This window comes from Cynocephalus volans, chromosome 1 (genome assembly GCF_027409185.1).
Source record: "Cynocephalus volans isolate mCynVol1 chromosome 1, mCynVol1.pri, whole genome shotgun sequence".
NCBI classification, from domain to species: domain Eukaryota; kingdom Metazoa; phylum Chordata; class Mammalia; order Dermoptera; family Cynocephalidae; genus Cynocephalus; species Cynocephalus volans.
This window is the reverse complement of record NC_084460.1, coordinates 108,927,560-108,999,648: the sequence shown is the minus strand read 5'-3', so window position 1 is coordinate 108,999,648 and position 72,089 is coordinate 108,927,560. Positions and strand designations below refer to the sequence as shown.

Sequence of the window (72,089 nt, the reverse complement as noted above, 5' to 3'; positions counted from 1 at the left end):
TACCCTTCTATTTGGTAGTTCATTAATCTCTTCAGGAATCTATATCTGCAGGGCCGGCCCATGGCTCACTCGGGAGAGTGTGGTGCTGAGAACACCAAGGCCCCGGGTTCGGATCCCATATACGGATGGCCGGTTCGCTCACTGGCTGAGCGTGGTGCTCACAACACCAAGTCAAGGGTTAAGATCCCCTTACCGGTCATCTTTTAAAAAAAAAAAAAAAAAAAAAAAAAAAAAGGAGAGTGTGGTGCTGAGGAATCTATATCTGCACATAAACGAAAAATTCCTTTTTGATTTTACCCTACCCCCCACACTCACTATTCCCCTCCCAGCTTTAGCTTTCTCCTTAACATTTATCACTGTCTAAACATAATTTACTTATTTACTGTTCACCTCCCTCCATTAGAATAAAATGAGTCCCAAGAGGGCAAGAATTTGTGTCTGTTTTATTCAGTGCTGCATATCCAGTACCTAGAATGCATAGTAAATATTCCATAAATATTTTTCAATTAAATTAATAAAAAAATGAATAACAACACCTCTACCCTTCCAATTCTACTTGGTTTATCCTCTTTTCCATCATGACTTCCACACCATTCCCTTCAATCATTCTCTCATGTCCCATATGTTGGCCCTCCATCCTCTTACAGCTTTTTCTGCTGGCTACTTCTAGGCAGAGTATGGACAGCCTGGACTCCATGAGTATCTATTACATGATAATCTTCATTTATCACTATCCTCTTATCTTCCACTGCACCTGTACTTCCACCATCCAACTTATCTTACTCTTTGTCCAATCCAGAGCAGTGCTAGAGAAGATCTTAGATTCACGCTGGACTGGACCAATAACAATTCATGGTACTATAGTACTCAATGCTCAAAATCCATGGCATATAGAATCAAGAGAAGGAGGTTAAGAATTAGAGCTAGGTTTGTAAACCGGTTGTGATATGTACTATCTGGCTTCTTTGAGTCAATGACCTTCTGAGCCTTTTTTCTCATCTGTAAAATGGGGATAATACTACCTACTTCACATCATGACGATGATATTTTCAGCACCGCACTCTACCAAGTGAGCCACGGGCCGGCCTTGTGACGATGATGTTTTAAATGAAATAATATATATAAAAGTTCCCCATAATTTATAGGCATGTAGAAAGTGCTCAATAAATGTAAGCTCCTCCTCTTCCTTTAACATATTTGACCTCCAACAATACCCTCACTCTTTGAGTAATTAACAAGAAAAGCCTTTCTTTTTGGTATGAATCATCTAAATTTTCCTCTGTTACCTCTTTTCCATAGCAGAATTCTGTAATTTCACTCATCCTCTCTCCTGATTCAGAAAGTGTCTCTCTTCTCTTCTAAGATTAACCCTCCATCCCGGCCAATAGTTTTCAACCCTGGCTGCACATTAGAATCATCTGGGGGAGCTTATAAAAAATGCAGATGACTGGGCCCCACCATAGATCAATTAAATATTCATCTCTGGAGGTGGGAACATGTCATCAGTATTTTTTTAAAAGTTCCCTGGTAGGGTACCAGGATAATTCAACAGGGGAAAGAATAGTCTTTTAAACAAATATTGCTGGGACAACTGAGTAACTACATTTAAAAGAATGAAGTTGAACCCCTTCCTTATACCATACTCAAAAATTAACTCAAAATGGATCACAGACCTAAATGTAGAGCTAAAAGTATAAGACTCTTAGAAGAAAACATAGAAGTAAATCTTCACAACTTTGAGTTAGGCAATGCTGCCTTAGATATGACACCAAAAGCACAAGCAACAAAAGAAAACATGGACAAATTGAACTTCATCAAAATTAAAAATTTTGTAGCAAAAAATATTATGAAGAAGGCAAAGACAACCCATGGAATGAGAGAAAATATTTGCAAATTATATATCTGATAAAGAGCTTGTATCCAGAATACACAAAGGACTCTTACAACTCAATAGTAAAAGATAAATAATCTAATTTTTAATATGGGCAAATGTTCTGAATAGACATTTCTCCAGAGAAGATATACAGATGGCCAATAAGCACATGAAAAGGTTCAACACCATTAGCTATTGGGGAAATGTAAACCCAAACCACAATGAGACACCAGTTCAAACTCATGAAGATTGTTCTAAACAAAAAGATAGATAATAACTGGTGTTGATGAGGATGTGGAGAAATTGCAACCCTCAAACATTGCTAATGGGAGTGTAAAATGGTGTAGCCACCTTAAAAAACAGTTGGGCATCTCTTGAAAATGTTAAACATACAGTTATCGTATGACCCACTATTCCACTCCTAGGTATATACCCAAGAGAAATGAAAGCATGTTCACACAAAAATTTGTATACAAATGTATGCAGCAGCATTATTCTCATTAGCCAAAATGTGGAAACAACCCAAATGTCCATCAACTGATGAATGAATAAGTAAAATGTGGTATATCTGTACACTGAAATATTATTCAGCAATAAAAAGACATGAAGTACTGATACACGCTACAACATGGATGAACTTTGAAAACATTATGTTAAGTGAAAGAAGCTAGTAACAAAAGGCCATATATTGCACAGTTTTACTTATCTGAAATGTCCAGACCAGGCAAATCTATATAGAGAGAAAGTAGATTAGTGGTAGATTAGTGGTTGCCTAGGGCTAGGGACTGAGGAGAAGTGAGGAGTGACTGCTAATGGGGATGTGGTTGCTTTTTGTGCGGATGAACATGTTCTAAAATTGATTGTGGTGATGGTTGCACAACTCTGTGAATATACTAAAAACCATTAAATAGTAAAACAGAAAAGAGGAAGGGAGGGAGGGAGGGAGGAAGGAAAGGAGGGAGGGAGGAAGGAAAGGAGGGAGGGACAAAAGTTCCGCAGGTAATTCTCAGTTAAAGTCTATATCTGTAACTCACCTTCTAGATTCCTTGGGGGTAAAGATTCCATCTTCTAAATCTTTGACTCCCCCATATTCTTACAGAATAATAACTGACATAGAGCAGGAGTGTGATATCTTTTGAATGATTTCTTTTCCCCCTAAAGCAGCAGAGTGTTCTTTATTTTAATCAAAATTGTGAGAGTCAGGCTGCCACCTGGCAGAATTGGCCATCTTGGCTATACTGATTCATTTGAGCTCCCCAAGCAATTAATTTAGCTGTAACACACAGAGAGTAGATAGATAGTGCAAACCAAACTGACCAGTTCTGCCATCCAAGCTATGGTTGTTCTGTCATACACCAGTGGATGTGGCCTCTGGCCCTTAGGAACCATTCTTTTGACAGTTCCCTAGGACACGCCTCTGACTTTGTTTATTAAATAAATTAATTCCTACTTCTGGAATAGCTTCAATTTTTAAACACAAAGCCATCTATTGCCAGTCACTGATACACAGGATTTTATTGTTTGATATTAAACAATTAAGAGTTATTGTTTTTTTTCCCCTACAAGTACACTATACATGAAAATAAATATAATCTAAAACACAGTCATGGGGAGGGGGAGGGATTCTATATGCACTCTGCCTTAAAGGGACAGTTTTACTTTAATAAATCCCAAGTGCAGACTGTATTTCTTTCATGGAAATAAAGCTCTCTTTTGGCAAAATGTGCATAAAAGACAGAGTCTAGTTAACATTTCTTAAGATGAGTTTCATTACATAAACACAACTTTTTAAAAATACCCTAAGATTTCAGTCTTTTGATCTGATAAAAATCAACAACTTAAAGTAATTTTGAAATTGCTACTTTCAACAAAACATCTGAAGGTACACACAAAAAGGAAATGCTGAAAGAAGTCAAGATGTTTACAAATATAGGGAATTGTGGCTAAAAGTTACCACATTTGTCCAATCCAGCAAATAAAAAAATAGCAAAATATGAAGCCACAATTGTTTGAGTATAGGACAAAGATTTGATTTAGAATTAGGCAGGGGTTTTCTCTTCTATAACTCCTGTGAGTTCAAATGCACTCAGAAAAACAAAATGAGTGAAGGCAATGCCAAGATGAGAAAGAAAAGAAAATGTTACATTCTCAGGTGTAATAATTTTGAAATTAAATGAGTTTATAGTTAGAAGATTCATTAAGAATAATAATTCGAAAGACCATTAGAGCCATAATTTAGAAGCCTTGCTTCACAAGAAAAGATTGTAGTATGAAAATCTCAAAACTAAGTATTGATTACACAAGGTAAACATGACAAGGCTGGACAAGAAATATCAGGCATTTTGCTTTCTCTCTCACCAGAAAGAACAACCAGGTACATGCTGCAGACTAGTATATAAATTGCTTAAAGTGAGGCAGTTGGAAAATACTATTAGATTATTTGGGTTGAGGAGCTGCCCCAGGGGCAGAACGTGTCACAATGTCATAACCCCTCTTCTTTACTATCACAACTTGCATCAGGATGAACCAGAGCCTTGGAGAAGAAATTCAACCACAAACACTAGCTTTTGGTTAAAATTACAAGCAAACTATTAAACCAACTTCATACATGGAAAATATCTGAACTTTTCTGTGTTTTCCAAACGCAGTGGAATAAACTATTTTCAGCCGGAAGTTTATCTTAGAAAAATACTCATGTGCATTTCTTCGCAATATAATTTTGGAACATAGTAAGAAACCACTTCTTAGTTTTCATTAGGAGATTTTTAAAATATTAAAATTTAAGGATAATTCCCATTTTGCCTCTGGTGCAGATTTTTAGGATTTTTGACAATATAAATAAAGTGTATAGAAAGATATAAAAAGAGCTACAAATATGTATACATACACCACTATAGCTCCCGTCATAACAGCTTTTGAGAAATGATTGAACAAGTATTCATCTTCCCCAAATTGCAAGCACAAGATACTGAGTATTACACAATTGTGAAACAAAGGCAAGGTGAAGGGTGAGAAACGCCAGAAAGGACAGCAGCAAGGAAGACAAGTGCTTGGCAGGATAGAACCTGCTCTGTCTTGCTGGCCCCACTTTCCCTAGCACCTTTCTGGTGTTCTGAGCTTTTCCTCTAATACCATCTACACTATCTCTCCGAGAAATGAATCTCTCTTTAAAGAAAGCCAAGCCAGCATCCAGAGGTAACGTGCAGAACCGTAAACGAAAAATGTCCACGTCTAGCAGGCAGACAAGCAAAGGAAAACCAGCTGTCAGTTTCAAAGGTTTCTAGCTGTAACGGGGTTTCAGGTTTCTCTCCGCCTCTGTCTCTCTCTCTGTCTCTCTCTCTCTCACCATGTCTCCTTCAATAATACAGTTTTCTAATCACCTCTAATCACAAATACATTCTCCGTCTGTCCTTGTGAAATAAATGCTGATGAAACAGAAAAACAGAATGCAATACTCACAACAACGAATTCCTACACATGCTGTTCCATTTTCTTGCTTTGAAAAGATGGAAGGCTAATTTAAAAAGGCTTGCAGAATTAGAAAAATAAGGGGGAGGGGGATTACACCCACACAGTCCTCCAGCCCACCTCAAAGGAGCCCAAAGGCTTGCTGACGTCACAGATTCATGAATGGATGTAAATTGGGCTGGTTTAGGATTCCACACAGACTTCGCTGTGGTGCCTGCCATGGAAAAAAAAAAAAAAAAAAAAAAAGGAGGGTCCAGAGTATGCCCAGCCAATAGGCTTCAGGCAGTCATGGCCTGCCTTCTTTTATAAGGAATCTGGTCACGGAATAAACAGAACCCGCCAATCAGGCGTCTGCCACTGCCTTAAGACAGACTGACAGCTTCAGTGTGTGTTTCAAGCTGTGATAGTCATGAAAACATTATTATTGCTATTGAATAAGGGAATCAAAATAGAATTTTGGTGCAATCGATGCTACCGAAAATTCATATAGAAGAAATCACATCTTTTATTCATTAGAGCTATTTTCTTTAACCCTTTTCTTGCTATTCAGCAATGTGCCTGATGTGAAAAGAACAAATCAAAATCAGGGAAATAGTTTCCAAAACTGGTGACCAGTGGTCATGCATGCCCTGCACACCACGACTTGTAAAAGCCAAATAGTAGAGAAAAGGTATGTGGGAATAATAATGTAGTGACTAAGGAAACATAAATATCTAAGATAATATTACATAAATATAATTGTTTTGTATAACGATAACATCTTTCTGACCTTTGTGATGTATCAAAAGTGGGTGTGGAGAGTAATTTACTGCTACACTTAAATAAGATACAGCATTTCCTTATTGGTTTATTCAACTTCTGACATTCAGTTAACACACAGCTTCAAAAGGGCTCTTAAATCTTTGAGCAAATTGGGTTTCAGTAATATGTCTTATTATTAACAGCAAAAATAGCTGTGTTAAATTCACCCAAAGAGCTCATGGCATTTCTTTACTCTTTATTTTAAAATTTTCAAAGCTACACAAAAGTGAAGATCAATATAATTTACTGCTCCTATACCCCATCTCTGTGCTTCACAATTATCAATATTACAAATACCAATCATGACTTTTTTAAACTTGGGAAATAGCCTCAAATCTTTGAAATTGGAACAGTAGTGGTTAATATAAGGCCTTGGTTGTAAGGCGTCCAGTGACCCATAAACATTCTGAACAGAAATCTGCTCTATCTCTCAATCAGATTATTTGTTCAGCTGAGAGAGAAAAAAAGTGGTTTCTTGTTTCTGTGTGGTTCTGGAGGGTTCAAACCTGACCACTAGTAAGTATTGCACACTGCTTAGCTCATTTGGAAAAGAAATCTTTCCAGGATTATTTTACACAGAACAAAGATGTTTAGTGTACTGTTCTACTATAAACTCAAGCAATAGAATATTATTGGCAAACAACATAGTCAACAACTTTCTTTAAAGGAGCTTATCATGAATATCACTATGGAAAAGACAAACTAAAGAAGTTTACCCACGTAAGACAGGAGTGCTCAAGGCTAATACAGTACTGGTACATTCCCAGTTGGCCTGAGTATACCACAGGGACCAATATCCATATGTCTACTTATCAAGATTATTTTAGAACTGACAAATGGAAAGAAGATGAAGAATATACATCTGTTTCTTTTTAACAGTAATCAAAGCCAATCAGGATACACTGAAAAAATCAGATTCATAAAAAGCATTTTTTCTTCCAAAATAGTATAGAGTAATAGAAGGAGGCAGCTTCTTTGTGGAATATGTCAATAAGACATATCAACTTGTATACATTAAATATCTACAGCTTTTTGTGTATCAGTCATACCTCAATAAAGCTGTTAAAAAAATAAAGATGGCCAAATCTGTTATAGAAGCTAACACATTTGCTGTATGGTTTGACAGCAACATCATTATTAACAATAAGTCCACAAGGGATGGGGGTGGTTTCTGAAGCAATTCAACAAAGCAGGATCTATAAAGACTTCCAGTAACAGCCACCTGAGATTGTTGGCTCAATATATAAACCAGCAAGTGAAAACCAGCTGGCTCTATGGACTTGCCACTTTAGTAAGATGAACTTGGTTTGGGTTAGCATGCTTCACTATACCACACAAATATCAACAGGGCCAACAAAGAGTCCTCCATGTCAAATGCCATGGGAAATCATTGGGAAATAAGCTATGTCCACAAACTGTAGAAGGTATAGAAGTCATTCTTGGAGGAAACCATTGTTTTGGAGGCAGAAGGAAGGTAGAGAGAGGGAGGCATGAAAAATGTACACTCTAGAGCAGCATTGCTCGAGAGAACTTCCTGTGCTGATGGAAATGTTCTATAATTTGTACTAATACAGTAGCTACGTGTGGCTACTGAGCATTTGAAATATGGCTAGTGTGCATGGGAATCTGAATTTTAATATAACCTTAATTAACTTAAGTTTAAAAATAAATAAGTAGTCACATGTGGCTCATGGCTACTTGGTATCTTGATAGAGATATCAAGCCAAGCCCCATCATCATAAGCAATTTTTTAGTTTAAGCATGTGGGCATGCTAAGTGTGAACTACAAAGCCATTAGCAACGTGAGTAAGCGCTTGAACCAAATGAAGCTCTTCAAATTTCAGTGACTGGAAGATGATTCTGGTCTCATTATCCAAGTAGATATTCAAAACTCATTATTTAGATAAAAATCTAAATATAGAAATGAAGATAGAAGGTACAACTTATTCTGCTATAAAAATATGAGCTATACTAGTTTTGGGGGTTTTTTTGTTTGTTTGTTTTTTTCTGAGGAAAATGGTGGGGTTTTTTGTTTTGTTTTGTTTTGTTCTTTTTAAAAAGGAAAGTGACTCATTTAAGCCAGAATCTAAAAGAAGTCCAAAGTATCATGACCCAGTGGCAATTTTTGTCAGAAATACCAGGAAGAAGAAAGTATAGTGAGCGCAAAAGCCAATGCATGGAGACTCAGATTTCCTTCACAGGCAATAGAGAGCAGTAGTCAAAAGTTGTTAAAGAGATCTTGGTTCAAATCCTGGCCCTGCCACTCATTGGTTATGTAAGTCAGGTAAATCTGAATGTGATATTGTTTTATTATATATATATGCTTTTGTCCATAGTTCCTGGCTCCCCAAGACAGGACTCATATCTTCCCCTGACTTTCTGTGTTGGAGCTAGCCATAAAGAAATTCCCTGACTTACCTTATATGATTGTAGGTCCTAAGACCCCCATTTCAGGAAGGGTTCTGCCCCATTCCTGGGAGGAAGAAATGTTGCACAGAGAGGCCAAAAGAATCTGAACAGACAGGCCTTGCTGAGTTTCTCCACTCAGTCCATTATATTAGATCTTAGCCTTTTTGCCCAATCACATTTCTACATAGTTGTCCATGCTTCAGTCATGCCTACATAATAAAGCTTCCATAAAAACCCAAGGTCCCTGATTTGAGGATAACATATTGTACGTAGGTATTGATATTCAATGTTGTACCCCACAGATAAGTACAATCAATTATGTTTCAGTTAAAAAAGAAAAAAAGAACACAGGGTTTGGAGAGCTTCTGGATAGTTAAACACCTGGAGATTGTTGGAGGGTGATGCACCCAGGGAGGGAATGGAAGCTCTGCACTCCATCCCCCACACCTCACCATATGCATCCCTTCATCTGTATCCTTTGTAATGTGCTTTATAATAAACTGGTAGGTATGAGTTTCTCCCTTAGTTCTGTGAGCCACTCTGGCAAATTAATTGAACCCAAGGAGGGAGTCATGGGAACCCCAATTCATAGCCAGTCAGTCAGAAGTACAGGTAAAACAACCACGGGCTTGCAATTGGCATTAGAAGTGGGGCAATCTTGGGGACTGAGCCCTCAACCTGTGGAATCTGCAGTCAAATGCTCTGCCACTGAGTCAACCTGTGGAATCTGATGCTATCTGCAGGTAGATAGTGTGGGAGTTGAATTGAAGGACACACAGCTGGTGTCTGCTGGAGAACTGATGGCTTGCTTGCTGGTGGGGAGGAATCTCTACGTATCTGGTGCCAGAAGTATGTTGTGAGAGTACAGAGGGAAAAATTGAACTGTTTGTGTTTTTCCTTATTCTCTGAGTGTCCATTTTCTTATGATTAAAATGGGGATAATTATAGTCTATGCTATCATGTGAAGGTTAAGCAAAGTAATACAGGTAAAGAGCTTAGCACAGTACCACTTACAAATAGACGATACTCAGTAAATGATACCGGTAGCTGTTTTGTTTTGTTGTTATTATTATTCAAATACCATGGACCCTTCTCCTCTCTCAGCGAGGAAAATTTCAACAACTGCGCAAATCCAGGAATCAAAAACACAGGAAGGAATGTAATATTTTTATTTTGCTTATAGTAAAACTTTAATGGATCTTTCCGGGAAATTAAAAAAAATCTATCAGTGACACATCTTCTAAAGAAAAGTTCTTACAGTGAGAGCAGTCCTCTCCACCAAGAAGCAGGCAAGGAGCACACCTGGGGTCCTAGGCAGGAGCTGAGGGCAGCATCGTCTGCCTGGAAGCAGGCAAGGAGCACACCTAGGGTCCTAGGTAGGAGTCAAGGGTAGGCAATGAGCATGCTGAAAACAGTCTGTCTGCTCAAGTGGCCCACCACAGCCACCACCACAGCCATGGCTGCTGCAAAAGCAGCTCGATGCCACAGCAGTAGCCACAGCCACCATCACAGTCACAGCTGCTGCAAAAGCAGCTTGCCATCACAGTAGTAGCCACAGCTGCCATGCAGGCAGCCTGCCAGATACTCAACTGCACTAGCAAAAGGAGAGTCACCAGCAGAGAATGGAAAAAGAAGAGGACATCACTCTCCTCAAAGCCCAATCCAGATGGCTAATGGAAGAAGCAACTGCTCCACCAGATGAACAGACACCAATGTAGAGATACTAGAAATACAAAAGTCCAAGAAAATATGACACTACCAAAAGAATACAGTAATTCTCAAATACCAGACCCTATAGAGCAGGAAACCCTTGAAATGACTGAAAAGGAATTCTGAGCCACAATCTTATGGAAACTCATTGAGATATGAGAAGACTCAGACAACACAATGAAATGTGAAAAAAAATCCAAGATGTGAAGGAGGTATTTGACAAAGAGATTAATACCTTAAAAAAGAATGTAGCAGAACTCATGGAACTGAAAGATTCACTCAATGAAATAAATGGCTTAAGAAGCAGGCTAGAACAAATAGAAGAAAGAATTTCTGATCTTGAAGATAGTCTTTTTGAAATAACCCAGATGTACCAAAAAAAAAGGAAAAAATAATTTTAAAAAATAAAGAAAATCTAAGAGAGCTACCAGACAATCTTAAGCACACAAACATTTGAATCATGTGTGTTCCAAAAGGGGAGGAAAAGGGAAAAGGCATGGAAAACCTATTCAATGAAATAATAATGGAAAACTGGCCAGACATAGGAGACACAGACCTTCAGATCCAGGAGGCTCAAAGATCCCAAAACAGATTCAACCCAGAAAGATCTTCTCTAAGACACATTATAGTCAAACTGGCAAAACACAAAGACAAAGAGAGAATCTTAAAGGAAGCAAGAGAAAAACATCAAGTCACCTATAGGAGAGCCCCTATCAGACTAACAGCCGACTCCTCAACAGAAATTCTATAGACCAGAAGAAAATGAGATGAGATATTCAAAACACTAAAAGGAAAAAACTGCCAGCCAAGAACACTATACCCAGCAAGGCTATCCTTCAAAAATAAGGGAGAAATAGTCTATTTTCCAGACAAACAAAAACTGCAGGAGTTCACCACCACACAACCAGCCCTGCAAGAAATCCTCAAGGGAGTCCTGCATCTGGAATCCAAAAACCAATAATCACTACCACGAATACACACAAAAAAGAACAAAACCTACTGGTAGAACAGAAATGCAAACAAGAAAGAAAAGAAAAAGAAACTAAGTCTTACCACCACAAAAAAAACCCATAATGACAATGAAACAAAAGCAAACAAACTCTCAGTCTCTTTGGAAGATGATAGGGAAACAATTCATTTTTCTAAAACTAGTAAGTAAAACAGAAGAGTCAAGTATTTATCCTGTCTTTTCTATATTACTTGTTCCTCAGGGTAACCATAAGTAGCTGAGGAGGGAACATTTCTTTCTAGTGTTTCTTTCTTTGAAGTATCCCAGCTGGTAAATAGAGGGAATAAAATAATCAGAATATAGTATTTTGCAAACCCCTATTGAAATAATGGATCTAGCAAATAATCATCAATGACTGCTAACATCACAGAGAGACGATCAGGATAATGGGCCTCCTGCAATAAGAACATATACCTCTGAAGCCAAATCTAACCTGAGTGAGACCAAGCCTCAGGGTGCAGTAACCAATCATCAGGAAATGCAGGGAACAAGGGAACACATTAAATGACACTACTGGGGTGGAGCCAGTAAATCCAGATCTTGGGAAACTTTATAGGGTAAAGGAGAAAAAATTAGATGAAGGGGGAACCTATAGATTAAAAGAAACTTAAGGGACAGCTGACATAGCAACCAATGCAACAAGCAGAACTTGTTTAGATCCTGATGTAAACAAATCAACTGTAAGAAAGAAAGAGGGAGAGGGAGAGAATTGGAGAAATGTAAACATATTTAATGTTTGATTATATTAAGGAATTTATTATTGATTTTTAAAATGCGATTATATACTGCAGTTATGTCTTTTATAAAAGAGTTTTTATCTTTTAGAGACACATACTGAAATATATACAGATAAATGCTATGACACTGGGATATACTCAAAATAATCCAGGGGGAAGGCAGAAACTGGGTGAGGGGTACAAATAAGATAAGATTAGCCATGAGTTATTTATTGCTGTAGCTGGATTTATTGTACGGGTATTAAATTTTTCATAATAAAAAGTTAAAAAACAATAAATTAAATTAATTTTTTAATTCAAAAAAAAACAAAGAAAGAAAAGTCCATCCAAATAATTTTCCTTTGGGAGGTTGGGGAATATTCTCTGAAGTTCTTAGTCAGAGGGGGGAAATCCCTCAGGCAGTTAAGCTAGCTGATGAAGAACTCTGTTCATTAAAAAAAAAAAAAAGCAGCTAAATTTTTCCAAATAAATATATAATTTTTATAAAATGATATGAACTAGTATGAAAAACAATCCATCTCCTAGGTGGGAATACTGATCTGAATTCTCCACTTCCATATCAGAATGTTGACCCTAACCGGCCCTGACTCCTTTCCAAAGCATATGTATCCTCAGTCAACAACTGAATTTCAATATTTCAAGAACACAGTGGCTATTTGATTTTTTTTCTTTTTCTTTTCCCTCTTTTTTTTTGCTGCCCAGCTCCCACCAAATGCCCATCTTAGAAAGTGATTTTTAACAAACATCTAAGGAGAAACATTCTTATAAGTATTAAAATCTATCCACATATCAAGGGAGATCATCAGGAAGCTACATGCTATCTAAATATCATTAGCTTAGTAATCATTAGCAGGATCACTGTCACTGAATGCTATGGACTTATTTTCATCCACAGTTATTATAAGGATGTGTTTTCCATTATCTTGCATAACATCTCCCATGTAAGGAATTCACATGAGGAATGTGTTTTATAATTTAGTATCACAGAAAAGTTTTCTGTTCTTGAAGAATTTAGATGTCTACCTTTTAGATGACAACAATGTAATCTACTGAATTTCCGTTTTATTACTCCTGCTACTGGGAAGCTCAGAGCCAACTTTATGTTCAATTATATATATATATATAAACTATATATACACACATATATGATATATGTAAATATATTATATTACATATAAAATATGTGAGCCACAAAAGCTTATATATATATTTACATATATTTATATATATTATATATATAAGCTTTCGTGATTAGCATATTTGCTTTCTCTTCTTTGTTTTGGGTTTGATTTCCCTTTTGTTAAGCTTATTATGCATACGCTTCCTTCATGATAAGCACTTCAAATCCTTTTTGAAAAGGCAAACTATAGATAAAAATTTATATTAAATATATATCTATAAACATGTAAAAGATAAAAGCCTTATGTTGGTAAATTCTATAATCATCTTTATGATAAAAGAAAACCCTGAAGGTACATACACTTAAGGCAAACTTTGAAGAATATCATGAGTTAACTGGATTTGATCTCTTCAATATTTTTTATCAAAGGATAATAAAACATCTAGTCAGCTGGCGAAAAGCAATTGCTTGAGATTTTATATGCTATTTAGAATAAGTCTTAATAGCTTAATGACATTTTAATGTATTACCTATGTCAAAAGGATGACTACATATGAGGGATATAAAAATTCTTCTGATTGATAATGCAAATGTGCTGAAGCAAATCAAAAGCAAATGGATTTCTCGATTAATAAAATATTTAACATCCCTGAAATACACCATTCCATAATATACAAATTCTGGCAAGTTGCCATAAACCAAAATATGGTTGGACTAAAAATAATATCTTGAGTTTATAAAGGCAATTCACACATTGAAAATGCAAAAGGAAACTTTATACATTACTTTACTCATCCACATAGAATTCATACTACTTCCTAAGAGCTCACATTAAAAACTCCTTACCATCTGACTTCTATTCTTCTGATTCTGTTTTAATTTCTCCCCTTCTTTAGCTAGATACAAGTTGGCATTTCCACTTTTAGCCTCCACAGTGCAGGCAACATAATTGAAGATCAAAACATGAGAGTATTGGACATCTGCCTTTTTAAAAAAAATATCTGTCCCTATATCTTCTCCCCTTGAGGGAATTGTCTCTCCCCCACCTTCAGTCCATGTGGTTCAGAGGGAGCTGACCCATCTGAAGCCAGGGCTACAAGAGTGAGTATGTGGCACAAGGCTGGTCAACTCAGCTCCTTGGTCAAAATGATTAGTGAAAGGACAGACACATGACCCAAGCCAAAGAGTTAACCCAGTCATCCTCAGGATGTTTGCTACAACTACTGGGGGGAGGGGCACATTTGTTTCTTCAGGATTCTGGCTATAAGGACAATGTAAGCAGAAAGCTGTCATCTTTGTCCGTGTATAGGGCAATGGAAAACATACCAGGGACAAAGAAAAGAAGATAGATTACTGACAACAGTGGCTGAGCATCTAACTTCAGTCATGTCTGAAGCTAGTCACTCTGCTGTATCTCCCAATTTATAAACCAATCAATCTCTTCCTCCCCCCCCTTTTTTATTTTTTGACTTAAACCAGTTTGATACAGGTCTCTGTCATTTGCAGCCAACAGGGTCCTTATTAATACAATGTCCCTAATTGATTCTCTTCCGTTATACTCAAGCAAGTCAAATTAAAATCAGATTCCCTGTACTATGAGAGTTCCTTTCCTGACACTAAAAGTTTCTTCAATACTTTGGTAGATTAACTTTCAGATTCTGTCTTCTACCTCTCACACAGTGTTTGCACTTTATATTGCCTTTGTCATCCTCAAATGTTCAACATTCTTAAGACCCAACATTTCTTCTCAATAGCAAGCTCTATCTTTGATATTTTGATATCAAAGATATTTATTTTCATATAAATCTTTTTACTGTTCATCGCAATTAATCCAGGCTTTAAAATATATTACCTCTGAAACCCTGGGCAAGGTTTCTTAACTGTTCTGTGCCTCAGTGCAAAATGAAAGTAATTATAGGTGTAGCATAGCACCTCCACATGCCATAACTAAGCTTACCTTTTGTATCTCTAAATTGCATGCATTTTCTCATTGATTATTCTTATTCTGAGGTTGACAGATTATGACTTTGAATCTCTCTTAAATTGTTTACTATTTCTCTTTATTCAAAGGTTATAAAAACCTACTTTTCCTATGATCCATCCTTTTCCTAATTTTCAATTCTCAATTCTCTTTATCTGAAAATCCACTTTATGGACTTCCTCCTTCTATGATTAGTTTGTGTAGGCTGAAGGAATTTAAGCCAAAGCAAAATTCTTTTGGCAAAGAATCTGCTAAAGAACTTTGTGTCCCAAGTGAAAAATTATTTTATCATTTACTAATTTGAATTATCTGTGCCATTACTTTCTTCCATTAATGAAGACAAACATTATTGTTGAGTACAATAATAATATAGCTATAAATGATCAATTTTTACTATTTCAAGCATTGTGCTAAGAGCTCCACATCAATTTCTCATTTAATTTGTACAATGATTTGAGGTAGGATTTTAATCACCATTTTAGGAATGTGAGGCATAGAAAGGCTATATAACAAAGACAGTTAAAAAAAAAAAAAAAAGCAGCAGACTCCAGAACCTGTTCTCTTATTGTGCTAGTCTGTTTGTATGACAAAAAGATAATGTAAATGACAGCCTCACACTAGAAGCATCCAAACAATTGGATATGACAAAACATGTATAATCATCCCTTTAAAAAGTTACGCTACAGTAATTCTTAAAGAAGCCCATTTTAAGAATATGATCCACAAGCCTGTGAATAAGCAATAGAGGGTGCTTGCAGCCCAATCTGTGATAATGTTAAGGACAGTAATAGGCAAATGAAAAACCAGTCTGTTAGAACCTATTTCATGAAGTGAACTGTTCAGGACTACCCAGGTAGACTACACGTGTGCTTAGAACTCCAGCAAAAAAGAGCCACTGAAAATATTTATTTTTGGCACAATCAGATATTTTGTATATTTGTTTTAAAGAATCAAAGTTGTTATTGTGGGGAAAATAAGAATTTTTACTGGATTTCATTATATTATTATAGTTAGCATTGTTCAATGATTTTGACTTAGTATTTAGGCAAGAGGTCATTTTTTTCAGTGTTTGGGGCCACAAAGGTCTTAATCTAGCCTTGGGTTTTAAAACATAACAATCTCATAAATGTGTAGAACAAAGGTCATTGTCTCCTAAGCACAAAGGTACTCAAGATGCACAATGTGAAAGAGCAAGCTGAAAACTAAAGGCATGGCACCAGGAAGATGGCTACCTTGGTGGGTCTTTCCAAAAGAACTGTGTCCTATCTTCTCCTTCAACAGAAGCTGTTAAAACAGCCAGCGTCTCTTAAAATGTTGAACATACACCTACCATATAATACAGCTATTCCACTCCTAGGTTCTTACCCAAAGGAAATGAAGCCTAAGTCCTTATGAAGACTTATACACAAATGTTCATAGCAGCTTATTTCTAATAGTCTCCAACTGAAAACAACCCAAATGTCCAGTAACAAGTGGATGAACAAGCTGTGGTAAATCCACACAATGGAAATGCTATTCAGTAATAAAAAGGAATATATTACTGACACATGCTAAAACAGAGACTAATCTCAAAGTAATTATGCTAAGAGAAAAAAGCCAGATAAAAGAGTATATATACTCTATGATTCCATTTATATAAAATTCTAGGAAATGCAAACTAATGTATTATGACAGAAAACATACAATGGTTGCCAGGTACAGGGAAGGGTAGCAGAGAGGACTACAAAGGGGCCTGAGGAAGCTTTCGGGGGAGCTGCTTATGCTCATTTTCTTGATTGTGGTGATGGATTCAGGGGTGTACAGTTATGTCAAAACATATCACATTGTACATTTTAAATTGTTTATTGTATGTCAATTTTACCTCAATAAAGCCACTAAGGAAATAGTTTAAAACACACACAGCCAAAAACAATTTTATGTATTTCAAAATTATTGCACAATGCTTTTTGCTATTTTTAAGGTAAAGAGTAAGCACTACAAATAATAATGCTCAATGTGAGAACTAACAGGTAAAACAAATGCGTTGTGTTTGTATCCTTAAATATTTAAAGTTTGTGTAATATGCCTTTTTTCCTTTTAAAGTGAACAAATACTTGATAGATTCACAAGGATAACAGAACATACATTCCCCAATTGACTCACATGATATATAAAGTCGGTTTTAAGAAAATGTTTTTCTTTTTTTTTTTTTTTTTTTTTTGTCTTTTTGTGACTGGCCGCACTGCGCTCAGCCAGTGAGCAGCGCACCGGCCATCCTTATATAGGATCCGAACCCGCAGGCGGGAGCACTGCTACGCTCCCAGCGCCGCACTCTCCCAAGTGCGCCACGGGGTCGGCCCAAGAAAATGTTTTTCAAACTGCAGTTGCAACCCATTAGTGGACCATGAAATTAATTTAGTGGGTCATGACTAGCATTTTTAAAATGAGACAAAATAAAACAAAGTAGAAAATAGTATATCCCATATGGTGAGGTCAAATATATTGTTTCAGCCTGGCAAGTTAAAACGGTTAGAGCACAGCCTTGTAACATCAAGGTCAAGGGTTTGGTTCCCCATACTGGCCAACCACCAAAAAAAAGAAGTATATTGTTTCAGGAAACTTGTTTGTCATATGTGTGTGTGTACTGGGACACTGTGAAAGTCATATTTCTTACTGTGGGTCATGATACAAAAAGTTAAAAAGTCACTATTCTAAGAAATGTACATTTAACACACATTTATTTCTCGTTATTCTTTATGTTACTAATTATATACCATGCCTTTTGTGCTAAAGTATCTTCTTTATATCTTTATATTGTAAAATATTATAAAGAGTCTTCTTTATATTGTGCTCTTTTGGAGTTTCAGATATCTAAATTCCAGAAATAATAATTGAAAACAAATCTAGTTCTACACATTCTTTGTAAACAATCTTTACTGCACTTTACAGTTTACAAAGTACTTTAAATTAGGATAGTTGTTAGTCCATTTTTATATAGGACTGAGAAAACTTAGGCTTCAGGGAGATTGGGTCATCAATTCTAGCTTTCTCTAAATTCTGTAATCTACTGAAAACTGACTACTATTTAATTCTATTACCCCTTGCTTTTTCCCCCCTTAAAGACTATCTTTGATCATCCAATGAATAAAAATTAAAGATGAATTTTTAAAAAGTGGCAAGGCGAAGATGAAAAAGCCAGTTTCTGGCACTAAAGAACTTTTGTGAGATGAGTAACTACACAAAATGGTGTAAATGCTAAATTAGTGGGGTAGACAGAAATATTTTACGTGAGGATGGAAAACGATACTAGAAGGAAGTTAACTGAAATTTGGGGGCAAGACGTTTAGCATCCCCACCCCTCACACCTTTAACAGCCCCAGAGTTGTTCATAGCTAAAATAGTCCCCCAAGCATTTGTCTCCCAAGGCAGCAGGGAATTGATGTCCCAGTTTGAGACTTTCGGGTTAGGCTACACAGTGGTGCTCTCTGCTGCCCTCTGTTGACACAGAGAGGTAAGAGCAGGCCCTTAGCAGACAAATGTGTCGTGTCCCTTAGGGAAAAAATATACCAAGGACAAATATGCCATACGTTGAGGCTCAGCAAGAACTCTGGGAATGTGGAGTGAGGCTGAATAAGGCCAAGAGCTGCTCTTTCTAGTCCAGATTATAGCATGTACTTGTGATTCGCTTATCTTTGGCAAGTTGGCATGTTTCTAAAGGGAATAAAGACTTGTCCTTACACGAACACACCCTGTCCTTATGCTGCAGTTTGCTCTACCATTCCCATTTGCACTGCCACCCTCTTACCCAGGGCTTGAATTAAGTCTTTCTTCTCCTCTTTCTGATGGAATGATCATTTTGGGCAGGGGTGCTTATGGTCAGTTACAATAAGGAGGTAGACTGGAAGTGGACCTTGAAGGGGAACGACTTGTGGAAACGAGATATGAGAGAGCAGGGAAAATTCTTCCAAGGTAGTCTACATCAAATATAAAACTGGTAAGGCACATGCTAGTACTTGTCATTCCAATATAAGATTATAGTGTACACGTATAGCAAATAAAGAACTGGAAGTCAGAGAGGATAAGATGTTAACACTGAATCAGTAAACTGTTGTGGCCTTAGTTCTTTAAATGAGCTTTATGACTATTCATCAACAGGCCCAAACTATGTAGATTCATACTCCACAGTATAGTCATCTCTTTATTATTAACTGTAATGAAGGGAATATAGAAGAAAGAGCTCAAAAATCTTTCAGAGGAAAATCTGTTTTAAAGATTACTCATTAATGTAATTATATGTTATATCCAAGGGATACACTTAAAACCAAATAATGAAGCCACACTGGAAAGCTCTTGGTTTTCCATTACATATTGCTATGGTTTGAATGTCCCTTTCAAAACTCATGCTGAAATTTAAATGCTATTAATTAGTGGTGAGAGGTGAGACCCTTAAGAGATGATTATTAGGTCTTGAGGGCTCTGCCCTCATGAATGGATTAATGTGGTTATTGCGGGAGTGGTTTAGTTATCTCGGGAGTGGGCTCCTGATAAAAAGCATGAGTTCAGCCCCCTTTCTTTTTCTGCCTGCACACTCACTTGCCCTTCTGCCTTCCACCATGGGCTGGAGCAGCAGGAAGACCCTTCCAGATGCCAGTGCCATGCTCTTGGGCTTCTAGACTTCAGAACTGTGATAAATACATTTCTTGTCTTTATAAATTACTCAGTCTCTGGTATTCTATAATCACAACACAAACTAGACTAAGATACATTTAATCATAACACCCCAAAATAGAGTAGCACTATTTTTACTACTAGTAGTGAGAGACAGTAGTTTCTACTAGTGTCAACTTGCCCCAAATCTATTGATAGATTTATCAATATGATATTTTAAAAATTTTACTACTTTATATAAAGGTTCCAATCTAGTCTCCTCAATTAGGTTGAGAATTAAAGCTTTATATGTAACATTCACTAAACAAATAATAAGTGGATAGAGCAGAGTATAGGGGTGGGGAATGGGACTGGGAATAGTGCTATACTCTGAAAAATCTATACATAAATAAAAACACATTTTTCTTGTACGTCATCTATGTTCAAGATATCTTGACATGTGCTATTGGGTATACACATAGGGATAAATCACAGATCCTGATCTCAGCCTACTTCACTAAATAAGAAACACAATAAATAGTAAAATAAAAATTGTTTTACCAGGTTAAAATCATAACAGAAGGCATAGTGGTGGAGACTATCCCCCATATCCAGTCTTCTTTCTTTTTAGTTAGAGAATCCTTGATTCCCCCCACCCCACTCTTAAACTGTTTGGTGGGTACTGGGCCACTCTGCTAAAGACTTCTCTACTCTCCTGGCTGTAGGTATGACCACATGACTGAATTTCAGCCAATGGGATGTGAGTGAGAGTAATACTTGCAACTCTTTAGAGATGAAGCTCCTTGTCCTGAACCCTTTTCCCCCATTCCCATGCTGAGACAGCTTCTACCATGCAGATGAAGACAATACCCCATGCAATGGCAGAGAAACAAAACAAGTAACTTTAGGCTTTGAACATTCTAGTGAATCAAAGGTAGACAGCTTTGATTTGTCCTGGAACAGTGCTCACTTTAGGATTGTTATTGAAGAGTGAAATAACATTCTTCCTTTTTTGAGCCGCCAAACTTTTTGAGAGTGTTATTGCTGCTTAGTCTATATCCCAACTAACATATCCTGTTTCTATGGTTATTTCCTAAATGAGGTAAATAAGCAATGATTGTTCTAGACATTCTGAGAAGAGTTAATGACTCAGAGAATCACAGGAGAAACCTTAAAACTCAATCTACTTTGTCCTCTTCTTTTTTTACACATGAATAAACTGAGGCTCAGATTCATCTTTCATCCATAGTCTTAGAATTTGTGGCAGAGCCAGGAATTGATTCCAGGTCTCCTGAGTGTTGTTACATCATCCTGTCTGTGGGATAACTGGTGACCACTAATGCTGCATCTTTCTTTTTTTGGCAAGTCAGTTAAGATTTACTCAGTACTCCTGGGACATAGAATACTGTCCTTAATTCTAAGGGAATGGCAACAATTTTAAAAATCACATGTTTTGTCTCAAAGGTAGCTGTAATCTAACATGAGAGAAAATACTAGCATAACTACAAGGTACTACCAAAACAAGGACGAACAAACAAGAAACATAGGCCCAAGCAATTATAGACAGAGATCCAATAAGGTATAACTGGAAATGGTCAGAAAGCAGTTCATCTCCTGTTAACGGAAGTAATTTGGAAATACAGAAAATATGATTCAAGAATACTTGAGTCAAATCATAAGTGCTCTGCTGAAATCTAATTAAACATGCTAGGACCTAGGAATATATTTTTCAATTCTCATAAAAATTCTCTCTTTTTCCTTAGCCTGAAAAACTTTAATGCTTTAATCTTTTAAAAAAACCACCCCAAAAGCTTTTGCCTAGGGATCTCTCCTATTGTTGGCTAACCAACAATAGCCATTCTTGATCAGAAAGTTTCTAAGCTAAGGAGGAGGAGTTAATGCGTACTTCATTGTATGCACATAGCCTGCTACAGAGCACATGAAGAAAGGCGTTTTAGGGAAACATGAAAGGAAAGAATGAGAGGAGAGGGTCGCTGTAAAGTAATTCACTGCATTTATTCATTCAGTAAAAACTTGCTGAGCGCCCAGTATGTGCTGACATTGAGCTGAGATCTGGTGATAAATACATAGTCCTGCCCTGAAGAAGCTTACAGTCCAGAACTGGAAACTTACCTTTCTTTGTACATCTTCACATATAAAATTTGGGCTGGGATGGAATTAAGGGTGAAAGAATGCTTTACTCCAATACACTTAATCTTTGGAGTAGGAAAAAACCACTCCAGACCATCTTCACTTTGTTGAATCCCAACCTGTCCTTTCTCATTCTGAGACAGTCTTAAGAAAGGGTAGACAAAGAAGCCATTGCTTACAGTACATATTTTTCTTACAGCCTGTGTTGTTCCTGGTTCAGAATAATTTGGTCTTTCTGCCATGAAAAACATCATTAGCAAGTGTTCCTCTCTTTCCCCTGAAAATGCATAACCACTAGGCCTATCTTATAGCCACCCCTCCTGGCCTATGAAACATAATATCCACCTGCCAGTATAGTTTGGAAACAAGAGCAGAACAAAAGCAGGTCCTCTGTGGTGGTGTTGCTTGCTCCTGTTGTGTGTGAATGGACTACAGACATTGCTTACCTAACTTCAGGGGGAATTTTATGACTTAGAGACAACAATTACAAATATTCTTAAGAGATGTATTGGGCCTGAATTTTTAAATTAGCAAAATGAAGTCCCACTGAAGATTTCCATAATGGAAGCAGTAGCCTAAAAAGACCACATTTTCTTGACATGTATTTTTAGTCTATTAAATTACTCAGTGTTCTGTATTTCACGGCCATCTTCAAAAGGCCACTCCTCTAGAAAAGAGGCTGGTGTCTTGAAGTCATTTTCACTATAAATATATACAAAAAGACGTAGGGGGAGAAAGTAAGACTTCAGAAAAACAGTAAAACATACTATAATTAGTGAACATAAAACATTTGAAAAATAAAATACATTTTCCCCAGGACAGTATCTGTTGGCACCTACTGCTTAATTGGGCTATAGAATAATGACAAATTTCATGCTGAATTTACGTTTCTGGACTAGCTTCCATCACACGTTCTTCACATTTAGGACAAGTTCCTTTATATTGTCCCCCATCAATGCCTGATTGCATTCTAAATCAAACGAAACTTTCTGCTGCTGCCATCTACTGCAAACTTGAAAAATAACGTTGGAAAAACTTGGAAGAGAAGATTCAATACACTAACATTACTGAAGAATACGTTCTCAGATAAGTAGACTGAGATAAATGTCATGCTTTACTTTTAATTAAGCTGTTAATTATTCCAGAGCCCTGAATGATGATCAATAAGGCAATGTTGTATAAAGAAATAGAGTAAATAAACTCTATTTACTCTTTAAAAAATTACAGAATGGTATTAAATGGCTTTGTCAAGCTACACACACACACACACACACACACACACACACACATACAATTTCTAGTCTATCTTATATGCAAAAACAAGTCTATTTTCCTTTGTGTTGAGAAAAACCCAATTCAAAGCTATCAGAAAACTGAAGTGTAAAATACACTTTTACCAATTTGAACAACTGTGAGTTCAAAAATTATCAACGTAGGTAAACATACTAATAAGGCGGGGGGTGTAGAAGGAAAAGGTCCATGGACAGATGAACAGGCAAGTCACACAAAAAAAGGCGCAACGGCTAATAAGAAAAATAGTCAACTTCAGTATGAAAGAAATGAAAATTAAAACAAAATGAGATGCCAGTTTTCTCCTTGCAAAGTGTTAAGGTTTTTTTTTTTTTTTTTTACATGGTAATATACTGCTTTGGGAAGGGTATAGCAAAATAGGAACTCTTATACGCTGCTGACAGTTAAATGTTTGTTACAATTTTTTTTGAAGTACAATTTGGCAATAGGTTTCAGTAGGCTTAAAATGTAAATATCTTTTGACCCCAATTTCAACTTCAAGGAATTTATTCTAAATAAATAATCAGGAATTTGCAAAAAGAACCTAGCTATAAAGATTTAATCACATAATTGTTTAAAACAAAAATAATTGGGAACAATATAATATTCCTGCAATGAAAGATTTGTTAAATAAATTATGGTAAAATTACACAATAGAATATTTAAAACTGTTACAAATTATATATTACAATATATGAGAACAGGTCAAAGTATTCAAGAAAAAGTATGAAAAAGACCAGTAACACAATAATAGGTACCATGTGATCTAACACATATACATGACTAGAAGAATATATGTAAAATTAACTAACCTCTGGATTAGGAACATTGGGGATTTTATTTACTTCTCTTTTAATCTAAATCTCTAAATTATGTATGAAGTATAAGTGTATTACTATTGAAGAAAATTTCAAAAGTTGCTAAGGTAATAAATGGTCACCGCTATTTTAACTAAATAACTTTAACTTTAAAAAACTTGTTGTGGGGGGAATTAAAGAAGATGTTGGTGAATGGATACAGAGTTTCAGTTAGGAGGAATAAGTTCAGGAGATCTATTATACAACATGGTGACGACAGTCAATGACCATGTTTTGTATACTTAAAAATTGCTGAGACAGATTTTAAGTGTTCTCACCACAAATAAATATGTGAGATAAAACAAAAACAACACTTGCTACAGTTTCCCCCCTTTAATTTTAAGGAAGATAGCCTGGAAGCAATTCTGTAATATACTATGCTATAGTAGATAATGTGTCTTTTCATTAGAGGGAGGAGTGGTCATGGCTAGAATAAGCTTTGAGGAGGTAAGAGGGTTTGGCACAAAAAGCCTTGATCAGAAGAAGGTGTATGTATGTGTGTACATGTGAGTGTGTATACATATATATATTTTTTTTTTGCAAGAAAAAATGTCTGAATGGAAATAAAAGATTATGAGATGAATAGAAAGAAAGTTAGGAAATCCCATTTCCAATAACATTATAAGAGGCACTGTCACCAGGTGAAAGGGAAAGATGATAGAATTGGTATCATAGGGAGCAGAAGAGGTTTGGATAGCCACTGTGGGAAATGCAATAGATATGAATGAAAGCCCATCAGTCAACAGTGAGGACCTAATTGAGGATGCAACGCAATCAACGTGGTTGCAGAAAACGTGATTAGGAAGGTACTCAATGTTGGGCACAGTCAAAGGAGGAAGGGCCAAAGGTTGAGGAGGGGTGGTGGAAGAGATAACTGAATAGCCAATGATGTGTCTAAGTTGGATGGGACATAAAGGGAAAAGGGTCAGGGATGTTCAGTTTGGTTACTATGGTATCCATTGCAATGTATGGCACATAGTAGAGCACTGTAATATATGTTTAAGGGGAAAAAAAGTGAGGAAAGACTATGTAAGGAGAGGCATAAGACAAATGATATAACTGAGAACCTACTATGTAACAGATTCTTTTGGCACAGAAAAATATATAACATCTTCAATCTCTTCTTATTGGCTGGGTTTCTCTCTCGACTGTAAGCATTTCTGTGTCTCTCCTTTTCAAAATTTCCCTCTGACTTACCTACTCACTTTCCTGTCCTTTACCACCAAACTTCTTTGAAAAATACTATACCCCGAGGCTGGCAGATACTAGGCACATGTGCCTCTACTTCCCTATCCACTCCTATAGCAGGTAGAGCGAGTAGATGGTGGCACTCTTGCCCATGGACATACACCATAAACATATGTCAAACTGAGTAGCATCTAGCAAAGCACCTTGTATATGGAAAGCATTCAATAGTGATTACTAAATGAATGAATAAACGCATGTCACACATCAAAGTAGATTTGGAATCTATCACATCTACTGGAAAAAATAATAAACTTTTTACACTGTATTTTTTACCACAAATGGCTCCCTTTATGCTGCTGGCAACAGCACCTTTGGCTGCTCATATGCAGGAAGCCTGTGCTTAGGACAATGTAGCTAGCTGCATGCCAAGCCGTTTCTAGCTACAATACACTCCAGGATGAAGGTATGTTTTCGGATTAGGCATATCTTTTATCCTCCTGCTTTTTATTATCCCATTTCTATTCATTAAAAAACACCCAGCTGGGAGTCACCCATTTGTAGCACAGAGGAGGGAAAAAAATAAAAACAATGTACTACACTGCCTTTTTAGGCACAGAAATCATCTTTGGTAAGGCATTAATTCCACCCTGCAAGTAGGCTTTGCATGATGTCCAAGTCCATTGTGGCAGAAATATTGTTTAGGTGGCCTCCATGATCCTTCTTTCATAGTGTTCATACCCTTGTGTGATCCCCTCATTGAGTGTGAGCAGGACTTGCTTCTAATCAATAGAATACAGTAACGGAGCTGGGATGTACAGGATTACATGTACATAATTATGTGATTATGCTATATAAAACTGTAGTGACTGTCTGGAGTCTCTCCCTTGCTAGCTGTGGGGAAGCAAGTGGCCACGTGGGAAACCTCACATGGCAAGGAAGAGTGGGTGACCTCTATGAGTTGAGGGCAGAGACTCCAACCAACAAGCAGAAGAAAATAAAAACAAAAACAAAACCCTGGAGCTCTCAGTCCTACAACCACAAGGAACTTAATGCTATTAATAACCATATGAGTTCCTCCCCTTGAGCCTCCAGACTAGAACCCAGCCCTAACCAACACCTTGATTGAAGCTATGTGAGACCGAAGCAGAGAACACAGCTAGGCCATGCCCAGTAACTGAGGTAATAAATGTGTGTTTTTTTAAGCCACTAGGTTTGTGATAATATTGTTATGCAGCAATAGAAACTAATGTACCCACAGAAATTGTCACCATCCCAAATAGTGATAATTTGGTTTACATTTATAGAAAGCATCTAAAACTCTTGAGGCACACCTACTAAAGACTATAATGGCATACTACTTTTTATATAAATTGTAATAACATAACCGCAAACATCCTGCCTGACAACTCAAATAAGCATGATTTGTAAACCTAAAATCAGTAGTAATCATCACATGTAGTGTTGTATTGTATAGTATGGAGAATTATGAAAAAATATAGAAGATATAGCCTCTGCCTTCCAATATCCTTTGTTTCCTAAAAGTCTTATCTATATCATCTTGGAGTTTCTTTACATAAAGATCTCATTTCCCAGAATGTTTTTAAAATAGCAAAAGCCTGTGGCATAGAAAATACACACAGAGAAACTTGCAGGCTGCATTGAAAATTGCAGAAGGGAAGAATGAGTGTATTAGTTGTATATCACTGCATAACAAATTGCCCCAAAATTTAACAGCTTAAAACAACAAAAATTCATTCTCTCACACAGTGCTATGGTTTGAATATGATTTGTCTCCACCAAAACTCATGTTGAAGCTTGGTCCCCAATGTAATGGTGTTGAGAGGTGATGGGACCTTTAAGAGGCATTTGGGTCAGGAGGAAATCTGCCCTGATGAAGGGTCTAATGCAGTCTCACAGAAGTGAGTGAATTCTCGTTCTCGTGATACTGGATTAACTATTGCTAGAGCAGGCTGTTATAAAAGCGAGTTCAGCTTCCTCAGCTTTCTATTGCTCTTGCCCCCTTGCCATGTGATGTCCTCTATCATGTTATGACGTAGCATGAAGGCCCGGACAAGAAGCTGAGCAGATGCTGGTGTCATACTCTTGGACTTTCTAGCCTCCAGAACTATAAGAAATAACTTCCTTTTCTTATAAATTACTGTCTCGGGTATTCTGTTATTCTGTAAAACAAAACAGACTAAGACACAGTTTCTGAGGGTCTGGAATCTGAGAGCTGCTTTGGTGGGTGGTTCTGTCTCAGGGTCTCTCATGAAGTTGCAGTCAAGCTATTGACCAGGGATGAAGTCATCTGAAGGCTTGACTGGGGCTTAAGAAACTACTTCCAAGATTGTTCACTCACATGGCTGCTTGCAGCAGGCCACAATTCCTCTCTGGCTGTTTGCAGGAGGCGTTGACTCCTCGTCATGTGGGCCTTTCCATAGGGCCCTCTGAGTGTTCTTAAGACAAAGAAGCTGGCTTCACCTAGAGCAAGTGATCAATGGCAGGCAAACAGCAGCAGTGCTTTTTATGACCTAGTTCAGGGATTGGCAAACTTTTTCCTAAAGCACTAGACAGTAAATATTGTAGGCATGCATGCCATATAGTCTCCATTGCAACTACTTAGTTCAGTCGTAGTGCAGAAACAGCCACAATATAGAAACAAATGGGCATGGTATATTCCAATACAACTTTATTTATAAAACAGACAGCCAGCTCAAGGACCGTAGTTTGCCAACGGCTGAATTGGTCTCCAAAGCTGCACACCCTCACCTCCTCTATTCTATTCATCATAAGCAAATCATTAGGTACAACCCACACTCAAAGGGAGAGGAATTAGGCTCAATCTCTTCAAGGCAGGAATAAAAGAATTTGTAGACATATCTTAAAACTGTAACTATGGGCTTAAAATAGCAAGCAAAATGTAGGTTAACCATTACATTAGGTTCTGAGTAGATATGAATTTTGAGGGACACTATTCAACCTACCATACCACCCAGTAGTGTCCCCCCTCCAATTCATGTCCACCATAACCTCAGAATGTGACCTTACTTGGAAATAGGGTCTTTGTAGATGTAATTAGTTAATATGAGGTCGTACTGAATAGGTAGGTCCAAAATCTCATGACTGGTGTCCTTATAAGAGGAGAAGCTACACATACTGAAATATGCAAGAGAACTTTCTCACACCAACTTCTCTGTCCTCATTTCCTGCCACTCCCCTAATATTTACTCTAGGCTCTAGTCAAACCAAACTGCTCCTTCTCCCAACCTACTAGGCTCCATGATCTTGCTGTTGCTTCTCCTTAGACTGCCTTGTCACCCTCTTCCTTGAATTTTGGGGGGCACCCCCTAATTTACACCAGGTTTTATCTACAATGAGGATGTCATCTAAAGTGAACTGCAAATTTTAATCCAGACCTTTATTTTATACTTCATAAAAAACCTTTGATTGACATATAATTCACATAACATGAAATGCATGATCTCAAGTGTTTAGCACAGTGAATGTTGACAATTCTATATGTTCACGCAACTACCATCCCAAACAAGATTTAGAAATTTATATCACCTCTACAAAGTTCCCTGGTGTACCTTTCCCGTCAATAAAACACCTTCCCCCCACCCCTCACCAAAAATGTTTTGACCAAAAAAAGAAATTAAAGGTCACAATCATAATTTTTCCCATTATTATTACAAGTGTTTTGCATGATTTCAGTTTCCATGATTACTTTTAATAGGCCCACACTACTGTGCAAAGCATGGACTGTCTGTATCTTTTCATATTTCATTTTATTTTTGGCTTTCTGGCATTTTAGCTCTATGTGTGTGTGTGAGAAAGAGAGAGAGAGAGAATGGTTGTTCTAAGGCAGAGGTAGGCAAACTATAGCCTAAGGGCCAAATCCAGCTAACTACTTCTTTTTACAGATAACGCTTTATTGCAGCATAGCCCTTCTACATTGTCCATGGCTGCTTTTGTGCTACAACGCAGAGGTTAGTTGCTACAGAGACCACATGGTCCACAAATCCTAACATATTTATTATCTGGCCCTTTATAGAAAAAGTTTCCTAATCCCCATCCTACAGCAGTGGTTCTTAAATTTTAGTATGCATCAGAATCACAGAAAGACAGATTCTTGTGCCATACCCCCAGAGTTTCTGATGCAGTTAGGTCTCGGGTGGAGCCCAAGAATTTCATCCGTAACAAGATCCCAAGTAATGCTGATGCTGCTGGTCTGCAGAACACACTTTGAGAACCTCTGTTTTAGACATAACATTATATACCTTTAACTTATTACAGTCTACCTCATATATAAGGGTACTTCAAAAAGGTCATGGTAAGGGCCGAGCCTGTGGCGCACTCGGGAGAGTGTGGCGCTGGGAGCGCGGCGACGCTCCCACCGCGGGTTCGGATCCTATATAGGACTGGCCGGTGCACTCACTGGCTGAGTGCCGGTCACGAAAAAGACAAACACACACACACACACACACACACACACAAAGGTCATGGAAATATTTGTATTATTTTTCAATTCATTTTTCCACAAACTTTTTGAAGTACCCTTGCATTACTTCATTTCTACCATTTGTGCTCTTTTGTTATATATTTTATTTCTTTTTATGCTCTTAACCCTATTGTACATTGTTAGTATTTTTGCTTTAAAAAGGCCAGAATCTTTTTTTTGTAAATTAACACAGAGTAAAACTGACTTTTTATGGTGTACGGTTCTAAGAGTTTTAGCATATATATGGATTCTTGTAATTGCTACCACAATAACTCCCTCTGTTAAAGGATCTAGGAGGAAAGAGGAGCAGGAACAAATGGGAAATTTGACCACAGAGATGGAATGTATAAAAAGGAACCAAGAAGAAATGCTAGAAACCAAAAACAAATATCAAAACTGAAGAATTCATTTCATATGCATAAGGGTAAAGCTATAAAATGAAGGTAATTTTTGTACTGAGTTGTGAGGTTTTCATAATGTTTTCTGTTCTTTTTCTTTATTTAGGAAACCAGCACTATTCACATCCACCTATATGTTGGTGATTTCCAGCTTGCTGCTTATTGCTTCTTGTATGATTTCTTAAGTACATTATTTGAACACTTGATTCTTGAACCTTTTAATTGGAAAAAGTTCTGGCAAAGTTAATTTCTTTTTTATAGTTTCTCAAGCAGGCATTAAGCCACATGTTTTTCAAGTCTGTTCCTTTATTAGCTAATCATTTTCCAGATAGTAAACTATACAAGGCAGCCTTTTTCAGTTTTTCAAATCCTGATTTTTTTATGGTCTATCTTTGATGAGTTTGTTCCCTTGTTTGTGATGCCCTAGTTATTTTAGGGAACTTCAGTGAGGAAAGCTTGTAGTTTCCTAGACGCTTGGTAGTTATTGTGCCCCCTACCCTCACCATATTATTAAATTCTAAAATCTAGAAGGACAATGGGAAAACAGCCTAGAGATGGGCCCTAGTAGTTCTTAAACCTTTAATTCTGATTGCAATAAAGATCAGGTTGCTAGAAAAGAGATCAAGTTTCTCTCAGCTCTCAGGTCCATGTAATAGGTATTAGAGTTACATAAGCATCTTCCCATTTGACCTCCACACCCCCACACCCCCCATACAGCCTTCTGTGGTACTCCTCATCCTTCTAACTGTTCTCCTTATCTTAATACAGGCCGAACACTGGTTTTCAAGTTCTAAAGTAAGATTCTTTTCTTTACCATCTGTGCTGTCATCGTGCCTCTATTTATTTGCCTAAGAATTTCTCTTGCCCGTTTTTCTTTGAGGAGGTGTGTCATAAAGTACTGTGAAGGGTGTGTTTACTTTGCGTTGCATTTATTGTTCTATACTTCTCAGGTGTTCCATAATTATCTTGGATGTTTGTGAAACATCCTGTGTAGATTGCTTCTGCTCAGTTTGTATTGCACATGCATTTTGAAATGAGTTTCGCCAGGATACATCACATCATTTTGCTATGGAAACCACTGGTATACATCTCACAACATGGCCTTCAAGATTTATTCTTTAAATTATAGAGTAATGCTCAAAGTAGTATATTTTATTACCTGGTTATAATCACTTTTGTTGTTCTGTGAGGAAGGTGAATGAAATACAAGGGTACTTCAAAGGTTCATAGAAAAAATACAATTAAAAGATAATGCAAATCTTTCCACAAACTTTTTGAAGCCCTCTCATATATCATCCCACTTTCCAGATTGAGGAAGTTGAGACATAGACAGATGATTAAATGAGACAGCAATTAAGAAAGTGTCTAAGACAGAGCCTGGTGTGTGTACATGTACACATATATAAACACATATATACATATATATATTTTTTTTTTTCTTTTTTACAGTAAGGGGGAGGGCGATAGTTTTTTTCTTTAAAAGAATCTATTTTACTATCAAAAATCAAATTAATGGCAGATCTACAATTAAAGCCTTTTCTAGTCATGTACAGTCTCTTTAGTAAGCCCTATTCAGATGTCATATTTGACATTTCCATATCTGGTTATTAGATTTCCACATTCAGGAGAAACTAGTATCTATTATAGTAGTTTTAAAAGCACAACCAGAGATATTATACGAGCACTTCCTTAAACTTTCTTTTCTTTTTATATTCCTTCTGGCATTACATACCATTTTGACTTGCTTCTAAGATTTCTTTCCCTGAACATGATATGCCTTGGGCAAATTCTGGTTAAGGTGAAGTTTGGCTTTGGTTTCCTTCTACTTTCTCTTATGGTTCTTCTCCTACTTCTCATGTGATAACTCATATTCCATAAAAGTTCAGTTCATAGGCAGCAAGGGCAAGTAGAGGAATCTGATTTAATCAATCAACTATGAATCAGAGATCAGCCATGCCACAGAAATCAAGAAAGCATGAAGACTGTCAGTCTAAAGGCCTTCAAGCAGTTAGAAACCTGGAGAACTACAAGATTTGAACAGTCAGAGAGAAGCACAGGATTAACAACCTGGAGTTTGATAGGCAGTGAGTGAGCAGGGCAAACAAGTACACATATGGAATCAGCTGCAGAGAAAATGAAAAATGCTTGGCACCTTCAGTGACTCTTTGCTCTTCTTACTATGGTGATTTCTAACCCAATGTGACAATGGCCTAGAATCCCACCAGTGGTAATAATTGCAACAATTGGCGGGGTGACCAGTGAATATGAGATGAGGAGTAATCACAGTTCTTTGGGCAGAAGGGTTTTCTTTACTCTAGTTGTTGAAAGAAAATGGATCCAAGAACATGGATCTTGATGCTTCTATGAACACGGGTATATAGATATCTCCATCTTGAAATCACCTATTATAAATCATCTACCTTGTTGTTCCTTTTTGAGATTGTTTTAGCTATTCTATAATCTTTGTATTTCCATATAAATTTTAGAGTCAGTTTGTCAATTTCTTCAAAAATGTCTGCTTCAAGTTTGATAGACATTGCATTGGATCTATAGATTGATCTATGGAGAACTGGCATCTTAACAATTTTGAGTTTTATAATCCATGATCATAGTATATATATTACACTTTTTATTTCATGCTTCTTAAATTTTTCTCCACAATGTTTTGTAGTCTTCAGTATAGTGGTTTGTGCTCTTTTGTACAGTGAAAACTGCAAACCATTACTGAAAGAAATTAAAGAAGACACAAAAAGATAGAAAGTCATTCCATGCTCTTGGATTGGAAGAATTAACATTGTGAAAATGTCCATACTACCCAAAGCAATCTACAGATTCAATGTAATCCCCATCAAAATACCAATGACATTCTTCACAGAAATAGAAAAAACAATTCTAACATTCAAATGAAAGAACAAAAGACCCTGAACAGCCAAAGCAATCCTAAGCAAAAAAAAAAAAAAAAAAAAGCTGGAGGCATAAAGCTGAAGCCATCATTACCTGACTTCAAATTATATTACAAAGCTATGATAACCAAAACAGCTTGGTACTAGCATAAAAATAGACACTTGGAACAGTGGAACAGAATAGAGAACCCAGAAATCAACCCTCAGACTTGACAAAGGAAACAAAAACATACATTGGGTAAAAGACTGCATCTTCAATAAGTGGTGCTGGGAAAACTGGATATCCATATCCATAAGAATGAAACTAGACCTGCACCTCTTACTGTGTACCAAAATCAATCCAAAAAGAGCTTTTGTGCTCTTTTGAAAGATTTATTCCTATGTATTTGATATTTTTAATGGTGACATTTTCCCTTATTTTCTAATTGTTTTAGGTGTTCTAATTTTTTGTGTGTGTGTGTGTGTGACCAGTAAGGGGATCGTAACCCTTGGCTTGGTGTCGCCTGCACCACGCTCAGCCAGTGAGCGCACCGGCCATCCCTATATAGGATCCGAACCCACAGCAGGACCACTGCTGCGCTCCCAGCGCCGCACTCTCCTGAGTAAGCCATGGGGCCGGCCCCTGTTCTAATTATTTCTTTTTTTTTTTTTTTTTTTTTTTTTATTTTGTCGATATACATTGTGGCTGATTATTGCTCCCCATCACCAAAAGCTCCCTCCCTTCTCCCTCCCCCCTCCCCCCCCAACAATGTCCTTTCTGTTTGCTTGTCGTATCAACTTCAAATAATTGTGGTTGTTATATCTTCTCCCCCCCCCCCGGTTTTGTGTGTGTGTGTGTGTGTGTGTGTGTGTGTGTGTGTGTGTGTGTGAATTTATATATTAATTTTTAGCTCCCACCAATAAGTGAGAACATGTGGTATTTCTCTTTCTGTGCCTGAGTTGTTTCACTTAATATAATTCTCTCAAGGTCCATCCACGTTGTTGCAAATAGCAGTATTTCATTCGTTTTTATAGCTGAGTAGTATTCCATTGTGTAGATGTACCACATTTTCCGTATCCACTCATGTTCTAATTATTTCTAATATGATTTTTTATAATGACTATAACTTGTACCTTGCTAAACTCATTAATTAGTTCAAGTAGTTTTTAAATAGATTCTACAAAGTTTTTTATGTTTACAATCATCTCCTGTGTGAAAAATGGTAGTTTTACTTCTTTTCTGAACTTTGGGCCACTTATTTATTTATTTATTCATTTATTCATTTATTTACTTATGCCTTATCACACTGACCCTGTACTAAGCATTTAATACACATCATCTCATTTAATCTTTTTAACATCCCAATGTTATTCCTATTTAACAGATTAAAAAAAAAGGCTCAGAAAGGTTAAGTAACTTTTCCAATCAAAATTTCACAGCTATTAACAGATCTAGAATTCAAACCCAGGCAATCTTACTCCAGACCTGTACCTCTGACTACTAGCTTATAAATTTGGAAAACTCAAAGGCACAAAAACAAAAAATGTTATCAAATTCATTATATAAAAAAATTCCATTAAGGACAAAGGATATAAATAGTTCACAGAAAAAAGGGCAAGTTTCTCTTAAATATGGAAAGATGCTCAATCCCCCTCATAATGAAGGAAATACAAATTAAAACTATGCTAAAATGATGTAACAGCTAGGGAAAACTGTAGTGGCTATGGTGGTTTTTCAAAAAATTAAAAATAGAATTACCATATAACCCAGCAATCCTACATCTGAGTGTATATCCAAAAAAACTAAAAGCATAATTTCAAAGAGATATCTGCACACCCATGTTTACAGAAGTATTACTCACAGTAGCCAAGATGTGGAAGCAACCCAAATATCCATTAATAAATGAATGAATAAAGAAAATGTGGTATATTCATACAGTGAAATATTATTCACCTTAAGAAGGAAGGAAATCCTGTCATATGCTACAACATGGTTGAGTCTTGAGGACATTATGCTACATGAAATAAGTGAATCACAAAAAGACAAATACTACATGATTCCACTTATATGAGACAGAAACTAAAGTACTCAAATTCATAGAAACAGAAAGTAGAATGATAGTTGCCAAGGGCTGTGGGGAGAAGGAAAGGAGGAGTTATTGTTTAATGGGTATAGAGTTTCAGTTTTGCAAGATGGAAAAGTTCTAGAGATCTGTTGCACAACAATGTAAATATACTTAACACTACTGAACTGTACATTTAAAAATGGTTAAGATGGTAAATTTTGTTATGTGTTTTTTAACCACAATTAAAAATAAATGTTTTAAAGTATTAACACAAATTTTATTATAAATTCTAAAAACCAAACTATGCTGAAACCATTTTGTAACTTATCACATTGGCAAAAATCTAAAAGCCTCATAACACTCTCAGTTGGCAGAGATATGGAAAACACTACTCTTATGCATTGCTGGGGGAATGCAAATTGGTACAATCCCTCTGGAAGTCAATATCTATGATACCTTTTGACCCAGAAATTTTAGTTTGGAGAATTTAATCATAAAGATATACTGTATGCATGTGTGAAATACGTACAAGGTTATGAACTTCAGCACTGTTTATAATAGGAAGACACTGGAAACAACCAAAATGCCCATTGCTAGTTGACTGGTTATTTAAATTATAATACATCCATGCAGTGGAATAATATGCAGCTATTTTACAATGAGGAAGCTCTCTATGTACTGATTTGGAAAGAGTTTCTACATATATTACAACTGAAAAAAATTCCGAACAGTATATACAATATTATGTGTAGAAGGGAGGAAAATAAAATATATTTATACTTTTACATTTCCTTACATATACATCAAGAAACTCTGGAAGGATACATGGAAAAATAACAGTGGCTTGCGGACGCTGAATGGGAACTAAATGGATGGAGGACTCCCTGGGGTGGGAAGACTTTTTAGAGTATACCTTAATGTGTTTTGGTCTTGGAACTATGTGAATATATTATCTATTCAAAAAATTCTTATGCTTAGAAATAAATTTTAATGTCACCAATTGACATTTATTTATTCACACAACAACCATTTACCACGTGTCTACTATTTATCAAGTAGGCACTATTCTGGGCACTGGCAATGTAGCACCGAACAACACAAAGCTCTTGCCCTCATGGAACTTACATTCAAGGGGGGAAGACCAAATATATACACACACACATACACACACATAGAGATAAATATAGTATATTTTTTAATTTATAAAATAAATTAAATAATGCCAGGTAGCTATTTTTTAAAAAGTTAATCAAGGTAAAGGAAACAGGAACATTGTTGTGGAAGTAGAGTGGTTAGTGCTACTTTAGTCAGGGTAGCCTGGGAAGGCTTCTCTGAGAGGAGGCATTTGAGTAGAGACCTGGATGAAGAGAGAGAAGAAACCATGTGGGGGAAGAGCTTTCCAGGCAGCAAAGGCCGTACGGCAGGAACAAGCTTGATGTGTTCAAGAACAGCAAAAACAGCTGTGTAGCTGGAGCAACTTCAGTGAGGAGAGCAATGATATGCAGTCATGTAAAACATGCGCAGAAGCCAGATTGTATGGGCTTTGTAGAGCATGGGCAGTAATTTGGATGTTATAGGCAGCTATCGGAGGTTTTAAAAAAAAGTCCAAGGGGGCTTAGTTAAGATGCAGCCAGTACACACTCCTCTGGCCCTCCAGGTTGTTAAAGGACTGAAATATTTCAAATCTGGTCAGGAAATAGCTGCTTCCCTAGTACCAGTATCACCTGCCACGCTGGCTTCTATCCCAAGACCCACTCCAACCCCAGCCCCTACCACCTCCCTACTCCTGCCCCATCCACCAACAACGAAATAAGTAACCTGGCCTAGCAGAGCCTATTGACTTGGGGAAGTTAATCATCTCAAAAAACCAGAATCACTGAGCTTCAGCAACCTAAAGTGTGAGTAAAGGTTTTCACTTCATGACAGTCCTAGAGTCAGAGTCTGCTTAAGACAGGGTGTCCTGGGCTTCCATCCCACTAAGGGGCAGTTGGCGCCCAATCCCATCGTCTGGGCTCCCATTCAGTACAAGAGGAATAAGAAGCAGGCTAAAGACTGAACGTTCCTGAGGTTTGAGATGAAGATACAGGAAAGGGGAAACACAGTGAACTTTTACACAATCTCCTCAGCACTCCTGATTGATTTGAAATGCTGCTGGTTAACAGCCAGCCTTTAGAACTTTTATTTATTAAGCACATCCACACTGAACTTTGTTTTTATATTCACAGTCATAAAATTGTCATGGACAGGAGTTTTTTTAATACACTGCAGTAAAGGGAAATAGAAAATATCAACATTTCTGACACCAAATGCAACCTTAACATTCTCATAGCTGTACTCAGTAGTCAATATGTTTGTATAACAATGTGTAGTTCCTGGAATCCTAAACTCAATTTAGAACTAGAACAGCTGAAACAGAGCAACTCTAATTTCATATACGAAACTTATTTTACACTCTATATTATTGGGAATTTAATCTGGAAAATCAGTACAGATTTCAAAATCTTAAAACAAAACAAAAAAAGATTTCTCCTTGGCTCTATGAAATTTCCCAGGCTGCTTGCCACTTCCACCCATTTCACGAAGCTCTTCCTCTTTGAAAATACATTCTGATGTTCCTAAGTCTAGGATCCCAACATCTTGTTATATCATACTAAGTTCTACTTTATTTTCATTAATTTAATTTCTTTGAACATGAAAACCTTCAGTTTAATTACCTGAGAAACTACAAATATTTGCTAACATGAATTTGTAACATGAACCTAAACTAAAGGAAAAGCAACTGGAAAGAACATGGGGAGAAATCTAAGCACTAGAGAAATCTAAATACTTAGAAATAATCACTCTCTGGGCACCAGATATATATTCACTCATTTTTATTTTCTAACTGTAAACACCTTCAATCAACATAAGACAAGAAATTAAAAATCATTTTATGCTAACAAGACCTATTTTAGTAGAACACTTGCTGAAAAACTTTATGACTTTCCTTTTCATTTTTTAAAATAAAACTACGCGTGAAATGCTGAAACTTTCTTTTAAATAGGTTTAGTCCGCAAGATTCAGAATCAACTAGGAACTTGATTTAATCTTAGGTGGAAATTATTCTTACAATCCTTTTTATATTAAAATGTCATAATAGTTTTTTAAAAAACTACTTACACCAAGCTGAAGTCTGGACAAACAGCATGAAACTACCAGCAGCCGACTATTTCCTCCCAGACTAAACTTTGTTCCCTTCCTGGCTGTTTCTGGATCAGGTTCACACTGATACACATTTACAGTGGCCTTGGAAGCTACCTCCCAACTGAGCAAGGTGGGAGGGTTTGTTAATTTAACTCCCGTTTGATAACCGCTTATCAGCAACTTCTCAAAGGTCGAGTTAAACGTGTTTAAAGAGACAAATGTAAGGAAGATTATAGGGAAAGCCTGAAAAATCTCATGATGTCTGATGGCTGGGCTTTGGTTTCAAAGGAGATTTCCTTCCCATATGTTCTTGGGGTGGGGGGAAGGATAGGCCTCTGAGCTTCAAATATCTTGCCTTCTTTCTTTTATAAAACTTTCTATTTGTCCTCAGAATCTACACATCATGCAATCGTGGCAGAAAGAGCGAGAAAGTTGCTTCTCTCCTATAGTGCTCCATCATCTCCATTCTCCCTGACTCACTAGTGAGAGAAACAGTGCAGAGCTGTGGTAAACTTAGTGCTTTCTGACATTCAGACCACCTGCTGATCTAATGTAAAGTGAGAACCTGGATCCCAAATTCTGTTTGCAAGATAAAATGTTATGCTGCTTCATCCTCTCCCCCATCCCTAAGCTTCTTTCACTTCTGAGCTCCTGTATTTCTGTAATTTTTATCATTAGCCTTTGAAGCAGCAACCATTTATTATGTTCTTTCTGCACTAATCCCTTTATAAACATGATCTCATTCTCTCCCAGGCAATAAATTTTGGGGACACCTTCCATTCTTTTTAGTTGGATTCCCTGGATCCAATTGACCCCTTCACTATCCTGATGGTACTCTGCAATAAGCACTGTGGTAGGCAGAATAATCCCTCCTCACCCTACCAAAGACATCCATGTCCTAATTCCCAGAACCTGTGAATATGTCACTTTAGATGGCAGAAGGGACTGTGCAGATGTGATTAAGGTTAAGAACCTTGAGATGAGGAGATTACCCAGATGTGTCAATCTAATCACATGAATTCTTTAAAAGCACTGAACCTTTTCTAGTTGTGGTCAGAGAGATGCCATATGAGGACTTGGTTAGCTCCTGCTGGCTTTGAAGATGGAGGAAGGGGGCCATAATCTGAGGTATGCAGGTGTCGTCTAGAAGCTGGAAAAGGCAAGGAAACAGATTTTCCTATACAGCCTCCAGAAAAGAACACAGCTCTGATGACACCTTGGTCTCAGCCTAGTAAGACCCATGTTGGACATTTGACTTACAGAACTGTGAGATAATAAATTTGTGTTGTTTCAAGCCACAAAATTTGTGAAAACTTGCTATGGCAGCAATAGGAAATTAACACAAGCACGTCAACTTCAAAATGCTCCTTTTAAAATATAATATCCAGTACTGAATAGAATACTCTAAATGACATCTGATGAAATAAAAAATAATCATGAAACTATCAAATTCCTTAATCTGGATGCTATACTTTTACAAACGCAATGCAAGATTGTTTTAGATTTTTAGTGTATTATATTCTTAGTAGACTCGTAAGTCGTTGTCATACAAGCTACATCAAACCAGGAGCCTGAATCTACCCTTGTTCTTTTTATTTATTTATTTTCTATCCTGTGTTGGGGTCAAACACACACAAGTGTGAACCCTGGTTCTATCCCTCACTAGTTGGGTGGTCTTGGGTAGGTCGCTTAATCTCTCTGTGCCTCAGTTGCCTCATCTGTAAAATGGGCATGACATTTCACCTACCTTTGAGAGTTTTCATGAAGATGAGGTGATGTAGCTCATGCCAAGTACTTAGACCTATGCCTGGAGCATAATAAGTGCTCAATAAGTGTCAGCTTCTACTGTAGGAAAGGGGGGTTTTGTATGGAAGCTGAGGAAGAGGCTGAGATTCATGTCTGGATTGATGTGGTACAGAAACAATGTAGAAGAAAGCAGAAACCACAGGGCAGAGGTGGCCTGGAGAATATGAACCACTCCAGTATCTGCAGAAATCCTAGGGGTGTGGTGGGGTTTGGGATTTCCAATACATGTGGGAAGGCTTCAGCTGGGAGCCCCACTTTCCTCTGGAGTTACAAAGTGGATATCTATCACCTGCTATGCTGTTCTAACAATGAATCAATCTAACAAGGTCCCCATTCTCCTGGGATTGACATTCAAGCGAGAGGAGGCAAAAATAAACAAGCCAGGTAATTTCAGGGGGTGACAAGTGCTGTGATGATAATAGATCAGAGTGACTGGGAGAAACTCAACATTCAGGACTCGGGAGAGGGAATGTTTGAGCTGAGGGAAAAATGAGAACCAGGTGTGAACCAAATAGAAGAAACCATGTTGCAGGCAAATGAACAGCCAGTGTAAAGGTTCAGAGACAAGAATGAGTTTGGTTTGCTCAGAACGAGGAGGAAAAAGGCCCGTGTGGCTGGAGCAGAGAGATAGAGGATCAAATTTGAGGCCCTACAAGTAGGCAGGGGCCCTGTAACCATGGGGAGGTGTTTGGATTTTATGCAGTGAGAAGCCGTGGGAGGGTTTTCAGCAGCCAAAGGACAGAATGTGATTGACAAAGGAACACATGAACCTGGCAGGTGGCTGCTCCAGCCTAAAACCTCTGCTTTCAGTTCCACAACCCCCTTCACAACAAGCCTGACCCATGCCTGGCTCTCCTTGTCCTCTGAGAATTTAACTCTCCCTCTCCCAAAACCAAATAGGCAGTCCTGAGGTGACCCTGAGCCAGGGCAGCAGTGCATGAGGACAGAAGGACCAAAGAATGCAAAACCACACAAATGAAGGCTGCAAGTTCCCCTCTGTAGTGGGCTAAATGGTGGACACCCAAAAGATGACCATTTCAAATCATTGGAACCTATGAATGTGACTGTATTTGGGGAAAGGTCTTTGCAGATGTGATTAAGTTAAGGCTCTCAAGATGAGAACAACCAGGATTATCCAGGTGAGCCCTAAATCCAATGATGTGTCTTTATAAGAGAACCCCCTCATTCTTTTTTTAAACTAATTTTTGGGATGAAATGTAGGGCAAAGATCAAAAAGCTTCATAAGATATAATGTTGGTGAGGTTATGGAAAAATAATGGAGGATAAGTTTGTAAAACCTCTCTGAAGAGCAAATTGGCAATCACACATATACCCTTTCATCCAGCAATACCTAAAAACATACTTATCCATGTAAAATGACATATGTACATGGATATTCACTACAGCATTGTTTGCAAAAGTAAAAGATGTCAATCAGGAAAAAACTGGTAAATTAAATTACAGTACAGATTATCTAATGGGATGCCGGAATAAATACGGCAATTATTTTTATAAAGAATTATCAAGCTATATTAAGTATAGGGGGGAAAAAGGCAAGGTATAGAGCAGTATATTTAGAATGCAACTACTTAAGTGTGTATTGGAGAGAGGCAGAAAGAGTACAAGCAGAGAACCTCTCTAGAAGGCTATCTAAGAAACCGGAAATAGTAAGCTGCCTCTAGGAAAGGGACGGGATGTCTAGGTTTCAGAGGTGGAAAAGAGACTTACGTATCTTTCTGTCCTTTTCGAATTTATACCAAAGCTGGTTGTAAAATTATGATATACATATATTGGTTTTCATCCACGGTTCCTGGCTCCCCAAGGCAGGACTCTAATCTTTCCCTTGCCTTTCTGTCTTGGAGCTGGCCATAAGGAAATTCTCCGACCTACCTTATCTGATTGTAGATTGTAAAACTCCCATTTCAGAAGGGATCCTGCCCCATATCCAGGAGGAAGGAATGCTGCACAGAGGGGTAAGAAGAATCTGAACAAACAGGCCTGCTGGGTTTCCCCTTTAGTCTATTAGTATTAGATCATACCCTTTTTTGTCCAATCACATTTCTATGTGGTTGTCCATGCTTCAGTCTTGCCTGTCCAATGAAGTCTCCGTAAAAGACCTAAGAGGATGGGGTCAAGGGAGCTTCTGGACAGCTGAACTCATCCATGTGATAGGAGGGTGGAACACCCCAACTCCATGAGAATGGAAGCTCCTGTGCTCAGGACCTTTCCAGACCTCACTCTATGTATCTCTTCATCTGGCTGTTTATTTGTATCCTTTAAAATATCCTTTACAATAAACCAGTAAACATAAGTGTTTCCCTGAGTTCTATGAGTCACTCTAGCAAATTAATTAAGACAAAAGAGGGAGGAGGGATCATGGGAACCCCAACTTGAAGCCTGTGAGTCAGAAATTCTGGAGGTCAGACTTGCGACTGGTGCCTGAAGTGGGCTCAGTCAGGTGGGACTGAGCCCTCAACCTGTGGGATCTGATGCTATCTCCAGGCAGATAGCATCGGAATTGAATTGGAGGATACCCAGCTGGTATCCACTGCAGAATTTATTGTTTGCTTGGTGTGTGGAGATGACCTCTACCACCCACATTCGGTCACAGAGGTCTTCTGTGTTGATTGTTGTGGTGTAAAAGAACAGAAAAAACATTTTGTGTTTTTCCTCCCTCGCTGGTGCTATTTAAAATAGATATGCTAAATGCAATGTGGTACGCTGGATTAGATCCAGGAATAGAAAAACTACAATTGTGGAAAAACTGATGAAAACCAAATTAGGTCTGGATTTTAGTTAATAGTCATGCACCAATGTTAATTCTTAATTTTGACACACAGTTATGTAAGATGTTAACATTAGGGGAAACTGGGTGAAAGTTATACAGGAACTTTCTGTACTATTTTTGCAAATTTTCTGTAAATCTAAAGAGTTCTGAAAATTAAAAAAAATTTATTAAAACAATAAACATATATTTTAAAAGTTATTAGGGTATCTATGAAAAAAATGACTTGAAGAGAGGTGAGATTTGAACCAAAGAGGCTAGATGGGCAACTGTGGGAATGAGGTCATGAGGTCTTACATTAGAGTAAAAGTTATGAAAATACAATAAAAATAACTAATCAAGTACAAAATACATTTGAAAAGAGAAAAAAAATTGCAACATCAAAGAGAGATCAGAGGGCCAGCCCGTGGCTCACTTGGGAGACTGTGGTGCTGACAACACCAAGTCAAGGGTTAAGATCCCCTTACCAGTCATCTTTAAAAAAACAAAAAAGAGAGAGAGATCAGAATAGTGATATCAGTGACAAAAGCTTAAAATTAGAGGAGGAAGGAGAATGATTCATTTAACTCATTCATTCAACAAATACTTGTTGGTACCTATTATGCTAGGCACTGTGCAAGGCACCAGGGATGTGAGAGTGACTTTATAAACAAGTATTATGTGACCCTGAAATGTCCTAGATGAATTGTCCTAATGGCATCTCGATATATAGGATGAGAGGACAGAACTGAAATAGCTGAGAAAGATTCTATAGAGTGAGGAAGGGGAAAACTGAGACTTAGAACATAAACACAGTTAGGGGAAGAGAGTAGAAGCAAAGAAGACAGGGAAGGAATGGCCAAAGGGTTTTGAAAAGAAGCAGAGCAGTGTAATTTCCTGGAAACCAAGACAAAAGAAAGATCTAAGACGGGTTCCATCAAATGTGCTGTCCAAGGATATACATAAGACAAGACAATTTGTTAAAAAGAGAGAGAGATCATTGATGGCAAAAGGAGGTCACTCAAGAGACCCTTTTCACTTGCACTAAAGCTTATTTCTAGGGCTAGAAATCCACTTTCCACTTCCATAAGAGAGTACTTGGGTAGAAATTTGAGAAGCACTTATACAATGACCAGGTATATTGAAGTGTGTGCTTGCTATTGAAACTCAGGATACCTGTAATTTAAAAAATAACTTTACAAACCATGGCAAATTACAGTAAACACTTTGCATTCAAAGAAGAAAAATAATGAACAAAATAATTTATCATTTTTACCACTATCTTGCTATTGAGTCCTATTTACTTAATACTCGTATACCTGTAGCTAGAGCTTAGCTACACACATAGAAGGATGTCACAGTATCGACTATATCCAGATGCTTAACCAATGCTATTTGCTATTGAGGAGTATGTACTGAGTCCCAACTAATACTGTTTACATAATATATATATGTGTATATATATAGTATATAGGTATGTATGTGTGGTTATGTGTGTATATATATATCACATACACACACATAGATTGTCACATACTGTAGGTGTTAATACAAGAATTGGTAACTATGCTTCAAATTCTAATTTATATAAAAACAATTGAAACCTTGACTTATGTGTAGTGCACAGTATACCAGTAAAATGGAAGTGCAGTTTTCCATCCATAATCCTCTGCCAAGTAAATTAAAATACTACTTTGGCATTAGATCTTCATAAACCAGGTTTAGTATGAGCTTGAAAGCTTTGTTCTGATGTTTTCCATCTAATTTTAAACAGCTTCAGTCTATAAGCCACAAGGCAATACTCCTACCAAGTAAAGATTTCTTTTAAATCTTTTGGGTGAGAAAGCCATTAGAGCAGTAAGAGTGTAAGTAATATACAGGATCTTCTTGAAAATGTCATGGGAAAACTATGTCAGGTTAGTGACTTTTTCTAAAATTGTCTAGTCTGATGTCACTTAAATGGAGAAATTAATATGAATATTCATTACCCTAATGTAATTCTGATGACTAGAAAGCTTTACTGTTTAAAAGAAAACCAATTTTAAGAATAGCCAAAATAAGCCAGCTTCTTTTCTAAATGTTTGTATTTTTACACTAAAAGTTACTTACATAGCAAATAGCTTTCAGTACTCCACCTTGTATACATTCTCTGAAAATACCTCTTGAGACTAAGAAACAAAAAGCTAATGCAGTACCAAAACTAGAGGACAGAAGTACAGCTCTCATAAGTAATTTATTTAGCTTAGGCTGTGGCTTTCACAGTTAATAACAAGTATGGGGACATGTTTTCACTTCTTAACATCGTCTACTGTCTACAACTCTTTGCTGTCACATTTTTAAGGAACTTTGACATTATCATGTTTTGAGAAAGCAAATGTGAATCCATATCCTGAGGAACAATAGATTATTTCTTTTCCTACTTGATGCTTATAATTGTGAGATTGGTAGAATTCTCAATGATTTCCTTTTTGTTTTCAATATATGTTCAGGAAATGTGAATTGATACAAACTTTGGATGTCAGTTAAATGGAATAATTAATACCACCATGCAATTTGGTATTACCTAGAAGGGGCGAAGAAGCATGTACCTACAACCAGAAATTGTGCTCCCAAGCACACACCCAAGCAGAGCTTCCTGACTGGTGTGCTTCGGCATCCTAGTGTCAAAGAATGGGCTACAGGTGTGCCCAGATATGGACCTCAGCTCTCCAGCCAAGCAGAAGCCCACAGGCCAAGGACACAGCTTCATTCCTTTAGCCCAGTATGTTTTACGAACATAGCTATCATTTTCTGTGTGCCATAACACACAAAAAATGGGGAAACATTGATAGAGAAGTTCTTGCAGGTGTGGCAGATACATGTATAGGAATATGTGTATATAGGAGCAACATTTGTAATAACTAAAAACTAGAACATCCCAAATGTCCAACAATCAATTCATTTGCTAAAAAATTCTGGAATAATCATACAATGCAATATCATGCAGCAGAGAAAACTAACGAGCAATAGCTACATGAATTGACATGCATAAATCTAAGGCTATAATGTTGACTAAAGAAAGCATGTTCCAGAAAAAGACATACAATACGATTCCATTTTTATAAAACTGAAAAACATGCAAAATGAATCAATATACTGTTTAGTGATATACAGATATGTGATAAAACCACTGAAAAAAGCGAGAGAATTAATACAGAATTCAGAACTTTGGTTACCTCTGATGGAGCAAGAAGAGTATGGGATCAGGATGAAACACACAGGAGATATGTATTAGAGGTAAAAGTAATATTGCTTTCTTAAACTGGGCTGTAAGTACACATATGTTCTCTATATAGTTACAGATATTTTATAAATATATTATCTAATCAATATTTAGTAAACATCTTTTTAAAAAGCTCTACTTTGTTCAAATGTAGATAGTAAATGTATTTGCCATCTCTGCAGCAGTATGAAATCTGTGGAAGAGGAGGATAGGAAAGCACTAAATTATACAGAACTTTTCACAAAGTCCCTACAGACTCATACACAACTCCAACAAAAAAAGATTTGAAAGCTACCAAAATAATTAAAATTAAAACTAAATTCAACTTGCTATCATTTTATGAGGCACCATATGTGCAAATTTTAATGTTAAATGAAATAGGAATTTAAAGATTCAGGACTGAATAAACTCCTGGCTTAGGGATGAATAACTGCTCTTGCTATTTTCTGAACAGTCAACATTTCATTGTGTATCTATACCACACAAAAGACATTTACAGAATGACAATACTTTAATTCATCGTGTATATCCAGCAATGTTTGCTTAGTCAAATGCCTTTCTGTTTGTAAATGTCATTTAAGGGCAGGTTTATAAAGCTTCAAGAGCAAGAACTGAGTATGTTTCAACTGATATAACCACCAAGGAAAATACACTGAAAGTATTTTAAGAATTCCTGCCTGTACTCTGTCTCCTGTATTTTGTGGGCTAGACAGTGGGAAGCCACTTTTCCAAGCACTGGATAATTTGCCAATCCAGAAGAGATACAATTAACCACAAAGGTAATAACTTCCAAATTAATTATTTTTGATTTGAAAAGGAAATCCAGTTCGAGCTGTCCCTTTTATATTTTAAAAAATAAAAAGAGCTACTTAAAAGCAGATAAGTTAATGTTTACACAAAGGCAGTATTTTTTTTCTTTTCTTTTTTTTTTTTCTTTAAAGTTTCAACGGGAGAATTAACTTGCTGGAATTCCCCTGTCAGTTCTGGAATGTCTATCTGGAACTTTCAAACAGAAACTACTTTCACATGATACATTAGAATGGTATGCCAAGTGGTAACTGTCTCTGCACCTTGAACTTGGATGTTAGATCACAGATGAATCAATAAACTTTACACAAAATGAAAGGCTTCCCCTCTCCCCATGCCATTTAAGAAAAGATAAATTTTAAATATATTTGACATTATACATTTAGTAGCATTAACTATACCCAAAAAACTTTATATATTTACCCAATTCAAGAAATTTACCCTTGATACAGCTTCAAGCCATCAAAGACAGGCCTATTTTCAAGTCTGTTAAACATTGAATATATCACGCTGAAGTGAAAATCTGAGTCCATATTTAACCTGTTGCCTTAGTATAACTACTTTAAAAATCTAGATAATATAAAGCATTTACTGTTTTTGTTTTGTTTCGGAATTTCTAAAATATCTGTTTTCACCAAGAGACGTTATTTCAGATTTACCGTGAAAAGATTATGGAAAACCTGTCTTTTTCAGTGTGAGCAGGTTATGAAACTAACCCTAAACCACTGAAAATCAATATAGGGTCATAAGCACCGGTGGGACAATTTAGCATAGAAAAAAAATGTTTCTCTGATCTAGCCACACCTCTAGTTTCACCCTTGGCACTTCTCTCCCTCATTTTTACAAGGTGAAAGTACAATAAGTATTGCCCTGAAATTCTATCCCAGTCATCAACCTTACTCTCAAAGCTGTTTTCAGGGCAGAAAAAAAACGTAACATTTCAGAATCTGAGTTTCTGCAGAATATACCAGGGTTTCAGAAGTTGAGATGAAGGGTACACAAGAGTGAGTGAGGAAGAGTATCAGGGAAAGTTCAGCAGAGGGAGCACTGCTTTTTAATATTTTTCCAAGAATATCTCAATACACTACTGTATAATAGTGGCTGGAATCTTCTCAATATTACAGACTTTTAAAGAAAAGCAGGTTTTAAACCATTAGCACAACATCGCAATAACTATAGGATCAAGTTGAAGGCCTGGTCAATGTCCGTCTTGCCCATGCTCACAATATTTCCTGTCCCTACTGCCTCCAATTTAGGAAGCTGCAATAAATGGGATACTAATTCCATGTATAACCACAATCTTGATTTTTCAAATAAAGCTGGAATAAAAATATAATGACTGAGGGCAGGGAGGGAGAAAAAATTAGATAATAAAATTGCTTTCTCCGAAGGACTTCTCTCTTCCTCCTTGCTCCCATCTAGTCATGCATGGGAAAAAAAAAAAAAAAAAAAAAAAGGTTTGATGATATTATTTTGGAAATTTTCATAAGATAGTAAACATAAGAATTTATCATTGCTTGATAACTTTCACTTTCCAAAATACTTTAAAAGCTATGCAATACAGAGAGATGTCTCAAAAGATATTGGTGAAAATGTTGGCATCTCAGTGGTTGGGGGTGAAATTTCAAGAACATCTCTTTTTTTATGTTTTATATATTTTGGCTCAAATATATTTATTATTATTTTTTTTTTTTTAATTTTTTTTTTAAAGATGACCGGTAAAGGGATCTTAACCCTTGACTTGGTGTTGTCAGCACCACGCTCACCCAGTGAGCTAACTGGCCATCCCTATATGGGATCCGAACCCGTGGCCTTGGTGTTATCAGCACCGCACCTTCCCGAGTGAGCCACGGGCCGGCCCCGATAAAACGTTATTTCCAGTGCAAAGATTTTTATGTGAAATTATCAAACAGTAAACTCTCAAATGCGAAAACAAGAGCATTTGGGTGTCTAAGATACAACTGCATTTTCACAAGTAAGGGAAAATATACTCAGTGCCTTTTTTGTTCACAACTTTCTCTTATTGACCTTCTACATATATCCATATGACTCCCAAATTGATATCTTCTGCTCAGACTTTTCTCTTCTCTTTTCTGTGGTTAGTTCTGAAATATCTTAACCAAAAATATAATGACAATAATAAGCATTAAGCCAAACACTATTCTGAATACTTAATTTAATCCTCACAACAACCCTGTGAGATGCCTCTAGTTTAAAGATATACTGTTATCCTCATTTAACAGGTCAGAACCTTGGAGGTAAAGGTGTTTAATATCCATTTGCATTAGGTGCAGTACCTTAATATGTGTTGTAATTAAACAATTTACTTTTGGGGTTTTTTTTTTTTTTTTTTTTGGATTTCTTTAGGAGGCATTCCCAAAGAAATGACACTTGGAAGAAAGGGATATGTGATTTTGTTATTTTCATTGTGTATTTCCATATTTTTTCCCAGGATTTTTATAATGCATTGGTTCTCAACTTATGGTCTCTAGACCAGCAGCATCAGTATCACCTGGGAACTTGTTACAAATGCAAATTCTCAGGCTCCACCCAGACCTACTGAATCAGAAACTCTAGGGTAGGGCCCTGCAATCTGTTTTTGTTAAAACACACACACACACACACACACACACGTCTTGTTAAAGTTTTACATTCATCTAACATACTTTCAAATTTACTTTCTCTAACTGATTATAAATGGGGGATAAACCTAATAATCATGCTGCTTTATAAATGTCAGAAGTTTTCCTTGAAGAGCTTTATTATCTATTTCCACTTTGTTCAAAATATCATCACACACTGATAATTTGCATATAATTCTGTGATCTATTTGTATCAAGATGCTTTTGATTTCAGCACAGTGTATTTCCTCAACTGATATTCTGGATATCATTACTTAATAAATGTTAATTTGTTTAGAAGTGATCTGATTGCATTTAATACCTTTCCCAGGGCAGCACAGAATGGGAAATCTCTACATTGTATAACCCCCGAACACTTTACCAGGTAATTCTCTACCAAGAGCATGTCAATCATTCCTGCTCAGATAAACACTAAAATCCCCTAATAGAATCTTTCTGGGGACAGAGCCAGAGGGGTGATCCCTGTCCAAACATCTCTCTGCATGACCCTTGAAACACACATGCATGAACAGATGCAGCAAAGAAACAAAATTAGTACTGAGACCTGAGTATCCATCTTTCCTCTGCGTCTTGGAGAGTGAAAAGAAGCAGTGGTTCTGGAGGGTCATGTGGCTTGACTGGAGGAAACAGCCATATGGGAAATTCAAAAAGTTCATGGTAAAATGGAATTAAAAGATAAAAATAAAAAATATAAACTTTATTTCTCAACATAAGCTCCATCAAATTCAAGACACTTTTGTAAGTGATGCTACCAGCCATTTAGTCCATCCCTAAAGAACTGAGGGTCCTGGGAATTTAACCATGTCAATGCAGTCTTTTTTACATTATTAACTGAAGAAAAATGGGTGCCCTTTAAAGATTTTTTAAGATTCAGAAACAAAAAGAAGTCCGAAGGAGCCAAATAAGGACTGCAAGATGGATGCCTAATGATTTCCCACCAAAACTCTCATAAAATTGCCCTTCTTTGATAAGAGGAAAGAGCAGGAGCAATGTCGTGGTGGAGGACTCTCTGGTGAAGCTTTCCCAGGCATTTTTCTGCAAAACCTTTGGCTAACTTTCTCCAAACCCTATCATAATAAGCAGATATTATTGTTCTTGGGCCCTCCAGAAAGTCAACAAGAAAAATGCCTTGAGCATCCCAAAACGACTGTTGCCATGACCTTTGCTCTTGACCAGTCTGGTTCTGCTTTGACTGGACCATTTCCACCTCTTAGTAGAATTACAGTTCTTCAACGAAATGCTTCAGGATCTTGTTCCACTTGTTTAAAATTTCCATTGAAAGATCTGCTTTTGTCTGCAGCTGATCCGGGCCCAACAGTTCTGGCATCCATTGAGTAGAAAGTTTGCTCACCTGTAACTTTTCAGTCAGAATTGTGTAAGTTGAACCAGTTGAGATGTCTATGATGTTGGCTATTGTTTCTGCTGTTACTCATCACAAACAAGATGAATTTTTCCCTCACAAATTGACATGAATGTTCTGCCACTACACGCTTCATCTTCAACATCATCTCGTCCCTTCTTAAAACAAATTATCCATAAACCCTTAAACAAGTTAACCATATAAACTTTCTTTGGTGCATTGTCCCCATAAACTTTTTGTAAAGCATCAGTGATTTCACCATTCTTTCACCCAGGCTTCACCATAAATTTGATGTTTGTTCTTGTTTTAATTTTAATGGAATTCACATTGCTGTGATAAGGCCTATCAAAGGAGTTCTTCATCTCAGATATCATGCTTTTCATTTTAGCATGTCTGTTTGACTCTTTTGAAAGTTTACATTTCTCTGCTAAAGTTCCCCAACTGCTTATGCATGCGGTCCACCTTTTCTACTAGATCCTTTAACTTATTAATCATAATTAAAGTCCTGGTCTGATAGTTCCAACATTTGAATCATATCTGGGTCTGGGTCTGTTGATTGCTTTATCTCTTGAAAATGGGTTGTTGTTTTTTTTCACCTATTTTGTAACTTTCTATTGAATGCCAGACATTGTCTACAGAATAACAGGACAAAATGAGGGAAAGAATAATTAGTCCTGGAAATGGGCATGCCTACTCTTCTGTCAGGCAACCAGGTAAACTGAAATTCCGAGGAGAGATAATCTAGTCATTAGTTGAGCTGTTGTTTACTTGTTGCCACAGTTACCTTCTATGTACCTTCCTCCAGCAGTGGAAAGCTACTACTTATATAGAGCCTGGGGCACTCAAGGGATTTTACTGAGTGTTCCTGCTCCACCCTCAGCTTTTGGCGGTCACTGCATCTCTGTGTCACAAAGGGTATTCTCTTTCTACATCCTTGTCCCTCCCTCAGCAGTACTGCTGTTGTTTGTTATTCAGTGCTAAGTGTCTTGGTTCCGTTGGTACCTCAATCTTAGGCAGACCCTGTGCACCTAGGCCTTTGGCATGGGGCTTTCTGCACCCCTACCCCAACCTCTTGGCAATGAAACTCTGCCTTGTACCTGTGGGGGAACACTGCAAAAACCCTCCAGCATCCCAGGGACCACTCTGAATCCAAGACAGCAGCAGCTACTGCTAGAGAGTTTCCTGTAACTTCCCCAGAGGCAGAGAGCTTTTGCTTATATCCTACCCCCATAAAGAGTGAATCTATGCCTGGACTCTGAGGATGAAAGGTTTCCTTTCCCTCCCCCAGTGGCTTATGGTTTTAGCTTCATATAGCAGAATGGCTGGTAAGGTAGGCAGGGTTTTTAACTGTGTATCACTAAAAGGTGGATCTCTCCAATCTCCTGTCTCACCCTTAATCTTTTTATGAGCACTGGTGGAGGCTACTGTAGGTTCAATTATGTCTTCCAAAAAGATATGTTTAAGTCCTAACCCCTGGTACCTATAAACATGGCCTTATTTGAAAATAGGCTCTTTGCAGATGTAATCAAGTTAAGATGAGGTCATACTGGAATTGGGTGGATCCTAATCCAATATGACTGGTGTCATTATAAGAAGAGAAACATGGCAGAACAGAAAGCCCCAGACATCATTCCCCCCAAAAGATACTGACTTAGCAACAATATGTGGTCCAAAAAGCCTTTACAAGAACTCCCAAAACCAGTTAAGAAGTCACAATACCCCAGACAAGCTCAAAGCCAAGAAGATCCACATTGAAACAGGTAAAAGAAAGCCATTTCATTTCACCCACAAGAGCCCTTCCCCCAAGCCAGCCCAGTTCTGCATGATCAAGAGTAAATGCCCAACTTGTATCTTCTCCATCAGAAGGGAAAGACAGGAGTAGAATGTACATCCAAAGTTCCAGCTTTTGGGGGGCCTGCCTGAGAGATTGGTTTCTGACCTACCTCACTTGGAGCACTGACAGAACCAGCATACATTGAATGCTTGGGGGCCACTGAGAAAAGGGGAAAGCTTGGTAGCTAGCTGCAGCACCTGAGAACCTGCAACATCACAGACAGAAGCCGGCAGAGCTTGGCGCAATTGGGAGAAAATGTCCAATTCATGGTCTTCCCTTGTGAAGGAAAGAGAAGAGTAGAAATAATGTCCAACAATCGAGGTTTTGCAGGGACTGCCAAAGGGACTAGTCAACTTTGGATGCCTGGGAGCTGATGAGAACAAAACTTAGCAGCTTGTTGGAGTACCAGAGAACCTGCAGTACCATAGACAGACACCAGAGGGAGCAAGAGATCATTACAAATTCCTGAAAAAGAAACCAGCAAGCCTCTCTAATTGGGAAATTACATGCACAGCCCAGAGAAAACACGTTCCCATAAATGGATTGAGAGGCCCTAAGAATGTCTTGCTCGGTTGGTTGATGAAGTTCTTCCCTGTATGAAGCCAGTCTGTAACACTGGGCAAGGTGGCTGTTTTTACAAATGTGCCAATCCAGCAAAAAAATAACAAAGCATATTAAGAAACAGGAAAACATGGCCCAATCAAAGGAACAAGATAAATCTCAACAAACTGACCTTTAAAAAATGGAGTTCTATGAACTAGCAGACAAAGAACTCAAAATAATCATCTTAAAGTAGCTCAAAATGCTACAAGAGGGCACAGATAGACAACTAAATGAAATCAGGAAAATGATGCATGAACAAAATGAGAATATCAACAAAGAAATAAAAACTACTTTAAAAAATTCTGGAGCTGAAGAATACAATAACTGAGTTGAAAAATTCAGTAGAGGGATTCGAAGAAATTATAGCCCCAAACTTCCCAAATGTGAGGAAGGAAATGGGCATCTAAATTCAATAATCTCAAAGGACCCCAACTAGGATGAACCCAAAGAGGCCCACACTGAGACATATTACAATCAAACTGTCAAAAGTCAGAGACCAGGGACCCCAGGCATGGAGAAGGGGACTAGACCTCCCTCCCACAACCAGGCACAACATGCCAGCACCTTGGAGCCCACCTGGGGACCCAGGGCATGAAGAAGGGGACTAGACCTCTCTCCCACAACCAGGCACACTGCACCAGTGCCTCAGGGTCTGCCTGCGGACCTGAGGCATGGAGAAGGGGACTGGACCTCTCTCCCACAACCAAGCACACCAAGCCAGTGCCTCGGGGCCCACCCACAGTCCTGGAACATGGAGAAGGGGAACGGACCACCCTCCCACAACCAGGCACACGATGCCAGCACCTCAGAGCCCACCCAGGGACCCAGGGCATGCAGAAGGGGACTGGACCCTCCTCCCACACCAGGCACAAAATACCAGCACCTTGGGGCCCACCTGGGTACCTGAGGCATGGAGAAGGGGACTGGACCCTCCTCTCACAACCAGGCACACTGCACCAGTACCTCGGGGCCCGCCCAGGGACCCGGGAAATGGAGAAGGGGACTGGACCCCTCTCCCACAACCAGGCACATGGTGCCAGTGCCTTGGGGCCTGCCAGGGACCAGAGGCATGGAGAAGGGGACCAAACACACCCCACAACCAGGCATACCGCCAGTGCCAGGGAGCATGCCAAAAACAGCACCTCCACGTGGGTGGCCCACCACAGCTACCACAATAACCATGGCTGCTGCAAATGTGGCTAGACACCACAGCCACCATGCAGATGGTCCACCAACCACTGGAGTGCATTGCCACAAGGAGAGTTACCAGCAGAGACAAAGAAAAGAAGAGGATGTCTCTTTCCACAAAACCCATTTCAGAGTGACAGAAGAAGCATCTGCTCTATGATAATATTGAGGGACCTGATCACATCTCTCAGCATTGGACAGATCATCTAGGCAACAAGTTAACAGAGTAACCATTATTCTTTCAGAAGGAGAGAAGAAATCTAGGGCAATTAGAGGGGGGAGGGGGAGGAAATGGGGGAAGGAGAGAGGTTGGACAAGGGGCATAAAGAATAATTACGATTTGTAACATTATATATGCTAGTAATATTGATCTAATCAACACATCTCAATGTTCAACCCCCAAAATATGTATAATTGATTTTGATTCAATAAATAAAATAAATTTTTTTTAAAAAGTCAGAGACAAAGAACCTAGAAAGCAGAAAGAGAAAAGCAACTTGTCACACAAAGAGAGCTTCCATAAGATTATCTGTAGATTTCTCAGCAGAAACCTTACGGCCAGAGGGAGTGAGATGATATATTCAAAATACTAAAAGAAAATTGCCAACCAGAATACTATGGCCAGCAAAATTGTTCTTCAAAAATGAAGGAGAAAAACCTTCCCAGATAAACAAAAGCTTAGGGAGTTCATCATCACTGGACATGCCTTACAAGAAATGCTAAAGGGAGTCCTTCAAGTTAAAACAAAATAGCACTAGACAACAACACAGAAGCATATGAAAATATAAAGCTCACTGGTAAATATATAGACAAGAACAGCATTGGGTAATACTGTAATGGTGGTATATAAATAATTTGTCGTTTTAAGCCATTCCAGTTTGTGGTATTTTGTTTTGGCAGCCCTAAGAAACTAACACAGAAGCCCATAGAAAAAAGCTTGCAAGTGAGTGCATATTCCCCCTTGTGTCTGGGGCTCCCAGTTATTCTAAAGTGTTATGCTATCCCGTATTCAGCCTTTAAGAATTTATTCAAACTTTAGCTGCTTTCTTCTTATCCACTTTTATGTTGGCTCTCTCTTCCTCTCATGCTCTGCCAAAGAAAATACTGTTCCTATGTTACATCTCTCCTCAGAAGGGCTTGTCTCTGAATTTTCAGTTCATCTGATTGCTTTGTGACCTCAGTTCTCTGATGGGCCCAGGAAAAGTTATAACCTTGTGAATTATCAGGATTTTTCTTGCTGTTTGGGTGGGAGCAATGTCCTCTTGCAACTTTCTACATCCTACAGAGAAACAAAATTTTCAGCATTTCCTGAAGGACTATTCCAAGAGTTATTAATAGATTTTATGAGCAAAAAAAGAGTTCTGGCTTCACATGTTTGGAAAATGCTAATATGCATTATAAATTGCCAAAAAAAGAATGCAACATTTTCCAAATTTATGTCATTACAGAACCCTTTTGGTTTGCAGACTCTCTTTTAGTTGTGTCAGGCATTGAGTAACACAGTTTGGGACATATGGAGTTAAAAGCCCGGATATATACTTTGTCCTCTCTGTATAGCAAAATTTGTGTCAGCAAAGATATTTTCTTTCTGCCTCTTCAATGCTTTTACTGAAAATAAGATCTTTCTGCTTCTACATCACTTATGCTAGATGATATGATGACCTTTGCATTATTTTTACACTGATGGTCCTGTCTCTTCTCAGGTTATCTCCTGTTATTTAACAAATGCCAAAATGAAGAGGTGCTTGACTTCTCAAAAAATGAGCATAAAGTTCCATCAAATAAATAAAATATGCAAAGCAAATTTAATTAACACATTTTAAATTAGTTAGAATAATGTACACTTACAGATTAAATATAACCCAATATGATCATTTAATCAGCAACATGTTATCCATAATGCTTTTAGTAATATTACTTTTCCTTTATGTAAATTGTCCATTAAAATGGTTCTGTGGTATTATTTTGTCTCCTCATATCCTTTCCTTGAAATATGTGAAACATTAATGATTTAAAAAAAAAAAACATATTTCCACTCTTTCCCTAAAAATCTACTGTTGGTTTAGTTCTCCTCTTTCAACCCTAAAAAATGGGGCAAAACCAATTTGACTTCAAAATGTACTATTTATCTGCAAGACAAAGATAGACAAGAGAAAAATAAAAAAGAAGAAAAAGCCAAGTAAGAGCTAGCACAATTTGCTAGTGGAACACCACTTATCCTCATCTTTTGACTCAAAATACCAGCTTGGTTTAATGAAGTACTAAAGAGTTTACTGAAAGGCCTGCAATCCATCCCCACATCCCCTGTTTTATCTTGGCTTGCAGGTATCGCCACAATTCTCAGAATCCATTTTAAATGACAAAAAAAGAGAGAATTAGGAAATATACGTATCATGAACAGAAAAACATGTGCTGTATAATGTCCCATGTAACTTTACATACACACACAAGGTAGCTCTGATTTTGGTTACTATATTGGTGAAAGATTTCTTGAAGTTTAATTCACCTACTTAACTCCCAATCCTCCTCTATAATTCAGTTGTTGACTTCATAAGAACCTATTTCTAAGTAGCCAATTACCTACTTCAAAAGGAAGGAAGCCACAACCATTGGATTCTCATACTACTTCATGATTAGGGTAGGAGAAACTAGGGTCATTAATCTGCTTGTTGGTATATTTGATAGCTGACTTTCAAAAATATAAAATTATTAAGTTTGAATCAACCTTGGAAATGTCCTGGACATAACATAGGCACAGGACGGTAGCCACGAATGCCATCTCTCAGAAGTAGCAGAGCTATTATAACGGACAGACTTGTATATTTTATACTAATGGGGAATTTTCTAATACAGAAAGCAAGTTTTTTCTAGAAGAGTATTTTCGTGATTTCCTATAATTAAATATGTTTTCTGGGTTCCTACGTAAGACTCAAATGTCTGTGACTTATGCCACAGAAAGTTCATTATTCCAGTCCAATCATCATTTCTACACAATCGAACTCTTTCATGAGTCAAATTTAAAACCTGCCTTTAACTGCTATACAGGACCTTCAGTACATCAACTTTACCCACTTTATTAGTACCTTTTTATTTTGTTCTCCTTGTCTTCATCCTATTGTACTAGATGCATTTTTAGAAGCCACTTCAAATATGTTTTAGAACAAGGCACGACATAAATAAAATTAACTCACCTTTTAAAAATCATTTTGAAATATTAAGCCCTCATAATTTGAGTTTTAGGTCTCATCCCAAATAAGCACCTCTGTGAGTATGGGTTGAATTCATTCATTAATAAATATGTTCCAAGTGCCTACTATGTGTCACTTACTGTTCTCAATACTGGGGGAAACATTGTTGAGGAGCATGTCAATTAGCGATAAGAACCATGGAGAAAAATAAAGTAGAAGGGGAATAGGGATGCCATGTAATAAGGTTATAATTTTAACTAAGATGATCAGAGAGGGCCTCAATGAGGTGATATATGGCCTGAAGGGCCTGAAGATAATGAGGGATTAAACTACATGGATATCTAAGGAAAGAACATACCAAGCACAGGGAATATCAAGTACAAATGTCCTGAGGCAGAAGAAAGTTTGGCATTTCTGAGGATCAACTAAGAGACCAGAGTGGCTGGGGGAGTCTTGTTAGAGGATGATAGAGAGGTGAGGGAAGAGGAGAGGCAGGTCAGGTAATGCCCTGGAGACCATTATAAGGATTTATACTTGGATTGAGATGGGAAGCAACTAAAGGGTTCTGAACGAAGGAAGTTAACCCAAAAGAATTTATAGTACTGAAATATTTAAATGAAGAGTGATAGCTGTGGGAAGAATTAAGTCGGCAGATATTTACTGAATTCCTAGCACTTGCTAGGCATTTCCTAAGCACTGCATACAATGTTAAATAAAACACACACCAGTCCTTGCCCTCATGCAGGTTTAGTCTTGTAGGTAAGATTGTTAACAAATGATTAAGCAAATAATTACAACCATGTTAGATGTGAGAAAAACCAGATGATTTGTTAAAGAATGATAGGGGAGGGAGGTCTAATTTAGTCCAGAGTGTGAGAAAAGGCTTCTTTGAAGATATAATATTTAAAGTGAGATTGGTAGTATGGGAAGGAGTGAGTTAAATGAAGAGGGATAGGAGGGAAGAGAGCATTTCAAGCAGAAAGTATCTGCAAAAACCTTGAAGTAAAAATTCGCATCTTGAGGGAATTGGAAGAACATTGCGGCTGGAGCTTAGTAGGCAAAGAAGAATGATTAAAGACTTTGGGTTGAATTCTAAGGGCAATAAGATATCAAGAGTTTAGATATTAACTGTTAATTCCTTTGTCACAAGTAGTAGTATGAAGAGAAAAGAAACGCTGAGTCTCCTAAGAACTCAAATGTGTAGAAAGGCATTAGCACTAAAATGATACTGAGAACAGCAACTCCAACTCACAGGGAAAAAAAAATGCATTTTATTTAATGACCAAATACACACACATTTACACATATATATAACTTAAACAATTCTTACTCTTACCTTGTGGGATGCATTACTAAGTATTCTGCTCTATGTTCTTTCATTTAAAAAAAATGCTGGTCATAATTTATCTTTCAAACCACTATTGTGTTACAACCCATAAACTATTCTAGAGTGTTATCAATGCTAATTTATAGTTTTAGGGAAATGTAAAGTCTTGCTCCAGAATTAGCCCATGGTAGTATTCTGTGTATTCAAAGAAAAAAAATGTTAACATAACCCTGTTACCATGGATCCAGCCTGGACATGGTACATGCTTTCAGTGTGCCTGAATCGCCTACCTTCCCAGGCCTAAGAGCTAAGGCAATGGCTTGCAACTATATAAGTTTTCCCTACAAAACAGAACCTTAAGCCTATATTGCACATTTTACGTAAAAGTCTTTTATGTACATTATTTCATTTGATCCTCACAACAACCCTGTGAGGTAGGTGGGGAAAATACTGTCAATTCACTTTACAGATAATGTAGTAAAGGTTCAGAGAGGTTAAGTGACTCCCAGTTATCACATACTTAGTAAGAGGCAGCGATAGAGTAAGAACCATCCACTTTTAGGATGAAGGCTCTTTTCTCTAAACCACATACCTTCTGAGAGTATAATCTAACCTCAAATATTTTTAACACTTCATTCTTATTTTCTTATTGTTGATTCAACTTTTTACAGGATACAACAAAGGACCTAATTCTAAACTTACCATGCCAAATTTATGCTTCTCTACCAATGAAAACTTATGGCCACAGAACATATATTTTTTGGACCACACTGTTTCTTGGCTCTAGTGTAAAGGATCATTTGCAATATGAAAGACCCTAAAGGCCAAGAAAATTGTAAAGAAGTCAGAGGAATAGATATAAAATGGAATATATTAATGAATTTTAGTCCCTTTAAGCTTTTATTTTTGTGAGAGGATTCAATGGAGAGCTTTAAGGCAGATGTGACTTGAAGCTTTTGAAGAGGCTCTAAGTCTTGATGAGGTTATTCAAACTCAGATCTTGAATGTGTAATGATGGTAGGTCATAGTCTCTTGGTACTCGATGCTTTAAAACAAAACAAAACACAAAAAAAATTCTAACAAATCTAATAAATTTTTTTAAAAAGAGAGATTAAAAAGCTATAATTCTTTGATCAGTAATTAATCAAATCACTAGATACCATGCTGAAAGAACAAAAAGAGAAAATGAAAAATAAGAAAAGGAGAGAAAAAGATTTTGAAAAGATATAGTATACAGAATGGTTAAATATGTTCGTCGGCTTATTTCTTTGATTAATATTCTTCACTTCAAATTGCAACAGAATTTAAAGTTCTTACAGAACTACCTTGGGGCTGTAGTCAGATAAACTGATTTAAAGGTAATGTCTTGAATCTCTTTGATAGCTATCAATGATACCAGATTGTCTTAAAAAGATTTGATCTCTAAAAGCATAGCCAAAATGTTTGTTGGAAGAGATAGCATGAAATGACGTTGATTTTGTGGAGTAGAAAAAGAAATTCAAGTAGGAATATTATGGTTCAAAAATATTTAAAAGGGAGAAAAGGTAACGAAGCCTACAAATGGAAAAATTCAGACCCCTTTGCGAGGTTCAAATGAAAAACATATGGTAAAAATATTGTAAACATGTGACCAATATAATAAAAGAAAAGTTACAGTCATGTGAAATTCCAGCTTAGAAAATAATTACTAGTGGCCTATGTCCCCTCCGGGGATTCTAGCAGCTGTTCTGTACCTCCCCGTCTCATTTTTTGGAGAGGATTTTCAATCTCATTGACTTACTTTTGTGCTTATTCTGTTTCTTTTTACTTTATGTGCTCCTATAAATCTGCCTTTTTTCCAAGAAAACTTTAAGCTTTTAAAAATAAATAATAATAACAGTAGCTAATGTTTATGTCTGCACTTGTGCCAGACACTGCTCTAAGGACTTTATATAGATTAATTCACTTAATCCTCACAACCACCCCATAAATTAGATACTACTATTATGCTCAATTTATAGATGAAGAAACGGAGGCATAGAGAAATTAAGAAATTCAGATAAGTTACCTAGCTATATATACCTAAATAGTAGAGCCAGGGTTCAAACTCAGGCCCTCTGGCTCCAGAACACCAAGCTATACCCACTACTCTCCGAAAGTGATTTCAAAACAACAAAATTTACCAGGACTAGGGCTTTATTTAGATTACCATTGTGCCATGTCACAATCTTTCACTGCATATTCTGATTAGAAAGCGTAATGGCTAATTTAAATTCCCCAAGAGTAGTAATATACAATCAGTTTTAGTAGTCACTACACAGAAGTGACATCCTCATAGAAATGTCAAAGCAGTTTAAAAATAAAGCATGTCACAAAAATATTAACAGCAGTGGAAGATTAAAGGTGACTTTACTCTTTTTGCTTTGGTATATTTCCTATATCCTAATTTTTGTAAAATGGACATGGATTACTTGTATAATTAAAAAAAGAGTTTTTGGCTGGCCAGTTAGCTCAGTTGGTTAGAGTGCAACCTTGTAACACAAAGGTCAAGTCTTCAGATCCCCAGACTGGCCAGAGCCCATTGAAAAAAAAAGAGAGAGACAAAAAAAAGTTTTTTAAGCATGCTGTCATCAATATTAAATTATACATTTTTAGCATTAATTATACATTAGCATTAAATATACATTATTAGCATTAATGTATATTAAACTTACACTAAGTTATCAGAAAAGTTTGTTCTCGCTCTATTTGAAGACCAAAAAGACTCAAGGTAGAGTAAGCTTTACAGTAATAATGAAATAACAGTAATAGCTATTATTTACTTAGCACCTAACACAGGCAAACCTTTACATACATTATCTTTAACCTTCAGTAAATTCCTATTTTACAGATGAAGAAATTGAGGCTTGGAATGAATCATAAAACTTAGTAGAACAGCTAGTAAAGATTGGAGCCCAGATTCATATCTGCCTATACTAGAGTCCATGCTCTTTCCACTCTACAGTGCAGTCTCTACAAATGCCAAAATATCTGTCTGGCTGTCATTTGTTATTAAACACACTAAAGAGATCTTCTGAAAATTCATGTATTCTTCCCTGTCTTATTCGATAGAAAAAAACTGAACATAAATTATTTACATTAAGTCAGGATTATCATTTTGAGCGTACATTAATACAGAGCTGTTTTCATCTAATCAAAAGGGTCCAGGCTGCTACCAGTCTAAAATTAGGTGGTCTACTTTATGACTTTTTTTCTTTTCCTTCCTAATGTGCCTGCATCTAATAGAAGTTCTTGGCCCATTCACAATTTGTTGCTTCTGTGGAGGTGTATACCACTTAACTAAGGCTGTCAGAACTGTCTAAAATAAAAGTAAATAAACTGAGTAAGGTCCTGAGCATATGGACTTTGTGTTGTATAATTTGAATGCTCAGGTAATTTTTAAATTTATGTCCTGGTTATGGGCAAGTTGAGGTTGGTGGATAAGTGACCAGTAGATAAGTTAGCTATCAGAATTTAAATACAGGAATAATAGAATGCAAACCCAACTACAATAAATCACTTTAATGTACAATAAAAATATTTTGAAGTCCCCTTTCAAATCTTAAAAATTATCTAGCACCCTCTCTCATACAATGAGAAATACCCTATACAAATTCCTGATGTTCAAACTCTGCTTAAGCAAGCCTAATGATCCAGAGTTCACTGCCTCTCAACACAATCTGCTACACTGTTGACTAGTTCTATACTTTTCCTATTTAGAGCTAATTTTGGCCTCAAATAACAGAGAACAAGTGTACTTCCTGTGTAGTTTCCCCAACACTTCTGAAGTTTTTTATTTTCTGGAAAAACAGTCCCAGTCCCCTCAATCTAGATCTGTTACCCTCTTATAATCAAAAAATTTGTTTTAAAACAGTTCTCTTGTTCTTCAAGGTATATTTAATAATGAAATCAGTTTTTGTATATTAATGTTTTGTAGATTAATGGGGTCTGGTTAATCTTGGTCATACAAAATTGGAATGCTAGGAAAGGCTTACAGACCTAGCTCAATTCACACCAAAGAACAATAAGTTTTTGAGTTCTCGCTTCTTTTTTCGCCCTCCCAAACAATGCCACAAAATAAACTCTTAAAATATATCCTTAACCGTAATGTTTAATGTTGCTAGATGTTAATTTTCTCACTCTCAGGCTTTTGTCTGCCTTCCTGTCACTTTGACCCTGTGAATGATCTTAAAACTTCCAAAATTCTTAAAGCTGCTCTCAAAATCATGAATTAGCCCATGACAGACGCAGCTCTGAGGCTTTAAAATGCTGACTTTTTTTTTTTTTTTTTTTACTCATTGCACTAACTGGATAACTTCCTATCTGGAATTTCCAGTTTTCCAGGAAATTTTATATCTATTATATATGTAATATATACACAAGTAGATACAGATACAATGTATCATATATGTATGTGTGCACACACACACAGAGGCATCTTCCTCAAATCTACGTTCTCTACATGTAATTCTTACATTCATGATCATAGCCTTCATTTCTATGTTACCTTTACCATATTCTAGCTTCTTGACTCAGGAAAACACAATCTATCCTTGGATTCAATTTACTGCTTTCCATTCTCTTAGCAAGAATAAGGAGGCCCTCTCCAGGCATCCCACTCAATGATTTCCTCTTTGTGACTATAGTAATTAATCCCAAGGACCTTAAGAAGCAAAGCATTATTAACAGAGATGACTATATGTAAAATCCTCTGCCAAAGTATGGTATAAAACACCTGACATACCATAACCAGTTCTGTCCCATTAATCCTGACCACCCCCTAAATTAGCAGCCTTCATTATGATTTAAACAAGATACAGAATCAGTGGTATCATATGGGTATGTATCTTACATAACCTATTCTCAAGCAAGTTCCAAATAAAATCCTTCTACTAATAAAATTTACATTATATCTTTACATGTCTTGTATAATTCATTTTACTCACCTATTAGTATTATTCCAAAAGTCCCGCAATAAAATTGTGGAAAGACAAAGATGACTAAAGAAGTAAAAGTCATCAGAAATTTTTGCTTAGTCCCTAGGCAGATAATCAGCCAATTCAAAGTAGTACACAATGAGATTGCCCATATATATATATATATATGTCTAAATTATCTTTCTGGTTTAGTGATTTTACTGAGAGAGAGAAGAAGCCATTCTTCGAAATGCCTTAAGCTGGTTCTAAACATCAAGAACAAAGTAAAATAGTAATTGTAAGGTTTGTTTAAAGAGTATAAAGTCCCTAAATAGCAATTCAAATATAACAAAGTCCATCCCGTTCAATAATACTGAGAAGCTCAAAAGAACCATGCCAATGCAATACAAACCTACTTTGCAAACAAAAGTAACAACAACCATATTACCTGGTCAGGTCAGCAACGTGCTATATACTGTACACGAGTGCTGAATTCGCCAGCACTCAGTTTATTCATAAGCCCTTATTAATAGTAACAGTCTAATGTCAAGGTTTAAAACCTATTATAACATCACCAAACCTTCCTCATAGCTCTGATAAAAACCTTAACTCACTCATGTAATACCACTCCTTCTAAATAGTACAAATGATTGTTAGGACAGAAAGTCATAAGGAATAGTAGTAGGCTCCCATAATTATTAAATTATCCTAAAGCCTTGTTGTTTGCTTGTTTCTTAGTATTATAAAAATAAAAACATGCTCACGGTAAAAAAATTCAGTTCACCAGAAAGACTATACAGAAAAAATATGTTTTTGCTACTCCTACCTAATTTCATTCCCCAGGGACACCTGTTTTTTCTTCCTTATATAGGTGTGAAGAAATTTTGTATGTATATATAGAAATGTATGCCTTTTAAAAACAAATGAAAATATACTATACATATAGTTCTATATGAGGGGTCTTCAAAAAGTTCATGGAAAGATTCACACTATTTTTTAATTCCATTTCTTCACTAGCTTTTTGAAGTATCCTCATATTGTTCTTCTCAGTTCATAATGTATCTTAGAGATTTTTCCATATCTGAATCTCTGGTTCGACTTCACTCTTAGGGCTGCAAAGTATCACACTGTATGAAGCCATTTATTTAACCAGACCTCTGTTGAGGCATGTTTAGGTTATTTCCAATTTTGTTTTGTTTTTCTTTTTTATTAAATAATATAGTGACAAATATCTCTGTATGCAAATTTTTGTGTGTAAGCACAAATATATCTGAAACATGAGTTCCCAGAAGTACTACCTGCTGTTAGAGTTAAACAAATTCTAAGCAAGAAACCAGTGTATCTACTAAGGAGACCAGAAAAAACTACAAGTTTAATGCTCAGTGATTAAAACGTGTCGAACATTATCAGAGAGTTAGAAGTTAAGGTTTTGAAAATTAACAAACTGATGAGTTAGGAAAGCCAAAATAAAAAAAAAAGAGAGAAACTTTACCCACTGGGACAGAAAGATAAAAGGCCCAGAGAATGAATCACCTAAGAGATTAGAAAGAAGAAAGAAAAAGAGAAAAAAAGAAAAGAAAATAGCAGACATAAGGCAAAAATAAATTTAAAAAGTCACTTTTTGGCCTCTTTTCTTGCTTAAACCTAAGGCACAAAATAAAATTGATCCGTAGACTTGAGATACATATAATTACACCACCAAACTTAGATGCAAAATGATTTAAATGACTATTTGAGGCCTCATTTTTACAGGGTATTCACAGGTTGATTTATTTCTACCAGGCTCTGAAGTGTTGAAAGGAGAGCCACCCCAAAAGAAAGCAAAGGAGTAACTTTAGGAACAATATAGCTTGTCAACCTTTTAAATTTCTGATCAACCTGACAGGAAAATATTAACAATTGCCTCATATATATAAAATAAACTTCTCTTTGGAAGGTCCCAATTAAAACATAAAGAGATTCAGGCCTATGTTTTTTAATTACAGTCCTACAATTTCCTAGCCCAATCCAGGACTGTTCTAATATCTCACCTACCATAAAACATAGTCAATAACTTACCTCTCCCAAAGTGCTAGGATTTGAATGCCACAGTACAAATTGATTCATGTTTTTGTCCATTAATGGTCCGTGGGTTTCTTTAAATGAAGTCCATTTTAGAGTCCATAGATATCAGTGTTCTGCAAAACTGAAAACCTCAAGAATGTCAATGCACATACCTAAGTTACCACTTGGATACTAATTCATTATTAGTACGTTATACTATATAGACACTAAGATGTGCAAAATTTAGTGCACATGACATTGAACAGCAGATTGAGGCAGTAAAATTAGACTTTATTTTAAAGTAAGACAACAATATTAACATAAGTCTAGAGGATTTAAAAACATTATTTTGTACCCTATTTATATTTATTCTAAAGGTGGCAACCACAGTAAGAGCATGCAAAAACGGGGATGATTTGAATACCAGAATTTTCCAGAAATTGGGACAACAAGATTTAAGGGTAGGCAGACCTTCAAAATCTAAATACTGCAATCATGCATTTACATATCAACTTTTTGGAGTTTCCAACCTGTTAGAAGATCTTAGACTTCAAAATCTAAAAATGTTTACTAGTTTCTTCTTTGTAAACACACACACACACACACACAAATACGACAATATGGCATAAATTTAGGATTTCCTACCCAACTATATCCAATCTAATGATGAGATTCTAGAACCTCTTAAGACCTTCTTTCTCCTTAAATGGCCCATACACACAATCTCCTCACTGGGACCGCATCTAGGTAGTAATTCGAGTCTATATCTCCTTACACAGCCTGATATGTCATCTGCGCTTTTTTTCACTTGACAACCAAAACCAATTCTGTTGCAGTACTTGCTTTTTAGGTTCATGTCCACTCTTGATCACACTGAAGACACCTAAACAAATACTTTACAAAGGAAACAATTTAATCTTCAGGGACCCATTCTTTGGGGGGCCTCCTATAACTGTCTGAAAGAAGTTAACCTTATGTGTACACACCAGGTAAAATCTCGGACTGGATTTTTATAACTACTTTCAGTTTTGTTATGAAACAATTCTCATTTGCATCTCGAATGTAAGTAGTACCCCAATTTAAGAAAGAAAACATTAAGAAAAAGAAAATAAGTTTATACTATTGGAAAGAAAGCACTTAGAACACTAATTAGAAGCTCAGTGCTACAACTGCAGCTTATCGTTTGATGATCAACTCCTCCCTGTTATCGTTGCCCTGGACGTTCTTTCCAGAAAAGTAAAGGAACCCGAAAGAAGCCAAATTAATCGCCTTATCCTCTTCACCCAGAGAAAGTATTAAGACACGTTTTTAAATTTCAATAACCATAAAAACAACAAAAACCCAACAACGTCCGGGAACGGACCTTGCTCTTCTGCACCTGCATCCTGATAAATGACTGCTTAGCAAACTAAATTGTCGTCACTTCTACATTCACAGGTAAGGATACTGAGATTTGAGAGAAGTTCCCCCGCTGAGCCAGAATCAGGTTCTCTCATTCATTCATTCATTCATTCACTCATTCATTCATTCATTCATTCGAAAGCATCTAAAGAATGCCTAACAGTGGCAAGGCATTGCCCTGAGGATTAAGAGACGAATAGACGAGATCCCTGTCCCTTGCCAGCAGAACGGGTGGAGGAAGATGGGAGATGAACCCTAGGTCAGCTCATAGTGCCCCAGGCTCCGTCTCTCCGCCACCAGCGCCAACGATCGTTATGCATGACTCCCAGCCATGACTGATTCCTAGAAGACTCAGCCTGTTTGTATTTCTTCGACGACCTCAGCCCCCACGATCCCATTCCCAAGAATTTCCCGCATCCCTATCCCCTCAAGGGGTCTCATGCCAAGGAGCCTTTCCTCCAGCTACCACGTAATGCTAGAGTCACCTCTCTCCGCCCAAGCTGAGATTCCCGAGCATCCCGGGCCATTAACCCCAGCTTTCGCCCCCGCCCCGGTTCAGGTCCGGCTCGCAGGTTACCTGCGGTGGACCCAAGGCTCCAGGAGGACCACAGACGCCCCGCCCCGCCCATCGCGACACCCTCCACAACCAGGTGCCGCCTCCATAAATGTCATTTCCTGTGCGTCACGACCGGCCGCAAACTCTCCTTGCCCAGCAGTTCCGCTAAGCGCCGAACTCCGCTGGCTGGCGTCACTTCCCGCCTGTTCCCCGGTCTCCCCCCTATCCCCCCACCACCTTCGGGATCTCGGCGCTCCGGACCTTGCTTCTCCGGTTCTCTTCTGCCTGCTTGCCTAAACTCCGCTGTGTAATTCAGCCCTGGGAAGTGCAATTTTTTTTTTCAAATTTCTTTGCCAGTTTCTGCAGCCCTCTCTTTTCTTCTGCAGCCTCTTCCCTGTTCCTCTGTACCTTGAACTCATCCCTGTTCTCCAAATTCACACAGCCTCTCAGAGAAATCACAAGATTGTTCTTATGATTTTTCTCATTACTCGGCCCAGTGGAGTGTTTGGGAGTGCGGGCTGAGAGGTTTCAAATGCTGCCTCTCTCACTTCTAACGGTGTTACCTAGGCAAGTTAGTTAAGCTCTCTGTGCCCGTTTCCAGTGTGAAGCATGCTACTAGTACCTGAAACATAGGGCTGTTGTGTGTATTACTTGAGATAATTCGTGGAAAGCGCTAGCACACTGAAAGCGCTCAGTGAGTGTTAACTATTAATTTTGCTCTAATATGCACTCTTTTTCCCTGTTGGAACATATAAGCGGTAAGGAAAGCTGAAACCAGTTTTCCTGTTTTATTTGTAGCCTCAGTTTTTAAGTTAAGTGATTAATTGATGATGCCTGGTACCTTCCCGTTTGGAACTGTGCGCTCCTCCAGACAAAGACAAAATCTTGTATAGGAACCAACATTAACCCTATTTTAAGTCACCGCTTAGTTATCGTGCTAGGTACTGGGGCAAAGATGGATAAAACCCAGACACTGCCCTTAAGAACATGGAGATAATAAATATTCTGGGATGAGGTAAATCAACCCAGGAAAAAAACCAGGGGCCGGCTGAGCTGATTTATCCTTAGGACAAAAAATTGACAAAATGATAGAACTGAAAGAACTTTAGAGTTAATCATTTAGTCAGCCCCTTGTTGTTATAGGTAAGGAAAGATGGATCCAGAGAAGCGACGGACTAAAAGTTACACAATTAGTGGCAGTGCTAGGACCAGAAGTGTAGTCTCACAATACTAACCACCTCTCTCCATTCCCAAATTCTGCCTCAAGGTGTTAATAAGGTAACAGCAGATTCACTATCAAGACCTTCACCTTCAAGTGAAAAGGACTAGGAAAATCCCAGTCCAGGAGAGACAAGGGCAATGTAACCTAGCAAGATACCACACAATTCTAATGATCATTTGAATATTTTGGTGTGGCCACTGCTGTGTTCATTCCAAACGCAGTGGCCTGCCCACCCCCGACTTCTTATATTTACCCAGAAATGAGGAGTAAATTATCAGCTCCTGTGAGCTCCACCTTCAGGTTTAACTGGCTGGACAGGAATAAGTAACTGACTCAAACAGCTCCAGAAGGTAAGTGTAGACTCAGTGAATACACTGCCAGTGATGAGGAACAATTTCATTTATCCTTTTCTAATTGGAAGTAATCTGTCAACTATTAAATCTTTTGTTTCTAATTGGAAGTAATCTCTCTTAACTATTAAACCTTTGTTTTAGGAATATGACAAAGCTAACCTAGGTATTATTATATTGAAAAGTTGGTTGTTTTCCAAATAACCCAGTAATTCCATAGACCCATAGAATGAGAGATGCAGTTAGAATAGATGAAATTTAAGGTGTCTTCCAACTCTATCATTAAATAGGTTAATGATCTTTTTAATGAATTTATGGACCAGAGAAATTAAACAATATGCCAAAAGTCACAAAGTCAGTGGCAGTAAATTCTAGAATCTAAGCCTCCTAATTCCATTTATTTACTTATTTGTTCATTCAATAGAAACAACAGGCTAGGCATTAGGAATACAAAGATGAAAATGATAATCTTATTAGGCCTCATGGCCAGCTTAACATCAGCACAGCCATGATAAGCAACTTTCCACCCTCTTCCATCTTGCTTTCTGAGAAAAACCAGAATTTGTGCAAAACAGATTCTTATACAAAAACAACCACCCAATGCCCTTCCTCTAATTGAAACCTTATAAAAAACCTTTTTAGTCTGTACAGGTGTGGGAGCCCATCTGACTCAGTCTCTCCTCCACTCTGGTGGAATAAAGCATCTTGGCTGAAATGGCGCCTGGCTCAGGTCTCTTCTCCATCTTGCCGAACCTAACACTCCTGCCTTTGAAGAGCTTCCAGTCTGATGAAGGAGACAGATATTTAATGGGAAATAATTCAATGTTAATGTTATATGTCCATCTAGCTCCTTCATTCAACCAATGGCATCCCCCCCCCCTTGCTACCAGTATACCATAACTTGATAAAAAAATATATAAAATAAATACAAAATGTGATGTTTTAATAATATTTTAAATCATTTGAACCACAATTTTTAAGAGTTTCAAGCAATCACAATTTACACAGGTGTTAAATTCAGCTTGTTTGGATTCTAGGCCTAGCTCTGCTAGTAAGTAGCCATATGATAGAGTTTGGATGTGTTGTCCCCACAAAACTCATGTGGAAATCTAATCTCCAGTGTGGCAGTGTGGGGAGCTGTTTGAGTCATGGGAGCATATCCCTTATGAATGAATTAATGCTCTCCCTTGGGGGGTGGGGGTAGTGAGTAAGTTCTCACTTTACTAGTTCTCACAAGAGCTGGTTGTTTAAAAAGACCTTGGCACCTTCTCTCTCTCTCTTGCTTCCTCTCTCGCCATGCGATCTGCTTGTACCCACCGGCTGCCTGCCGCTTTCCGCCATAAGTAGAAGCAGCCTGAAGCTCGTGCCAGAAGCAGCTGTCCCAGAATCATAAGCCAAATAAACCTCTGTTCTGTATAAATTACCCAGTCTCAGGTATTCTGTTATAGCAACACAAAAATGGACTAATACACCATATGACCTTAAACAAATCACCTCTCTGGGCTTCAGTTTCCTTTATAAGGTCTTTTCTGTAATAAACCTTGTATTCTGTCTAGTAGGGAAAAAAATGTATATTACTTACCACTGTGACCACTAGATGACAGGTGATAAGGAAGGACTCTCTCCCTCCTTTCCTTCCTTCCTTCCTTCCTTCCCTCCTTCCCTCCCTCCCTCCCTCCTCTGACCAAAGACATCATTGTACTACCTATCTGAACAACCACCTATACTGATGACAATCGAGTATCTCAAGACTTTGAGAGATGATAGGTCTAAAATGTTTGTTGAATGAGTGAAAGAAGGAATGGATTCCAGTATTAGTTTTGGGCTCTTCTGTCCCCTACTACTACCCCTCTACTCCTTCTCCTATTAAAACTCCTCTTTTTAAAGCTATGGTGGTGGAAAGAGGAAGAAAGGTGAGACAATAGATAGAGGAGCTGGATTGGGAGGAAAATGGATAAAAATAAAGGCACTGCATTGAATCTCAAAGCAATCAGTGCACTGCAGTATTTATGGATGGAATAATAAGTCTAGGAATTATTTTTTTAAAATAGCCGAGGATATCAGATGATAAATATTGGTCATGTAGTGGTATTGTTCCATTATAGTCTCTTTTTTGTGTGTGTATCCTTGAAAAATTTCATAGTACAAAATTAAAAATAAAGGAGATCATGGGTGCATTTCCTTTCCTCTTGACAAGACTGAGTTCAAACTATCCCACTGAATCTCAGGATGCTTTTGCCTGATGTTACAGAAAACTTGTCACAGATTGGGTTTTTCAGAAGTAGACAATGATATGGAGATATGAAAAAAATTTTATCAGGAATGAGGAAGCAGGATTGTTCAGAGGAAGAAGTTAAACTGAAATTCAGTTGTCCCTGCCAAAACTCATGTGGAAATCTGATCCCCAGTGTGGCAGTGTGGGGAGCTGTTTGAGTCATGGGGGCAGATCCCTCATGAATGGATTAATGCTCTCCCTGGGGGATGAGGGTAGTGAGTGAATTCTCGCTTTATTAGTTCCCCCAAGAGCTGGTTGTTTAAAAGACCCTGGCACC

The 72,089-nt window shown here is 37.4% G+C and overlaps 1 long non-coding RNA gene across 1 annotated transcript; it reads right to left on the bottom strand.

Moving 5' to 3' along the window:
* Positions 1 to 58,982: 58,982 nt before the first annotated feature.
* Positions 58,983 to 68,058, bottom strand: LOC134362399 (uncharacterized). Its single transcript, XR_010021622.1, has 3 exons — positions 67,987 to 68,058; positions 66,024 to 66,150; positions 58,983 to 60,076 (listed from the first exon to the last, which is right to left on the bottom strand). It is a non-coding gene; the product is annotated as an uncharacterized LOC134362399 (long non-coding RNA).
* Between the last annotated feature and the right edge of the window lie 4,031 nt (positions 68,059 to 72,089).